Source organism: Rattus rattus, chromosome X (genome assembly GCF_011064425.1).
Source record: "Rattus rattus isolate New Zealand chromosome X, Rrattus_CSIRO_v1, whole genome shotgun sequence".
NCBI lineage: Eukaryota > Metazoa > Chordata > Mammalia > Rodentia > Muridae > Rattus > Rattus rattus.
In genome coordinates, this window is record NC_046172.1 from 36,852,014 (window position 1) to 36,924,102 (window position 72,089).

Genomic DNA, 72,089 nt, shown 5'->3' on the forward strand with positions numbered 1-72,089 from the left:
GGCCTGCCCCACATGTGGCCACCCAATTAGACAAGATGGATGAAGCAAAGAAGTGCAGAAGTGTAGATCGCTCCTGAGAGACACAGCCAGAATACATCAAATACAGAGGCGAATGCCAGTAGCAAACCACTGAACTGAGAATAGGACCCCCGTTGAAGGAATCAGAGAAAGAACTGGAAGAGCTTGAAGGGGCTGCAGACCCCATATGTACAACAATGCCAAGCAACCAGAGCTTCCAGGACTAAGCCACTACCTAAAACCATACATGGACTGACCCTGGACTCTGACCTCATAGGTAGCAATGAATATCCTAGTAAGAGCACCAGTGGAAGGGGAAGCCCTGGGTCCTGCTAAGACTGAACCCCCAGTGAACTAGACTGTTGGGGGAGGGTAGCAATGGGGGAGGTGGGAGGGAACACCCATAAGGAAGGGGGGAGGGGGGGGATGTTTGCCCGAAACCGGAAAGGGAATAACACTCGAAATGTATATAAGAAATATTCAAGTTAATAAAAAAAAAAAAAAAAAGAGGAATTAACTAACATCTCTGAATACCAGCAGACTCAATCTCAAATAAAATGAGACAGGCTAACCAATAGATGTGAAAAGATTACCCATCTTTCTGCTGCATACAAGAAACACACCTCATTCATAAAAATAGACATTACCTCTTAGTAAAGGGCTGGAAAAATTTTTTCACAGGAAAATGGCCTCAAAAAGCAAGCTGTAGTTGCTATCTAATATCTAGTAATATAAACTTTCAACTGAAAGTAATCAAAAAAATTACAGAAATACACCTCACCAAAAGAAAAGTCTACCATGATGATATCTCAATTCTGAACATTTGTGTCCCCAGCACAAGGGCATACTTGTAAAAGAAGCATTCCTAAAGTTTTATTTGTACATCAAACCGATTTCAACACCATACTCTCAGCAATTAACAGATCATCCAAATAAAACCTTAACAAAGAAATAATAAAACTAGCAAGAATTATGAATCAAATGGACCTAGCAGATATTTATAGTATATTTCATGTAAACACAAAAGAATATACCTTCTTCTCAGCCCCTCAAGATCCTTCTCCAAAATTGACCATATACTTGGTAACAAAGCAAGAATCAACAGATATAAGAATATTGAATAATGCCTTGTATCTTATCAGACTAGCATAGTTTAAAACTAGATTTTAACAACAGCAGAAATACCAGAAAGCTTACATATTCATGGAAATTGAATACCTCTCTACTCTATGACCTGTGGATCACGGAAGGTATAAAAAAAGAAATTAATTACTTTTTGGAATTCAGTAAAAATAAAGTCACATCATACCCAAATTTATGGGAAATGATAAAGTAGTGCTAATAGGAAATTTCATAGTACTAGGTGTCTCCAAAAAGAAATTAGAAAGTTCACATACAAGCTATTTAAAAGTATACCTGAGGGGTTGGGGATTTAGCTCAGGGGGAGGGCGCTTGCCCAAGAAGCCAAAAGCCCCGGGGTCGGGCCCCCGCCCCGAAAAAAAAAAAAAAAAAAAAAGTATACCTGAACACTCTAGAAAAAAGGAGGAAGAAGAAATGGAAGAGAAGAAGAAAGGACACCAAAGAGTAGTAGAAGGTAAGAAATAACAAAATAAGGATTGAAATCAGTAAGTTAGAAACAATGAAAACAATATAAATAATCAATAAAACCAAGAATTGCCTTTTTGAGAAAATGAACAAGATAGAAAAAACAATAAGGAAACTAACCAAATGACAGAAAGACCACATACATTAAACAAAGGGAGATATAACAACAGACCCCCAATGAAATTCAAAGAAGCTCTAGGTCTTATTTAAAAAGCATGTAGTCCAAAAAAATAGAAATTTTTAACAAAATGGATAATTTTGTTACCAAAATTTTGTTACCAAAGGTAAATCAAGATCAGGTGAACTATTTAAACCCTTAGACATATTATACCTAAAGAAATAGAAAATATCATTAAAAGTTTCTCAATCATAAAAAGGACAGCAACAGATGGTTTTAGTGCTCAACGCTACTAATATCCCTCAAACTATTACACAAAATACAAAGGAACAGTGCCAAACTTATTTTTTTTTCTTTTTTCTTTTTTTTTCGGAGCCGGGGACCGAACCCAGGGCCTTGTGCTTGCTAGGCAAGAGCTCTACCACTGAGCTAAATCCCCAACCCCCAGTTCCAAACTTATGATATGAAACCATAGTCACCATGACACTTAAACCACTCAAAGACACAACAAAGAAATAGAACTTCAGACTGATTTCTCTTATGAACATTGACGACAAGATAATCATTAAAATACAAACCAAATTCAGGAGCACAAAAAAATCTCATTCACCATTATCAAGGTGGCCTCATTCAAAGGGTGCAAGGATGGTACTATATATGAAACTCCATAGATGAAATACACCATATAAACAATCTGAAAGAAAAAAAAATCAAATAACCAACCAGCCAGTTTCTACAAAACTTTTGACAAAATCTAGTACTCCTTCATGTTAAAAGTATTAGAGAGATCATGAATACCATGCACATACCTGAACATAATCCAAACAACATAGAGCAACCCAATAGCCAACAGCTATCTAAATGGAGGAAAATTTTAATAAAACCCTCTAAATTCAGGGACAAGCCAAGAATGCACACTCTTTTATATCTACTCATTATAATACTTCAAGTTCTAGCCAAAGAAATAAGACAAATAAAGGAGATAAATGGTATAAATATTAGAAAGAAAGAAGTTAGAATATCACTATTTGTGACTAATATGATAATATACATAGGCATTCCCAAAAATTCTACCAGAGACCTCTTCAACCTGATAAATACCTACAGCAAAGTACCTGGATTCAAAGTAACTAACTCAACGAACACAGTAGCCCTCCTTTGTAAAAATAATAAACTGACTGAGAAGAAATTATGGAAAGAATATTCCTTTTTTTTCATAACTTATTTTTATTCTTTATTTTTTCCATGTTTATTAAATTGGGTATTTCTTATTGACATTTCAAATGCTATTCCATTTTCCGGTTTCCAGGCCAACATCCCCCTAACCCCTCCCCGTCCCCTTCTGTATGGGTGTTCCCCTCCCCATCCTCCTCCCATTATTGCCCTCCCCCCAACAATCACACTCACTGGGGGTCCAGCCTTGGCAGGAACAAGGGCTTCCCCTTCTACTGGTGCCCTAATTAGGTTATTAATTGCTACCTATGAGGTTGGAGCCCAGGGTCAGTCCATGTATAGTCTTTGGGTAGTGGCTTAGTCCCTGGAAGCTCTGGTTAGTTGGCATTGCTGTTCATATGGGGTCTCAAGCCCCTTCAAGCTCTTTCAGTCCTTTCTCTGATTCCTTCAATGGGGTGTCCTGCAATCAGTTCAGTGGTTTGCTGCTGGCATTCGCCTATGTATTTGTCATATTCTGGCTGTGTCTCTCAGGAGAGATCTACATCCGGTTCCTGTACTTCTTTGCCTTTTCCATCTTATCCAGTTTGGTGGCTGTATATGTATGGGCCACATGTGGGGCAGGCTCTGAATTGGCGTTCCTACAGCCTCTGTTCTAAACTTTGCCTTCCTATCACCTCCCAAGGGTATTTTTTCTCCCTTTTTAAAGGAGTGAAGCTTTCGCATTTTGGTCATCCTTCATGAGATTCATGTGTTCTGTGCATCTAGGGTAATTTGAGCATTTGGGCTAATATCCACTTATCAATGAGTGCATACCATGTGTGTTTTTATGTGATATTTTCCAGTTCCATCCATTTGTCTATGAATTTCATAAAGTCATTGTTTTTGGTAGCTGAGTAGTATTCCATTGTGTAGATGTGCCACATTTTCTGTATCCCTTCTTCTGTTGAAGGACATCTGGGTTCTTTCCAGCTTCTGGCTCTTATAAATAAGGCTTCTATGAACATAGTGGAGCATGTGTCTTTGTTATATGTTGGAGCATCTTTTGGGTATATACCCAAGAGTGGTATAGCTGGGTCCTCACATCAAAACAATCATCCATTGTGATCAAGTAGGCTTCATCCCAGGTATGCAGGGGAAAGAACATTCTTAACAATAGCCATGAATAATATACAATGTCTTGATGTAACTCTAACTAATCAAATGAAAGATATGTACAACAAAAAATTCAAATCCCAAGGGAAAAAAAAAACCTAAAGTAGGTAACAGAAAAAAGAAAGGTCTATCACTCTCTTTTATAAGTATGATTAATACAGTGAAAATGGACATCTTACCAAAAACAAACTATGATACAATGCAATCCTCATCAAATTTCCAACAGAATATTTTTTTTTACTTTGAAAGAGAAATTCTCCACTTCACGTGTAAACCAAAAAAAGCTCAGGATAGGCAGAGAAATCCTGAACAATAAAAGAACTTCAGAAGGATTCACCATCCTTGAACTCTAGTAATACAGAGCAATAATGACAAAACCCACATGGAATCGTAAGAGGAACAGACACCATGGTCAAAGGAATAGAACTAAAGACATAGAAATAAACCCACACACCTATGGACACTTGATTTTTAAGAAAGAAGGCAAAACCATACAATAGAAAAACAGCGCATCTTCAAAATATGGCAGTAGTTTCATTGGATGTCTACATTTAGTAAGATGCAAAAAGACCCCTATTTATCATCTCAAACAACTTTCAATTCTGAGTGGATTGAAGACTTCAACATAAAACCAGGTACACTAAATCTCATAAAAGATAAATTCGGAAATACACTTGAACACATTGGTATAGGATATAATTTCCTGAGTAGCACATCTATGGTTCAGGCTCTAAAATCAACAATAAAGAAATGTGAACTAAGGCAAGTTTCTCTAAGGGAAAGGACACTATCAATAGGACAAGAAGGTAGCCAACAAATTGGAAAAGATCTTCATCAACCCTACTTCTGACAGAGGCCTAATACCAAAAGTATGTGCATAACCCAATTTGTTAGACACCAGTAACTGAACTAAACTAACTAAAAAATGTGGTACGGAACTAAACAGAGAATCCTCAACAGAGGAATCTCAAAAAGCTGAGAAACTCTTACAGAAATATTCAAATTCCATAGTTGTCAGTGAAATGCAAACCAAGAGAACTCTGGCATTATATCTTACATGGGTCAGAATAGTTAATATCAAAAATTCAAGAAATAGCACATGATGGCAAGGATGGGGAGCATTGAGAACATTCCTCCATTGCTATTTGGAGTGTAAACGGGTACCTCTACTTTGGAAATTAATTTTGTGGTTTCTCAAAAATCTGGAAATGTTCTACCTTAAGACACAGTTATACCATTTCTGGTCATATATCCAGTGATGCTCCACTATACCACAAAGAGCTCTACTATGTTTGTAGCAGCTTTATGTGTAATAGCCAGTAACTGGAAACAACATACTTGCCCTCAACTGAAGAATGGATAGAGCAAATATGGTGCGTTTACACAATGGAATAGTATTCAGCTATTAAAATAAAGGCATCATGAATTTTCAAGCAAATCAATGGTTTTTGAGAGGATCATCCTTAGTGAGGTAACACAGTCCCAATAGGATATGCATGGCCTGTACTCACTTATAAGTGGATATTAGTGATAAAATACAGGATACACATGCTGTACTCTATAAACACAAGGGAGCTAAACAAGAAGAAAGTCACAAGTGAGGATGCTTGAATCTCACTTAGAAGGTAGGAAGAAAATATTCATAAGAGGCAGAGGGAGGAATTTGTTTTGGAGATATGATGGGGAGGGTAATGAAGTTATGTGGAAGGACAGGAGAGTTAGCCAAATGGTCTTAAGAATGAATGGAAATGTTCAACTAGCAGGGGTTGGGAGGTAGGGGCATCTCCAGGACATGAAGAGACCTTGAAAAGGGAGGCACTCAAGAATCAATGGGGATAACCTTTGCTGTGATTCAAAGCATTGGGGATATGGAACCCAAACATTCTACCTCCTATACTCCAGCAGGAACTCCTGTGGTGTGGTAGGGACAGAAACCCATACACATTACATTTGACCTCAAATTTGTCCTGTCTACATAAAACTCAGCAACTGGTGAATAGAGCAGTGTTTGACAGGTATGTCCAAACAATAACTGATCCAACTTGTGAACCAACCCATGGACATGCACCAATCCCTGACACTACTAATGTTGCTCTGTTCTGCTTGCAGACAAGCCTAGCATGGCTGTCATATGAGAATCTCTGCCCAGCAGCTGACTCAAATGGATGGAGATACCCATAGCCAAACAGTAGATAGATCTTGGGGGCCTTTATGGGAGAATAGAAGGAAGGATTGCAGACCCAGAATGATATAGGAACTTCACCAACAGAATCAGCTAACCTGGACCCTTGTGGCTCTTAGAGATCTAACCACCAAGCAAAGAGCATATACAACCTGTGCTAGACCTCCTCGCAAATACATAGCAGATACATAGCTTTGTCTTCATGTGGGTCCTTAACAACTGGATCAGTAGCTATCCCAAAAGCTGTTGACTATATTTGGGTTGCATTTTTCAAGCTGGGCTGCCTTATGTGGCCTCAGTGGGAGAGGATGTGTCTAGCCACACAGAGACTTGATGTACCATGGTGGGTAGCCCCACATCCCTCTCAGAAGAGAAGGGGTAGGGTAGAGGGGAAATTTTATGTGATGGGATGACCAGGAGGAGGACAGTGTGAGGAATGTAAAGTGATTGAGAAAAAGATAAATGAAACTCCAAACACATAAACAAAATATCACAGGAGGGAGTTTATCTATTCAAGATAACACAGCTATAACTGCTACATACAATTATAATTAAATAAATTCATTGATGATGAGGGTAAGGAGCATTATTAAGTCTTAACTCTGTAGTAGAAACCCTGAAATTATTTTATAAATATAGTAAGTAGTCAAATGTTTTGTAGCCCGTTGGCAAAATTGCAAATAAAACAGTGCCATTATATTTCCTTTTCCTTGAATCTCCTCTTTTTAATTGTACATGTATTTGTGTCATTATTTTGTGCCCCACTTTTGTTCATCTCTCTGTCCTCATATCTGTCTTTCACCACTGTAACCACCCCAAGATTAAAAAAAATCACATAAATGAAAAACACAGCATAGAAAACATCTCATTATGGAAGTTTTCATATGTCACAATGTGTTTCACAGTATATCTCTCTGTTCACATATCTTCACTCACAAACATTCATTGATAGCTTCACTGGTCTAGTTTGATTTCTCTGGATTCTGTGGCCATCAACATTGAATTCTCTCTGGGCCTCTTTCTGGTTGTTTTGTTGTTGCCCTGTGCTATTGAGATCCTGCAGCTTTGGTTCAGCAGAACTGGCACTTTCATACATTTCAACCATTCATAGATAATAATAGACTTTGGGGGTGGGCCAACTCTGAGTTCTGGATCTAGACCTGGAAGGTAGATGATCATATTGGCCCTCTGTTATCTGCACCAACACAGTAACCTCATGCTGCCATTAGCTGGAGGCAGGGTCAGCTTTCCTGCTCTTATGCCTTCAGGGCTGGCTCACCAACACTGCCAGAGACAGCTCCACTGTGCTGCCTTAAGTTGCAGGACCCATTCTCCAAAGTGCAGCAGTCAGTGAGGGGCCAGACAGCTCTCCCTCTCTCATACCCTGAACCCTTCATCATAAGAGCCAGCTCCATTGTGTTACATAGGCAAGGTTTGGGGCCTGCTCTCCCAATTGCTACAGACAATGAGAAGGCAGGGCTAGAACTCATCTCATGATCTTGGGGCCAGTTCTCCCAACTACTGAAGGTGGCAAAGGGGAGGCAGAAAGCATCATCACTACAGCTATGCCACCTCATTGCAGATAAGTGTTGATTGTTGGGGACAGTTTTCCCATTCTTTTACTCTTTGGCCTGGCATATTTGAACCCTCCCCAGCAGGTAGAGTTCTGTTGTTTTTTTCAGGTAAGGTGCATGGCCCATTTCACCTGACTCCTGTAACTGGGAAGGGTGGGGCCACTTCTCTTACTCTCATGACCTCAGGGCTAGCTCTTCAGACTTCCACAGGTGATGAGAGGTGGGCAGGGCACGGCATCATCTTTACACCCATGCTACATCACAACAGACAAGTGTTGGGACAATCCTCCCCATGGTCTTATCCTTGGCTGCTCATTTATGCTCCCATCACCAGCATCTGCTGTGCAGTGCTGATCATTGAAGATGCTGGGCCTGCTTTCCTGAAGACTGCAGCTGATGAGGGTTGGGATAGCTCTCCTGTGCTAGTGATTTTCTGACTGCCAAAGGTGGTGACAGGCAAGGTGTATGGGGACCATCTGTGACTGTGCCACCTAAAGGTAGATGAATGGCAGAGTCAGTTGTCTCACATTCATACCCTCTGGGTGGATCATCCATATTCCAGCTACCAGGAAAAGCTACCAGATCCTGCCTGAGTGCAGCTAGTGAGGGGCAAAGGCAGTTTTTTGCAGCCTCTGAACATTCAAGTGGTCCTTGGTGGTTGTACCAACCAGAGACATCCCCATTTTCTCTATTAGTAATATAAGACACAGACACAGACACAGACACAGACACTGTCTCCTGCTGCTGTGTAAGAATGAACCCTCACTGGTCCTTAGTGGAAGCTCTGGCTGGCATGTCACTCATGGCTCCAGATGACTGTGTTGGACACTCACAGCAGGCTACTCATGTCCACCCTTCAATCTCAAGTTCCATCTCTCTGCATAATGCTCAAGCTGCTCTGCTTTTCTTTCTTTCCCATTTGTCTACCACATTCTCACACGTTGTGGTGGCTCTGGCTCCAGGCTATCCATTGAACTGAAAGGACCCTGAGTGGCATCTTCTGGCAAGCAGTGTCTCAGGCCAGCATGTACTGTACTGCATGGTAGTAGGTAGAGTTATGTGTGTCTATGGCATATCTGTCCTGTGAGGACTGGTATGTGGTTGTCTTTCCCTGCCTGGAACACATGGAATGGAGTAGCACAAGTGTCTGTCTACCTTCTTCCTCCTATGTTGTTCAATTTGAATTTATTTGGTTTGACTGTTATGTGTCTTAGGCATAAAATAGTTTTGGTCAACAAGTCAGGCATCAATCTAGGATGACCAAAGGACTGTCATCTGCTCTACCTCTTACTGGTATAAGAACAATACAAGCAGCAAAATCTCTCTTTTCTCACTGCCAATGTGGTTTTTACTTGAATTTCTAAGAAATAAATATGCTTTACCTACCTAATATTTCATTATAAACAAAATACTGCTTGTAAAATTTGATAAAAAGGCCTGACAATGGAAAAATGCTACACATATGCTGAAATTGTATAAAACCGAGTAAACAAACATAACAATACCTATTCACATGTACAAATATAAGTTAAAGCTAAATATAGTAACATGAAATGGATAGATTACATACAAGCTCTAATTATGTCTTGGATGTTGTACGATGATTTCTAAAATGTTATCATTGTGAGAGATTGAGTAGAAGCTATATTGAGTTTCATTTTCATAAATGTTCAAGCAGAATGTGACCACAGTATTCCTAATATTTTCAGATAAAAACAGATGGACATTTTAAAGTGTTTATGTTCAATTAGATTTTTATTATTTTCTGTTGACATAATTTCAAGTGATGAAGAAGCTGAAACCACGGAAAGCATCCAAGGTTATCCAGAAGAAATGATTATTGGTTCTATTTTACACACACACACACACACACACACACACACACACACACACACACACACACACACAAAAGCCTGGTCCCTTTATACAGCCACTACTTTTGTCTTCAAAAGCTATAATGACATTGAGAAGAGTGTTGATCTAGGGGCAAACTTATTAATCTGAGATAATGAATTCAGAATAGTTTTAAGAATAAAAGCAATGTTACATATATGCTGACCACAATTTTTCAACATGCACTGTGGTAATTTTATGTTATTCAACCATTAACCTTAATGGCAATATTTCAAATTATCTCTTATTACTGCAATTGTAAGTTCGTCACAGAACTAATTAAAGATAGTAAAAAGGATTTGTATGCACAAATTTTCTAATCTTCAGATTTGTAGGTACATAAGGTACATCATGAAAAAATATACTTAGTAAAACTGCAGATGCTAGGGCATAAGGATGAAAGACTGTATCTTAAAACTCTGCTTTTTGATTTTAGGTTCACCTATTAAAGACAACAAGAAAACTGCCTACATAAGGACTGTGTTAAGTCCTCTTCTAACAATACTCAGAACTGAAACCATTGTGGCTAGGTCTCTAGAATGAAAAATATTCACTATATATGTTTTAGTCTTATTCTAGAGGTACTTTCTGTATTGTTATTAATATAAATATATTTTTGTCAGATATAAATTAAAGCATATGGCTGTGATTTGAAAAATTGTGAAATCCTAGCTGGGAATGCCCTTGAAATAGCCATTTTTGTCTCTATACTTTATTAAGGAGGTATTCAACATCACTCTATAGATGATGTAATAATCTGATAGGCAGGTACAAAGTGAGAAATATGTGGCAATGTTGACATAAACCAGATACACAAAATAAAAAAATAATTTTTTTCTCTTTATAATATATATCTTCTTATTTCCTTTCATTCCATTTATTTATTTATTTATTTATTTACTTATATTTGAGCTATCCTTTCATTTTAACTTTTGCTATAGTTTACACAGTTCTTGTTTTTATTTCTAATAACACAAGGGGGTATTTACTCTTTTTTTACTTCCTTTCTTTGTGGTTTCAGCTTGTTATTTTTATTTATTTATATTTTTAATGACAAAATTAACTAATTAGACCAAAAATGGTGATGGAAATCATTTGAGGATCCCTAAATCTTTCTTTTACCTTGATACCTTGAAAATGTAGTTGAAATTAAGTGATTTTTTTATTTTAATGTGTATATGGATACACACATACAGATACATGCAGATGCCACAGGAAGATGTGAAATGCCTTATTTTATTACTCTCTACCTTATTTTTGAGGCAAATTATCTTGTTAATCCTGAGGTTCACTGTTTCAGCTATCCTGACTGGCCAATGAGCCCCTTGAATCTATGCCATCATTTTTCAAAACTGGGATCACAGGCCTGTGATTGGAATTTTTTGTTGTTCTTTTTTTCCTTCCACTTATATTAAATTGGTTATTTCTTGTTTACATTTCAAATGTTATTCCCTTTCCTGGTTTCCTGTCCATCTGCCCCCTAACCTTCCCCCTCCAGTTCTATATGGGTGGTCCCTCTCCATCCACCCCCATTACCGCCCCCCAACAATCCCCTACACTGGGGTATCCAACCTTGGCAGGACCAAGGTCTTCCCCTTCCACTGGTGCCCCAACAAGGCTATTCACTGATACATATGAAGTTGGAGCCCAGGGTCAGACCATGTATAGTCTTTGTGTAGTGGTTTAGTCCCTGGAAGCTCTGGTTATTTGGCATTGTTGTTCTTATGGTGTTGCAAGTCCCTTCAGCTCTTTCAGACCTTTCTCTAATTCCTCCAACAAGGGTCCCATTCTCAGTTCAGTGGTTTGCTGATGACATTTGCTTCTGTATTTGACATGCTCTGGCTGAGTCTCTCAGGAGAGATCTATATCCGGATTCTGTCTGCATGCATTTCTTAGCTTCCTCAATCTTATCTAGTTTTGGTGGATATATATATATATGCCACATGTGGGGCAGGCCCTGAATGGCCATTCCTTCAGTCTCTGCTTTAAATTTTTCCTCCCTATCTCCTCCTATGGATATTATTGTTCCCCCTTTAAAAAAGGAGTGAAGCATCCTTGGGAACCAGCCACTTTGCTGAAGTTGTTTATCAGGTTTAGTCGTTCTCTGGTAGAACTTTTGGGGTCACTTAAATATACTATCATATCATCTGTAAATAGTGATATTTTGACATCTTCCTTTCCTATTTGTATCCCTTTGACCTCCTTTTGTTGTCTGATTACTCTGGCTAGGACTTAGAGAACTATATTGAATAAGTAGGGAGAGAGTGGGCAGCCTTGTCTAGTCCTTGGTTATAGTGGAATTGCTTTGAAGTTTCTCTCCAATATTTTTTTGGCTACTGGTTTGTTGTTTATTGCTTTTACTATGCTTATGTATATGCCTTGAATTCCTGATCTTTCGAAGACTTTTAACTTGAGGGGTGTTGAATTTTCGCAAATGATTTCTTAGCATCTAATGAGATGACCATGTATTTTTAATATGTGTTTGCATGTGTGTGTGTGTGTGTGTGTGTGTGTGTGTGTGTGTTTTATCTTATTTATATAGTGGATTATTTTGATGGATTTTCATATATTGATCCATCCCTGAATCTCTCCGATGAAGTCTGCTTGATCATTATGGATGATCATTTTTATATATTCTCGGATTCTTTTTGCAAAAATTTTATTGAGCATTTTTTAATCAATATGCATAATGGAAATTGGTGTGACATTCTCTTTCTTTGCTAGATTTTGGCGTGGTGGAGGTATCAAGGTAACTCTGACTTCATAGAAGGAATTGAGTAGTGTTCCTTCTTTTTCTATTTTGTGGAATATTTTGGACAGTATTGGTATTAGGTTTTTTATGAATGTCTGATAGAATTCTCCACTAAACCTCTCTGGTCCTGGGCTTTGTTTTTTTTGTGGGGGGGTTACTTTTAATAGCCTCTTCTATTTCTTTAGGAGTTATGGGACTGTTTAGATGGTTTATATGATCCTGATTTAATTTGGTACCTGGTATCTGTCTAGAAAATTGTCCATTTCATCCAGATTTTCCAGTTTTGTTGATTATAGTCTTTGTAGTAGGATCTGGTGATTTTTTGAATTCCTCAGATTCTGTTGTTATGTCTTACTTTTCATTTCTGATTATTTAATATTTTCTGAATAATATGCAGAAAACACAATATGTTTCTTTATAATATGCAGGCTTAACTCTCTGTGTACCCTACCTTCATGAAAAAATTATAGTGCACATTTAAGATTTTTATATACTAAATGTCCATTCTCCTCATGTGATCCTATCCAAAATCATCCAACAGAGCTATTTTCTGGATAAAATGCAGGACATTCAGGCCAGGATCCTGCTGTGATCATTATGGATGTTCTCATATTTGATGCAAGATAAACGAAACAATAGTCGTCAGTTAGCTGCAGATCCCAGCATATTTGCTTATGTCTAAGTTTCCTAGAATTCTCAGCCTGAAAAAAACATACCCTCCTATATATGCTAGTGACAAACTTACCAACAGAAAGGTTATAATTTATAATCATACCTTCATCTATTGAAGTGGGAATAAAATCTACTTTTTTGTCCTAATTAACTTTAATGTATTTCTTTCTTGCTATTTTTTCTAGATATATTTGTGCTTCTGCATCATTTTATATTCCCATCTCAGTTACATATTTTTGGAATCTAGATAGAAATCTGTCTAAAGAACTTTAAAGCCCAAATTTATTCAAAATTTACCCTTCAGAGTAATCAGAAAAATATATTAAAAGTGCTTTCAAAGAAGAGAAGCAAGTGAAGATTGCAGCGAAACTTACTTTATAATTACTTAAAGGTCATTTTCATCTTATGTCCTCAGTGACTCTCACAAAACAGAGCACTTCAAATCCCAGCAATAATTATAAGAAGAACAAAGTGAACTAAATTTCTTGATATTGGATACAAAGGAGAAAAATTTTGCTCAAGGGGCCAAATTCTCTTCCACACATAAATTCATGTACTTATTCTTTAATTAATTTGAATTCATTTAGTTATAATTTTGATAATAATTTTGTAATACTTAACAGTTGAAAATCTCTTTTTCCTGATTTGTATCAATTGTGAAAATCATGACTAAGTTTTAAAAATATAAAACCTCTGTATTTTATTGATTAATTTTTAAATTGCATGCCTTGCTTTCTATAGATACTAGATGATATCAGAAATATTACAGATATATTTTAAATTATACTCACTATATATATATATATATATATACTATTCTATGGAGAATGGGCTAATTATTTTGAAATACATATTTACTGAGCAAAAATTTAAATGCTTACTAAATTGACTGCTATGCAGTTTGAAAAGTCTAGAAAATTTATATATTCGTAAAGATCAAATATAAAACATTCAGATGATATTTACTGAGAAAAATCATTTACTTTGATTGGAATCATGGAATATTACAGTTATACGAAGACAGAAAACTCCAGAGACACTCCTTGTAAGAAATGTCAAGACATATACATAAAATATGGCTTTACTACAGGGAGTTTATAAAAAAGCTTCATGATCTCCTGAGATATTTTGTATAAAAGAAAATTGTCTTTAATACAATCAAATCATATTCTGTAAATAATAAATTCTTAAAATTTATATATTGTATAAACTATGTTTTGAACTTGTTTAGCTTTAGTTTCTGGACAATCATACTTTGACATTTTTTATTAGGAAATATTTGCAATTTTTAAAAAGATTCCTGCCTTATATTAATATGAGATCTACTTCTCTAAATTTCTAATTACTGAGATTTAATTCTGAAATGTATAGTTACCTAAAAAATTGTTTTAAATTTACAAACTCAATTTATTAAATATTGATATTGCAGACTTCTTAAGTTTTCTCTTGTTTAGATTGAATGTTCCTCAACCGTTTAATCAATGTTTAAAACTCATGTGTTGTGATCCTTTACAGTGTGAGGTACTTTCCATGGGCGTGCTCTAAGTATCCTCCTTAAATAATGACAACAAATCTGTAGGAGGAAGTGGATCCCATGGCAGGGAACAGAGACTGAGCCAGTGCCCATTTCACTTGTTAGGGAACCCATTTTGAAGACCTTGCTGCATGTTTGCAACAAATGTCTAGGGGATATAGGACCAGCTCCTGCATGTTCCCTGGTTGGTGGCCCAGACTCTGTGAACCCCAATAGGACCATGTTAGTTGACTCATTAGATCTTCTTGTGGTATCCTTGACCCAACCAACTTGCTCACTTCTATACTCCACTTTACCACAAGACTCCAGGGCTATGCTTGATGTTCGGCTATGGTTCTCTCCATTTGCCTCCATCCTTGTCTGGATGAAATCTTTCAGGAGACAGTTATGCTAGATTCCTGTCTTCAAGCATAGCAGAGTATCATTAGTAGTGTCAGGGGTTGCCTCTCTCACATGGGATGAGTCTCAAATTTGGACAGACTTTGGATTTATGTTCCCTCAGTCTCTCTTCCAAATTTATTTCTGCATATTTTATAGGCAAGACAAATTTATGTTGAACGTTTTTTGGGTGGATTGATGTCCCCCTCCGTACTCTGGAAGTTCTGTTTGGCAAGAGTATGAAATCACTTACATCTCTCTGTTAAGAGTCTCCATTATGGTCATCCCAATAAGCTCCCCTTATAGTCTTTAGTCTCAGGTTTCCAAGTAGTCACCAGAGATGTCATTAAATCTTCAGATTACTTTTGGCAAGGTGGACATTTTCACTACACTAATCTTACTGAAGATCTTTATCTTCTTATATCTTCCACAATTTCCTTCTTTAAACGATTGAAGTTCTTGCCATACATGTCTCTCATTTGTGTGGTTAGAGTTTCACAAGATATTGTATATGATTATTACTTTATATAAAGGGTGTTGTTTCCTTAATATCATTCTCAGCTCTCTTATCATTTGTATAAGGGAGAGCTACTTATTTCTTTAAGTTAATTGTATATATAATCACTTTGCCAAATGTGTTTATCTGCTATAGGAGTTCTCTGGTAGAATTTTTGGGGTTGCTTATGCATACTGTCATATGATAGCAAAGATCAATACACATTACTTTTCCTTTTCTAATTCATATCCAATTGATCTCCCTTTAGTTTTCTTATTGTTCTTCTTACGAACTTCAAGTACTATATTGGAAGAAATCAGGAGAGAGCAGACAGTCTAGTCTCAACTGTGATTTTTAGTGGAATGTCTTTAAGTTTCTTTTCACTTAATTGATGTTTAGGTATATACCTTGAATCCCTGAACCTTTCATGACTTTTTCCATTGATAGGTGTTGGATTTTGCCAACGACTTTTCAGCATCTAATGAGATGATCATTTGATTTTTTCTTTCAGTTAGTTTATATGATTGATTATATTGGTGGATTTTTATATATTGAACTTTCCCTGTATCACTTAATTGTAATCTTCTTGCTAATGGTAGATAATGTTTTTTGTTATTTTTTTTTATGTATTCCTGGATTTGGTTTGAGGGGTTTTTATTTGCTTCAATGTTACTAAGCAAAATTGTGCTGAAAACATTTTATTTTTTCAGTCTCTGTGTGATTTAAGTATAAGTGTGAACATGGCTTCTTATAATGAGTTTCACAGGGTTCCTCCTGTTTATATTTTTTGAACTAGTTTGAGGAATATTGGTATTAGCTCTTCTTTAAAAATCTGGTTGAATTCTGCCCTAAAACCATCTAGCACTTGTCTTTTTGCAGGGTTGTGTGAGAGGATTTTAATGACTCCTTCTATTTCTTTATGTGTTATAGAGCTGTTTAAATAGTTTGCCTCATCTTGATTTAATTTTGCTAATTTTCATTATCTAGAGAATCATCCATTTTGATTAGATTTTGCAATTTTATGGCCTTTGAAATGAGACAAGGATTTTTTAATTTTCTCTGTGTCTGTTGGTAATGTCTCCCTTTTCATTTCTGACTGTGTTTATTTGGACATGGTCTCTCTGTGTTTTAGTTATTTTGGCTATGGGTTTGTATATCTTGTTGATTTTTTTCAAGCATCAGCTCTTGATTTCATTGACTCTTTGTATTGTTGTCTTTGTTTCTAATTTATTGATTTCAGCACTAAGCTTGATTTTTTTTCTTGTGATCTACTCCTCTTCTGTGTGTTTTCTTCTTCTTTTTCCTGGCGCTTTCAAGTGTGCTTTTAAATTGCTGATACGATAAATCTCTTATTTCTTTATGGAAGTAGTTAATGCTATAAATGTTCCTTTTAGCACTGCTTTCATAGCATTCCATAAGTTTGTGGAAATTATGCCTTCATTTTCATTGAATTTTAGAAAGCCTTTAATTTCTTTATTTCTTCACTGATCTTGTAGTCAAGACTTGTAGTCTTGACTACAGAGTTGCTCAGTTTCCATGATTATAGAATAATGCTTTTCATTGTTTCCGTTGTTGAAGTATGGCTTTAATTCTTGGTAGTGTGATAGCATACAACATTTTATTTCAATTTTTATGTACCATTAAGGCTTGGATTATCAAAGATTATATGGTCAATTTTGGAGAAGTTTACTTGAGGTGATGAAAAGAAGGTTTAGTATTTTTTGTTACAGAGACATATTCTATAGGTATCTATTCTAGCCCATTTTATTCATAATGACAGTTAATTTCATTATTTCTCTATTTTTGCAAGATAACTTGTTTATTGGTGAGAGTGGCATGTTGAAATCTCCCTATATTAATGTGTGGGGTTGGATGTGCAATTTAAACATTATCAAAGTTTCTTTCACTAATATGGGTGCATTTGTAGTTGAGGCATAGAATTCAAAATTGAGATATCATCTTGGTAGATTGTTTCTTTGATGAATATGAGGTGCCCGTCCTCATCTCTCTTGATTAATTTTAGTTGAAAGTACATTTTATTATATATTAGAAATGCTGCTCCAGCTTGTTTTCCAGGTCCATTTGCTTGGAAAACCATTTTTCCTCCCCTTTACTGTGAAATAATTTATATTTTTATTGCTGAGTTATATTTCTTGTATGCATCAGAATGATGGATCCTGTTTTGGAATCCATTTGGTTCACTGGAATGCAGATATGTCCTTAGTACATACCTTTAATTCCAAACAGTGATGTCTAATTGGGAGACAGACAAACTGACAAATCAAAGAAAGATATGACAAGGCAGGATATGCCCAACACTCCAGACAATAGCACAGGACAGAGGGCCTGTTTAACAGGACTGCAAGAAGAGAGAGCAAGTTTAGTCATCTGTGAGCCAGTTAGGTTGAGACAGTGAGATGAGAGGCAGTTTAGTGGAGTGGCTTTCATGGCAGTTCAGTTTGTAAAGTTCAGAGGAAGTTTTACAGAGACTAGGTGCACAATGAACAAGCTAGACAACAGAGACAAGCAGGAGAATAAGAAGGAGACAGAGGATTAGAACAGATTTTTAGAGTTAATTTGAGAACAAGGAGTGCAAAATTCAGTCAGAAACTGAGAGAAGACACTTTGAATCAGTCAGCTTGGAGAGGAGTTTGAACCAACTGTTAAGATGAACCAGCCAATTAGAATTCAGTAGAAGAAAAGATTAAGGTTATTTAGCAGTAATCCTCCAAGCTAATAATTACACCAAGTGAATAAAAGTAAATCTTTCCCTACTTGATCTTTCCTGTCTAGTCTTACTGTGTATATATCCATAATTAATGTTTTCCATTTCCTAACAAGATGTTTTGTTAACTCTTGTCATTTATAATTACCACCTATGGTTCTATGCATTCTACCTTTGTTAACATTGACTTCTCTGCTAATATCCACATAGAAGAGAATACATAGTACATAAGATTTTTTTTATAGTTCCATCCTTTTGCAGGCAAAGTTCATAATGTCATTTTTAATGGGTTAGTAATACTGCATTGAGTTAAAATACCAGTTTCTTTATCCATTCTTTTGTTGATGGACATATAGGCTATTTCCAATCTTTGGCTATTGTGAAAGTGTTGTTGTAAATATAAAAAAATAATATAAGTATAGTTGTCTATTACCCTCTAGGTCTTTATCGGGTGCCCAAGATATGCTAGATATCTTGGTGGAACTATCCACCTCCGGGCTGCTAGTATCTCCTGCCAACGGACACTTGCCACTCAAACCTGCCGTCCATATAAAAGAATGCACAACACAATAACCTTGACCCAAATGGTAAAGATATAATTGCCCACTTAAACATTCAAGCCGTACCATCTATCCATTAGGAACATTAATAACAATGGTAAATACTGGTATAATCTAACATCCCTGCCATGGCTTCTCACCCTCTCTCTCCTGTCTCCTTTCTGTTCTAGTCTCCTCCTCTTCCTTCAAACTTCTCTCTACTGCCCACCCTTCCTTCCTTTCCTCCAATTACAGGCCTCTCCTTCTATCCTGGACCTACCCTTCACCTGTACTTTACAAATTCAATGGGGAGGTAGTTCTGATGAAGTCACCTGAGTTCTGAGTACTGGACTAGGCAGTTGTCCTTGGGGCAGTAGAATTAGCATCAAAATACAGATAACTTCAGGGCAAACCACAACATGAGACAGTAGTCATGAACCTTTTGAGCAAGTGGCCCTGTAGTAAACATCTTTTGGCTATTTCACAAAAGTGATATAAGGTAGATATATGTATATTAAGGTGGATTGATCTTTCTGAGGAACTGATCACACTTTTTGAAGGTTGTTTTATGATATTGCACAATCACCAGCAACATATGAGTGTTTTCTTAATCCCACATCCTAACCAAAATGAACTGTTGCTTATTTTGTTGACCCTAGCCATTGTGACAGGTAAAAAAAATGAAAGGTGAAAGTAGTTTTGATTTGCATTCCTTGCCAGCTAATGATGTTGAACATTTATTTACCTGTTTCTAAGCCATTTCACTTTCCTCTATTAAGAATTCTTTGTTTAAATTGCTACTCCATTTTTAAATTGGATTATTTAAGCTTTAGATATCTAGTTTCTTGAATTCTTTATATATTTTGGACATTAGCCTTCTGAAAATCTTTTCACATTCTCTAGGCTCATGATTTGTCCAAATGATGATGCCTTTTACCATGTAGAAGCTTCTCAGTTTAAGAGGTCCAATTTATTATTTCAGACTGTCTTCCTGTGACAATGAATTCTAATATATTCACTGTTTTTTATTCAATCAAGTTCAGTCATTTTGGTTTTGTGTCGAGCTCTTTGTTTCATTTGAAATTGAGTTTTGTGTGTGATGATCAGTTTGGATTTACTTGCTTTCTTATACATGTGATAATGAAGTTTGATTAACATCATTTGTTGAAGATATACTACCTATTTCTGTAGTAGAAAAAATATTTTCTGGTATTTTTCTCTTCTTTTTCTATCTTTCTTAACTTGAGTATTTCTTGTTTACATTTCTATTGTTGTTCCCCTTCCCGGTTTCCAGGCCAACATCACCCTAACCCCTCACCCTTCCCTTCTCTATCAGCGTTCCCCTCCCCATCCTTCCCCCATTACCGCCTTCCCCCCAACAATCATGTTCACTAGGAGTTCAGTCTTTGCAGGACCAAGTACTTACCCTTCCACAGGTGCGCTTACTAGGCTATTCATTGCTACCTATGAGGTTGGAGCCCAGGGTCAGTCCATGTACAGTCTTTGGGTAGTGGCTTAGTCCCTGGAAGATCTGGTTGGTTGGCATTGTTATTCATATGGGGTCTCGAGCCCCTTCAAGCTCTTCTAGTCCTTTCTCTGATTCCTTCAATGAGGGTCCTGTTCTCAGCTCAGTGGTTTGCTGCGGGCATTCGCCTATGAATTTGCTGTATTCTGGCTGTGTCTCTCAGGAGAGATCTACATCCGGTTCCTGTCAGCCTGCACTTCTTTGCTTCATCCATCTTATCTAATTGGGTGGCTGTATATGTATGGGCCACATGTGGGGCAGGCTCTGAATGGGTGTTCCTTCTGCCTCTGTTCTAAACTTTGTCTCCCTATCCCCTCCCAAGGCTATTCTTGTTCTCCTTTTAAAGAAGGAGTGAAGCTTTAACATTTTGGTCATCCTTCTTGAGATTCATGTGTTCTATGGTTCTAGGGTAATTCAAGCATTGGCGCTAATAGCCACTTATCAATGAATGCATACCATATGTGTCTTTATGTGATGGGGTTACCTCACACAGGATAATATTTTCTAGTTCCATCCATTTGCCTATGAATTTCATAAAGTCACTGTTTTTGATAGCTGAGTAATATTCCATTGTGTAGATGTACCACATTTTCTGTATCCATTCCTCTGTTGAAGGGCATCTGGGTTCTTTCCAGCTTCTGGCTATTATAAATAATGCTGCTATAAACATAGTGGAGCATGTGTCTTTGTTATATGTTGGGGCATCTTTTGGGTATATGCCCAAGAGAGGTATAGCTGGGTCCTCAGGTAGTTCAATGTCCAATTTTCTGAGGAACCTCCAGACTGACTTCCAGAATGGTTGTACCAGTCTGCAATCCACCAACAATGGAGGAGTGTTCCTCTTTCTCCACATCCTCGCCAGCATCTGCTGTCGCCGGAGTTTTTTGATTTTAGCCATTCTGACTGGTGTGAGGTGGAATCTCAGTGTTGTTTTGATTTGCATTTCCCTTATGACTAAAGATGTTAAACATTTCTTTAGGTGTTTCTCAGCCATTCGGCATTCCTCAGATGTGAATTCTTTGTGTAGCGCTAAATCCCATTTTTTAATAGGGTCATTTGTCTCCCTGCAGTCTAACATCGTGAGTTCTTTGTATATTTTGGATATAAGCCCTCTGCCAGTTGTAGGATTGGTAAAGATCTTTTCCCAATCTGTTGGTTGTCATTTTGTCCTAACTACAGTGTCCTTTGCCTTACAGAAGCTTTGTAGTTTCGTGAGATCCAATTTGTTGATTCTTGATCTTAGAGCATAAGCCATTGGTGTTTTGCTCAGGAAATTTTCTCCAGTGCCCATGTGTTCAAGATTCTTCCCCACTTTTTCTTCTATTAGTTTGAATGTATTTGGTTTGATGTGGAGGTCCTTGATTCACTTGGACTTAAGCTTTGTACAGGGTGATAAGAATGGATCGATCTGCATTCTTCTACATGCTGACCTCTAGTTGAAGCAGCAACATTTGCTGAAAATGCTATCTTTCTTCCATTGGATGGTTTTGGCCCCTTTGTCAAAAATCAAGTGACCATAGGTGTGTGGGTTCATTTCTGGGTCTTTAGTTCTATCCACCTGTCTATCCACTGGTCTATCTGCCTGTCTCTTTACCAATACCATACAGTTTTGTTTTGTTTTGTTTTTTTTATCACTATTGCTCTGTAATACTGCTTGAGTCCTTTTAGTGTTGAGGATAGTTATAGCTGTCCTGGGTTTTTTGTTATTCCAGATGAATTTGGAAATTTTTCTGCCTAACTCTATAAAGAATTTTATAGAATTCTTTGGAATTTTATAGAATTCTGGATTGGAATTTTGATGTGGATTGCATTGAATCTATAGATCGCTTTTGGTAAAGTGGCCATTTTTACTATGTTAATCCTGCCAATCCATGAGCATGGGAAATCTTTCCATCTTCTGAGATCTTCTTCAATTTCATTCTTCAGAGGCTTGAAGTTCTTATCATACAGATCTTTCACTTGCTTGGTTAAAGTCACACAGAGGTATTTTATATTATTTGGGACTATTATGAGGGGTGTCATTTCCCTAATTTTTTCTCAGCTTATTTCTCTTTTCTGTAGAGGAAGGCTACTGATTTATTTGAGATAATTTTATACCCAGCCACTTTGCTGAAGGTGTTTATCAGGTTTAGTAGTTCTCTGGAGGAACATTTGAGATCACTTAAATATATCATATCATCTGCAAATAGTGATATTTTGACTTCTTCCTTTCCAATCTGTATCACTTTGATCTCTTTTTGTTGTCTGATTGTTCTGGCTAGGACTTCGAGAACTATATTGAGTAAGTAGGGAGATAGTGAGCAGCCTTGTCTAGTCACTGATTTTACTGGGATTGCTTCAAGTTTCTCTCCATTTAGTTTAATATTAGCTACTGGTTTGCTGTATATGGCTTTTACTATGTTTAGGTATGGACCTTGAATTCCTATTCTTTCCAGGACTTTTATCATGAAGGGATGTTGAATTTTGTCAAATGCTTTTTCAGCATCTAATGAAACGATAATGTGGTTTTTATCTTTCAGTTTGTTTATATAGTGGATTAGGTTGGTGGTTTTCCATGTATTAAACCATCCCTGCATCCCTAGGATGAAGCCTACTTGATCATGATGGATGACTGTTTTGATGTGTTCTTGGATTCGGTTTGCAAGAATTTTATTGAGTATTTTTGCATTGATATTCATAAGGGAAATTGGTCTGAAGTTCTATTTCTTTGTTGGATCTTTGTGTGGTTTAGGTATAAGAGTAATTGTGACTTCATAGAAGGAATTTGGTAGCTCTCTGTTTCAATTTTGTGGAATAGTTTGGATAGTATTGGTATGAGGTCTTCTATGAAGGTCTGATAAAATTCTGCAGTGAACCCATGTAGACCTGGGCTCTTTTTGGTTGGGAGCCCTTTAATGACTGCCTCTATTTCGTTAGGAGTTATGGGATTGTTTAAATGGTTTATCTGTTCCTGACTTAAATTCGGTACCTGGTATCTGCTTGGAAATTGTCCATTTCCTCCAGATTTTCAAGTTTTGTTGAATATAGGCTTTTGTAGTAGGATCTGATGATTTTTTTGAATTTCCTCTGATTCTGTAGTTATGTCTCCCTTTTCATTTCTGATTTTGTTAATTTGTACATACTCTCTATGTCCTCTCATTAGTCTGGCTAAGGGTTTATCTATCTTGTTGATTTTCTCAAAGAACCAGCTTTTGGTTCTACTGATTCTTTGTAGAGTCCTTTTTGTTTTTACTTGGTTGATTTCAGCTCTGAGTTTGATTATTTCCTGCCTTCTACTCCTCCTGGGTGTATTTGCTTCTTTTTGTTCTAGAGCTTTTAGGTGTGCTATCAAGCTGCTGACATATGTTCTCTCCTGTTTCTTTCTGCAGGCTCTCAGAGCTATGAGTTATCCTCTTAGCACAGCTTTCATTGTGTCCCATAAGTTTGGGTATGTTGTACATTATTTTCATTAAATTCTAAGAAGTCTTTAATTTCTTTCTTTATTTCTTCCTTGACCAGGTTATCATTGAGTAGAGTATTGTTCAACTTCCATGTATATGTAGGTGTTCTTTCTTTATTGTTATTGAAGACCAGCTTTAGCCTGTGGTGGTCTGATAGGACACATGGGATGATTTCTATCTTTCTGTATCTGTTGAGGCCTGTTTTATGACTGATTATACGGTCAATTTTGGAGAAAGTACCACGAAGTGGTGAGAAGAAGGTATATCCTTTTGTTTTAGGATAGAATGTTCTATAAATATCTGTTACGTCCATTTGGTTCATGACTTCTCTTAGTATGTCTATTTCTCTGTTTAATTTCTGTTTCCGTGATCTATCCATTGATGAGAGTGGAATGTTGAAATCTCCTACTATTATTGTGTGAGGTGCAATGTGTTCTTTGAGCTTTAGTAAGGTTTCTTTTATGTATGTAGGTGCCCTTGTATTTGGAGCATAGATATTTAGGATTGAGAGTTCATCTTGGTAGATTTTTCCTTTGATGAATATGAAGTGTCCTTCCTTATCTTTTTTGATGACTTTTGGTTGAAAATCGATTTTATTTGATATTATAATGGCTATTCCAGCTTGGTTCTTCAGACCATTTGCTTGGAAAGTTGTTTTCTAACCTTTTACTCTGAGGTAGTGTCTGTCTTTGTCTCTGAGGTGTGTTTCATGTAGGCAGCACAATGTTGGATCCTCATTGTGTATCCAGTTTGTTAATCTGTGTCTTTTTATAGGGGAATTGAGTCCATTGTTGTTGAGAGGTATTAAGGAATAGTTATTGTTGTTTCCTATTATCTTCATATTTGGAGGTGAGATTATGTTTTTGTGCTTGTCTTCTCTTTGTTTTGTTGCAAAATGATTAGTTTCTTGCTTTTTCTAGGGTGTAGCTTGCCTCCTTGTGTTGGGCTTTACCATTTATTATCCTTTGTAGGGCAGAATTTGTAGAAAGATATTGTATAATTTGGCTTTGTCATGGAATATCTTGGTTTCTCCCTCTATGTTAATTGAGAGTTTTGCTGGATATAGTAACGTGGGCTGGCATTTGTGTTCTCCTAGGGTCTGTATGACATCTGTCCAGGATCTTCTGGCTTTCATAGTCTCTGGTGAGAAGTCTGGTGTAATTCTGATAGGTCTGCCTTTGTATGTTACTTGACCTTTTTCCCTTACTGCTTTTAATATTTTCTTTGTTTTGTGCATTTGGTGTTTTGACTGTTATGTGACAGGAGGAGTTTCTCTCTGGTCCAATCTATTTGGAGTTCTGTAGGCTTCTTGTATGTTTATGGGTTCTCTTTCTTTAGGTTAGGGAAGTTTTCTTTTATGATTTTGTTGAAGATATTTACTGGTCCTTTGAGTTGGGAATCTTCACTCTCTTCTATATCTATTATCCTTAGATTTGATCTTCTCATTGTGTCCTGAATTTCCTGTATGTTTTGGGCCAGTAGCTTTTTCCATTTTCCATTATCTTTGACAGTTGTGTCGATGATTTCTCTGGAATCGTCTGCTCCTGAGATTCTCTCTTCTATCTCTTGTATTTTGTTGGTGATGCTTGTATCTATGGCTCCTTGTCTCTTCCTTTGGTTTTCTACATCCAGGGTTGTCTCCCGTTGTGCTTTCTTTATTGTTTCTATTTCCAGTTATCAATTCATTTACCTGTTTGATTGTGTTTTCCTGTAATTCTTTCAGGGATTTTTGTGTTTCCTCTCTAAGGGCTTCCACTTGTTTACTTGTGTTTTCCTGCATTTCTCTTTTTTTTTCTTTTTTTTGGAGCTGGGGACCGAGCCCAGGGCCTTGTGCTTGCTAGGCAAGCGCTCTACCACTGAGCTAAATCCCCAACCCCTCCTGCATTTCTCTAAGGGAGTTCTTTATGTCTTTCTTAAAGTCTTCCATCATCATGATCAAATATGATTTTAAATCTAAATCTTGCTTTTCTGGTGTGTTTGGCTACTCAGTGTTTGCTTTGGTGGGAGAATTGGGCTCCGACGATGCCATGCAGTCTTGGTTTGTGTTGCTTGGTTTCTTGTGCTTGCCTCTTGCCATCAGTTTGTCTCTGGTGTTACCTTGTTCTGCTATTTCTGGCAGTGGCTTGACTGTCCTATAGGCCTGTTGTCAGGAGTGCTGTAGACCTGTTTTCCTGTTTTCTTTCAGCCAGTTATGGGAACAGAGTGTTCTGCTTTCAGGCATGTAGTTGTTCCTGTCTACTGGTCTTTAGGTGTTCCTGTGGGCGTGTGTCCTGAGTCCACCAGGCAGGTCACTTGGAGCAGAAAAGTTGGTCTTACCTCTGGTCTGGGGCCTGAAGTCTCTCCTCGGGGCTGGGTTTCAGCTCTCCATGAAGGCAGCAACCAGAAGGGCCTGCCCCTCCTTGTCCCAGGTCCCTGTGCACAAGGGGTCCAGATGGCGTTAGGCATTTTCCTCTAGAGTCAGAAATGTGGGCAGAGAGTAGTCTCCTCTGGCTTTCCAGGAGTGTCTGCCACTCTGAAGGTATAGCTCTCCCTCCTGCTGGATTTGGGTGCAGGGAGCAGTTTGATCAGGTCCCTTCAGATCTGGCAGGTGTCTGCACCACAGTGTTGAGTGCCCCTATCTTCCTGTTCCCAGAGTCCCTATACAGTTTCCTCTTGGGACAAGGATGTGGGCATGGGTGGGCAGTACTGCTGTTCTATCCTGCCCTGCAGTCTCAGGAGTGCCCACCTGTCTGGGCGGTGAGCTCTCTCTTCCAAGGTGTTTGGGGGCAGGGAGCTGTGGGCAAGGATCAGAGAGTTTCAAGCCCCTGCTAGAAACTGGATGTGCCTGGTCCAAGAGGAATTTTGCCTTTGTGTGTCCTGAGTCCACCAGGCAGGTCACTTGGAGCAGAAAATTTGGTCTTACCTCTGGTCTCAGGCCTGGAATCGCTTCTCAGAGCAGGGTTTCAGCCCTCTGTGAGCATAGCAACCAGAAGGGCCTGCCCCACCTTCACTCAGGACCCTGTGCACAGGGAGCCCAGATGGCTCTAGTTGTTTTCCACTAGAGTCAGAAATGTGGGTAGAGAGTAGTCTCCTCTGGCTTCCCAGGAGTGTCTGCCCCTCTGAAGTTCTAGCTTTCCCTCCCATGGGATTTGGGTGCAGGGAGCTGTTTGACCGGGTCCCTTCAGATCCCGGCAGTGTCTGGACTGCCAGGTCCAAGTTTTCTTGATTCACTTATCCAAGGGCAGCTTCTCTCTTCCTGCTCACCTTCTTCTCTCTCTTCAAGGTGTTCTCATCTTATCCGCAAGCTGTGGTATCTTAAACCCTGCCTATATCTCCTCTGCCCAGCTATTGACTCTCAGCATCTTTGTACACAAATAAAAAATAATTTGGGAGCTAGGTCACACAGTGTCACTTGGGTTTATATGCAGATTCTCTTGTCTCTGGGGCAACCAGGTTTTGGGAGCCCTCCCTTAGCATTACAATACACAGCATAGGATTAAACCTCAACATATTTCTGGCCTCTTTATCAAAATCCTGGACCAGTTGACTTTAACACATAATTCTACTACATTTACAAAGAAGAGTTTTTGTGAAAACTCTTCAAATCATTCCATTAAATAGAGATAGAAAGGGATTGTCCCAATTCATTTTATGAGAACGTAATAGTGAGAGAGATACAACAAAGAAAGAGAATATTTTCATTGGCTTTGAAATTGTCCTACATCAGTGGTTGTGACATTTATTTTTCCTAGAAAATAAAGTACAAGTTATGAATCTACCATTTTGGTTCATTTAGATTAAGAATCTGCATTATATTAGGCTAAGAAGTTTTGGTGTTTTTTGTTTGTTTTATTCTCTTTTTGATTTTGTGTGGAAAGCCGCAATAACATTCGCCACCACAAGATGGCGCTGGCTTCCACTGCGCCCCACGTGGAAAGCCGGGATAGCATTTGCCATTACAAGATGGCGCTGGCTTCCGCCGCGCCAGCCCGACTTCCTTTCAGGAAGTTAACTGTGTGCGCATGTGCAAGAGTGTCTTCGTGCCAGGTCTTTGCCCACTCCGGGGCGTGCCTATGAGATCATGGGTAAGCGACCAATCAGGTGTGGATGCGCCACGCTAGGGTGTATATAAGCCGCACCTTGCTGGCGCCCCGTGTCCCCACTCTTTAAGATACAATAAACGTTTTGCTGCAGAAGGATTCGTGTGTCCGCGCGTGCGTTCTTGCTGGCGAGACGATTTTGTTTTCTTTTTGATATAAATATGCAAGTAATATTGTATGGACTAAACATGTTGCAGTATAAATATATATTTCCAATATATTTGCAGTAGACAGATGCAAAAATTAAAGGAATAGGTTGTCTAGGTCAGCATTTACAGAAGTTAATTTTCTGACAACTTATTCAGATCCATAAAAAATAAATTTATAATATATTTGTAATGCATGTAATACAACTCAAATTCACTAACATAAATATAAATATAGCATTAGAACATTTGCACACAAATAATGTAATATCTCTGTATATTTGGGCAAAAGTACTGGATTTCTAGTTTTGCGTAGAAGTCTTCGTGAAACATGTTAGTCTTTCACTATTTTCTTAACCTAAGCAACTTAAATGTCAGTGTGATATACATATTGTAGTCTCTCTTAAAGATCACCTTTCTGTGGAGAAATGATGAAGAAAAAGTATTTATTTATTTATTTTTGTATGTTATATGTCCTATGGAGAAAAATGAAGTTCATCAAGAAATTGTAAAATGAATTTGATTAAGTGACACTATTAATATTAATATCAAGATTCATCAAACCAACTTGGAGTAAATATTTCAATTTTTGTAAACTGGTGAGTTTGACCTATTTTTCAGTATTATATTTTCTGTATTTTATGGAGCAAATATAGTCTACAAGAAATAGAGCACAGTTCAGCAGATGACTCAGGGAAAAAAAACGCACTTGATGTGCAAGTTTGATGACCTGAATTCAAAAATGCAAAATATTAAAAAGTGTAAAGAGAGGGCCAGCTCAACAATATAACCCCTGACTTCTGTCTGGTGGCTCATATTCAACACATTTACATATACACAAATACACAACAATATATTAAGCAAAACAAAAGTAGGAAAGAACTATTTTATGGAGTCAAAGATGATCTTAGAGGTAGTTTTAAATCAGTAGTTACTTGGGGATTACAATGTTGTATTGGATCTATTTATGCGGAGCATCTATGCTTTCTTCAGAATTCTATAGTTGTTTCTTCTATTTTTTTCTGTTGCTGAGATAATTGTGCGTATTTGCCTCCATGAGTAAAAACTACAGTTTGTGATGGAGTTTCAGATCATAGAGCACATGAAATATAAGATGGCAACATGAGTTATGCCTTCTTTTTATGATCTTTACTTCAACTATACTGATTCCATTTTTTCATGTACTCAACACTTATGTTGTTACTTGATATTCTGCTCTGTGGATGTTCCTCTCTGCTACCAACACAAAGAATATAGGTAAACATTTATAACTATGTAACATAAAAAATGAAAGAGAATATGAAAAGGGTAGAAAAGCTAGAAATTGAGATCTAATCTAGAATTTCCAAGCATTTTTACAGGTAGATTTCAAAAATCCTACAAAGTAGTGGTTCTTTGTACTTTTTCTTTTTGCAGCTTAGTAAAAAGGATTGTCTATAGTACTAATGTCTTACTTTTTAATGTTGGATTGTAAGAAATAAATTAATTGTGCCTTTAGTCTCAAAAGTTTATCAACTGATAAGAAACATATAATAACAATTATATTTATGGAACTGTATTTCCAAAAGCTTATTTACTTTAATTCTTGTGATAAGGTTATGATCACTAAAATATAATTAAACAAATTCTTTGTGAAACTTTTATCCCTCTTGAATATGAGCTAAACTGAAATACTCACTTTTACTAGAAACATGTGATATAAATAGGTTAGTGTTAAGTGATATTTAATCATTATTGCCAAATTGATTGAAATTAGCAATAGCTAGATTTGGAAAACATACTTTAATTTATGTGAGTGGTAACACTTCCTGATGATGTAAAAAGAAGAAAATCCTTACTTTCAATGGGTTGCATTAACTGAAAGACCGTGTCAGATGGAATAAAGACAGGAAAAGAAGAAACAAGATATTGATCATATACAGTCATAGTCAAAATCTAATTCAAATTCAAATTCATTTTCTCTGTCTCTGTCTCTATCTCACTCTCACACACACACACACACACACACACACACACACACTCATATAAGCAACAATATAAACAATATACCCTGCATGTATATTGCAAGTTTAAGCTTATCCATGATATATAGTGAAACACTACTTTCATTATATAATTTACATATAACCCATTTACATGGATTTTATTCTAGCCTATTTTCTATATTCTATCATATTTTTTCTAAATTAACTTATATAAAACATATTTGTTATTCTTACCTTTGCCTATAGTCATGCTTACTACTGACAAACACTACCAGGGGAAACTTATAGTTCATAACTAGAATATTTGAAATATATCTAGTTATGATGTGAAATAGGTGCTTGAATATATTCATTAGTAAGATAATAAAATTAATAACTTCTTTAAAATAAAAATTACCATGGAGGTAAGATAAAACCAAATGTCACACAATCTTAAAAATATTGTATGGATCTCTGTTTGAAGAATTCTTATGAAGTAGTTGTGATCTTGATTTTATTTAGTGTTTTTACTAACAATTTGTCAAAATGAAACACTTAATATTTTAAGTTACGAGAAATTAAGAAATAGTTGAAAAGTGTTTAGAATATAAACTAAGAAATTCTAAAAATTATCAGGTATTCTATAAGTAAAATAGAAAATACATAAAATATATTTAATAATACATATATATATATTTATATATACATATCCACATATACATATATCTATATTTATTTGAAAAAGGGGCAGAAAATTTGAAAAAGAGCATGGAGGAGGGCTTAGAAGGAGGAAAGAAAAATAATATAATTCTACTAAAATCTCAAAAATAAAACAAGTAATAAAATGGTCCTGAAAAGCTCTTGCATAAACATAATTCAAAATGATAATTTAATAATTGAATTCTGGGATTGGGTACAGATTTTATGGTGGTTAATAGAATATAAAATACATGGGTTGATTGAAATATTTTAATCTAGCGAAAGGATATCTAGTACACATGTGCAGTATAGAAATATAAAATCTGAACTCTCAGTACATTATTAATAGAAATACATTCTTTTTGTTATTAAAAACTTATTTATTAAAATACACAATGAGCTCCTTTAAAGAAAAGTTTAAAGAAAAACACTGATATATATATATATATATATATATATATATATGTGTGTGTGTGTGTGTGTGTTTGTATGTGGTTGTGGATGTATTGGGACCTTTTCTGTTTTCATTATTTCATTATTTATATTTTATTTACTTACAATCCAAATGTTGACTACTTCACTATCCCCATTCCCAGAGTTTTCAGGCCTCACTTACCATAGCTCAGGTTGAGGCCTTACACAGATTTTGCTAGGGAGACCAGCAGCAAGAATCCAGCTAGGGCTCCCACACCCACTCACTCTCTAAGATGATTCATAGCAGCAGCAATCCAAGGTGACAATCCCGTAGCAGGTCTAGCATCTGCACATGTGGAGTTCACGGTCATGATGGCTACACGTAGCTGATCCATTAAGAAATAGAATTCTCTAGTCCAATTACCTAAAAAATAACTTGACAACTGTTTAGACAAATTAGAGGAGTGGGCTTAAAGGTCATGACGTATCGGCATGGGTCTCAGGAATACCGAAAATTGGCAGCAGCCTGTTCATTGGCATATTCAATTAAAAAAGCTCTCCAATCTAGATACTGCCCTGGGCTAAGGCACGCTCAGGGCTAAGGTACCGTTGGGAGGGTAGAAGGCGGAAACCAGTGCCATCTTTGAGGCGCGGCACGTCACAGCTCTCTACATTGGGACTTTTCTGTTTTCATTATTTATATTTTATTTACTTACAATCCAAATGTTGACTACTTCACTATCCCCATTCCCAGAGTTTTCAGTCCTTCCCTCTTCCCTTTACTTTTGAGAGGGTGCTCCCTCACCCATTTCCTGATGTACCAACCCATCCCCACCTTACCATCAAAGCATCCCCCTTCCCTGGGGCATCAGGTCCATATGGGATTAGGCATATCCACTCCCACTGATGACAGACAATATAGTCCTCTGCTGCACATGTGCCAGGAAACACAGACTAGCTCATATGTGTGCTATGATTGGTGGTTTAGTCACTAGGAGCACAGCATATATGTGCTATGATTGTTGGTTTAGTGTCTGGTAGCACCCATGTGTCTAGTCAGCTGATAACTATTGTTTTCTATTGGGTTACTATCCCTCTGCTCCTTCAATCTTTCCCCTAACTCATCCACAGGGATTCATAGTCCAGTGGTTGGCTGAATCTGACACAGTCAGGTGCTGTAAGAGCCTAGCAGAGGGAAGCCATGCTAGGCTTCTCTCTGGAAGCACAACACAGCATCAGTAATAGTGTCAGGGTTTGGTGCCTGCCCATGGGATAGATCCCAAGTTGGGTGGGTAACTGGATGGCTGTTATATTTTCTTTAGACAGGAGTAATTCTTGGTCAAAAATCTTGAAGATGGATGAGTGGCCAGATCTCTGAACTGGGGGATTATGTCTATCTACTGAAGATGGTCTCTTCAGGTTCATCTGCCCAATACTGGGCATTTCAGCAACATCACCCCCATTGAGTCCTGGGAGTCTCTTATATCCAAGGTCTCTGGGAATTTATAGAGGATGTCCTCGACCTCCAGTCTCCACAGCTACATATCTCAATTTTCTTCATCCTTTGTGCTTATATTCTCTCCTACATACCTGATTCCATTCTCTTTTCTGTTCCCCTCTCTCTGCCAGGTACCTCCATTATGCTGCCTCCCAGGATTTTCTTTCCCCTTCTAAGTGGGATTGAAACACCTTCACTTCGGAGTCCCTACTTGTCAAGCTTCATATGATCTGTAAGTTGTATCTTGGGTAAGTTGTATCTTTTAGCTAATATCCACTTATCAGTAAGTATATACCATACATGTCTTTTGGGTTCTGTGTTACATCTCTTGGGATGATATTTTCTAGTTCCATCCATTTGGCTACAAATTTCATGATGCCCTTGTTTTTTAAAAGATGCATAATATTGCATTATGTAAATGTACCACATTTTCTGTGTCCATTCTTCAGCTGAGGGATATCTGGGTTGATTCCAGCTTCTGGCTATGACAGAAAAGGCTGGTGTGAACATAGTGGAGCACATGTCCTTGAGGTATGGTGCAGGATCTTTTGGGAATATGATATGGAACCATATAGCTGGGTGTTTACCTAAACTTCTATCTAATTTTCTGGAGAACCACAAAATTTATTTCCAGAGGGTTGGATCTGTTAGTAATCCCACCAGTAATGGAAGACTGTTCATATTTCTCTATATCCTAGCCAGTCAGCATGTGCTGTCACTTGAGTTTTTAATCTTAGCCATTCTGATTGCTGTAAGGTAGAATCTCAGGGACATTTTAATTTGCATTCGCTTGATGACTAAGGATGTTGAGTATATTTTAAGGGTTTCTCAGTCATTTGAATTCCTCTATTGTGAATTTTCTGATTATCTCTGTACCCCATTCCGTTATTTGTTTTTCTTTTTTGGAGTGATGAGTTCTTTATATTTTTGATATTAGTCCTGTATTGTATATAGAGTTAGTAAATATCTTTCCAAATCCACAGGTTGCTGTTTTGTCCTTTTGACTGTGTCCTTTTCCTTATAGAATCTTTCCAGTTTCATAAGGCCACATTTGTCAGTTGTTTATCTTAGAGCATGAGACATTGGCGCCCTTTTCAGGAAAATTTTCCCTTTGCTAATGCATTTGATGTTATTTCCCACTTTTCCTGCTATTAAATTCAGTGTTTCTGATTTTATGTTGTGGCCCTTCCTCCAGTTGGATTAGAGCTTTGTAAAAGGTATTTGCATTCTTCTATAAACATACCACCATTTAGACCAGCACCATTTGATGAAGATGTTTCTTTTTACAAGGTGTGGTTTCTGCTTCTTTATAAAAAAATCAAGTGCCCATAGGTGAATAGGTTTATTTCTGTGTCTTCAATTATATTCCATTGATCTAACGTTCCTTTTAGGAACTGATAACATTTTTTTCATTATTGGTCTATGGTACATCTTGAGAGCTGGGATGGTAATTCTGAAGAAGTTCTCTTATTACTAAGAATTTTTTAATCCTGTTTTTTTTTTGTCATTATGAAACTAAGAATCATTCTTTACATGTCTGTGAAAATCTCGGAATTTTGATGGAGATTGCATTGAATCTGTACATTGCTTTTGGTAAGATTTAGTAAGGATTGCTTTGCTCATACTATCTATCCATGAGCATGGGAGATACTTTCATCTTCTGAGGTCTTCTTTGATTCATGGATTTGAACTTCTATCCACATGCAGATATTTCTACTGGCTTGGTTAGAGCTACACCAACATACTTGCATATTATTTGTGTATTATGATGAAGAATTTGATTTGCCAACCTTTCAACCTAAGTTTATCATTTGTATACATTGATTTGTTTGAATCTACTAGATACTTGAATCAAGATTTATATTTTCCCCCAAATACTGACCACATCAATTAAAGCGTCATTTCTGTATGACTCATTTTTGCAATTTAACACTTTGTAAAGAGTCCATAATGATATTTCCTGTCTTTTCAACTCCTTTCTATAAAATATGGTAAAATACTTGTCTGTTTTTTTCTCTCTAAGACATTTAACTTTATTTATAATAGTATGTAAGCAATTAAAACTAAAGAATATCATTTAATATTTAATTCCTAAGTGATGTTTTATACTAAAGCTACCCATTTACTATCTATTTAAAATCAATATCATATCACCAAGTAATCAACATTTTCAGCAGGTTGTTGTTAGACATATTGGCCATTTTAAACTGAAAGTAAAAAATGATTATAACACAGATTTTCCTAACAATATATAACCTATATCCACAGTTTAACAAGTATGATAAATACCTATGTCTTTGTTGGAGCAGAAATGACATATATCTATAACCATTGAAAGATCTGCAGTGAGGAGGGTAAAATTCAAATAAAATATACTGAAAAATCAGTCTATTAACAAATATTTCACATCTACCTTTTTTCTTTAAATTAGGTATTGATATTTATGTAGTGCTTTTCTAAAATCCATGTACGAGAAAGCAGATCTTATTTGTGTGATTCTCTACTTTTTGAATATATATTATATACACATATACTTAGAAAAATATAAATGAAATAAGTAACAGCTTATAAAATATTAAAGTCTTGGAAAGATAAGGAATCCAAGGTCCATAACTAAATTTAGTAATAGCAATATACAGCAAATCAGTAGCCAACATCAAACTAAATGGAGAGAAACTTGAGGCAATCCCACTTAAATCTGGTACTAGATAATGCTGCCCATTCTCTCCCTACATATTTAATATAGTACTTAAAGTCCTAGCCAGAGCAACTAAACAACAAAAAGAGGTCAAAAGGAATACAAATTGAAAAATAAGAAGTCAAAATATTGCTATATGTAGATGATATGATAGTATAATTAAGTCACCCCCAAAATTCCACCAGAGAATTCCTATAGCTGAAGAACAACTTCATCAAAGTAGCTGGATATAAAATTAACTAAAAAAAATCAGTAGACCTCCCTACTCCAAGGATAAACAGGCTGAGAAAGAAATTAGGGAAATGACATTTTACAATAGACACAAATAATATAAAATAACTTGGTGTGACTCTAACCAAGCAAGTGAAAGATATGTATGACAAGATCTTCAAGTCTCTGAAGAAAAAATGTTCACAGATCTCAGAAGATGTAAAGATCTCCCATGGTCATGGATTGGCAGGATTAATATAGTACAAGTGACCATCTTGCTGAAGACAACCTAGACAGTCAATTCAATCACTATCAAAATTCCAACTCAATTCTTCATAGATAGAAAGAGAAATTTGCAAGTTCATTTGGAATAACAAAAAAACCCAGGATAGCAAAAACTATTCTCAACAATAAAAGAACGTCTGGGGGAATCGCCAGATCTCAAGATGTATTGTAGAGCAATCGTGACTTTGGTACTGCATGGTACTGGTACAGACATAGGCAGGTAGATAATTGGAATAAAATTGAAGACGTAGGGAGTCACTCTTGCTGATGACAAGAAGTGCTTGCTTATAGGAACCAGATATGGATGTCTCCTGAGAGGCAAGCCAGAACCTTACAGATGAGGATGCTTGCAGCTAACCATCAGACTGAGCATAGGACCCCAATGGAGGAGTTAAAGATAGGACTGAAGGAGCTGAAGTGGTTTGCAGTCCTTTAAGAGAAAACAACATCAACCAACCAGATAACCCACTACCCCCACAAAGCTTTCAGGGACTAAACCACCAAACATTTAGTACACATAGAAGGACCCGTGGCTGCAGGTACATATATAGCAGAGGATGTCATCGTCTGGCATCAATAGCAGGAGAAATCCTTGGTCCTGAGAAGGCTTATTTCCCCAGTGTAGGGGAATGCCAAGTGTTGAGATGGGCAGTGGGTGAGTGTGAGGGGGAGCATCCTCATAGAAGTAGATGGAGGGTTGAGGGGGATTCGAGAGGAGGAAAGGGGATAACATTTGAAATGTAAATACATAAAATAAAGTCGATGAGTATAAAACAAGCAAATAAATTTGGGAATATGATACTTTTCATATAATCGCATTAAAATAACAATTTGATTGCATATTTAGTGTCATCGATTCATATTTCTAATTATAATCTGCAATTATCATGATTTAATTTGATGTTCAGGGTTTTTCTGATTTGGATTCTGTATCTTTTTGACATATTTGTAATTTAAAATCTTTTCTCAAACTTTTGTAGAAAAAAGTGTCAATGGTCATCTTATATTTCTCTGATTTACAAAGATGTAATACCTTACTTTGATAAATACACACAACTTTTAAATGATGAGGTACTATTTTATCTTTAGTAGTGTAAATGTTATGATATGCTGATATTTCTAGCCATATTATGAATCTAAAATAAAATTTAATTTTCTAAATTTCTTGTATTAAAAACTTTTGCTTAAATGAGAGGTGGGAATAAAAACGAGAAAAAATATTATCTCCTTCTGCAATAGTCTAGGAATTATATTTATCATTGTGCTCTCTCAGTTTTAATAGAAGTTTCAGAATAAGTGGGACACATCTGCAAATAATAAGTTATTTCTAGCAAGCAGTGAGGCATAGGAGAATGGAAAATAATGTGGCTCAGGAAAGATATTAAAGGGAGGAAAAATAGTTTGTCATTCTATAAAATGTCAGAAGTATTGAAGAAGGAACAAAGTGGTCAAAGTGATGATAACTAAGTTAGATGAGAAGCCAGTGAGAAGTAATGATTATATCAGAAGAAAAACATTCAATCTGATGTTATTTTTAGAAGTAAAAATTTAAAAATGGAGAATAAATGTCAATACTTTTTATGCTCTCTGAGGAAAAGGTGTTATATAAGTATGGCTTGTTTTACTTCTTTCCATATGACAGAATATTACTGCAAAAAATACCTTTAGCAGAAATAAAATCTTTGAATAGGATTTGGAGGTCAAATTTGCATTTCATATCAAACTTTGGATGAATCAGCTACTTTGAATAAATAAAATCCTAATTTCTGAAATAAATTTATGTGGATATGTTTTATTGGATTTTGAATAAAAATATCATTCATTGAACTAAGTATCCAGATACCCACTCTGTAGAAAATATTGTGCCCAAAATTTAAATAAATATATAGATTATAAATTATAAAGCAATTTTTATACTTTTGATAAGAGACAGTTGTAAATATTATCTAAAAGTGATATTTCAATGCCTAAATAAATTGTAGAGTTGCTAATTAAGCAACCTGCTACATGCATAACCTCATACACTCATCAATTTTAGTGGTAACAGCACTTACATTAAGCAATTATACAACATATGGTTATCGTGCTGACAGTACTAAACACAGAGTTTTGTGCTCCTTATTTCTTCAATGATATTTATTCTCCAATTGTCTCATACATCCCTGTTTGCTCTCGTGATTTACAAGTGTTGGCATTACCTGTGATCCATATAATATCATAAGTAACTTTTTTTCTGGGCTTGACTTACTTAACAAGTTCCTTCATTGATCTGTCATACTTTGTATCATTTTACATTCCATCATGAGTGTGAATCATATTTTATTTATCTAACATTCTGCTGCCAAAAACAGGATAATTCTACACTTTAGTAATAGAGACTGTGTTTGGTGGCTGCATATGGGATAGATTACCAGGTGACAGGCTCAGGATGACCTTTCCTTCAGTCTCTGTTCCACTCTTTGTTCCTGTATTTCCCATAGACAGGAGCATATCTGAGTTAAATATTTGGTAAAGGTGGATGGCCTCATGCGCCAAATGGAGGCCTTGCATAAGATATGAGTATGGTCTCTACAGGTTCTCCCTCCTCTTTGTTGGGCATTTCAGATAATCTCATCCTTTTTGGGGCCTTGGTGCCTCTGGCTTTCCTAGCATCTGGGACTTGCTGATGGCTACTTCGAGTTTACAATCCCCTAATGCCACATAGTTCTGTTCAAACTACTGAGCCTCTGTATATCATGCCTGTATTCTCTCATACCTGAACCTGTACCTGTTTTCTCCATCTGCCTCCTTCCTCCCAATTCTCTCCCATATGCTACTTTCCTGGAGTAATTTCTTTCTCCTTCTAAGAAGGACTGAAGCATTTACATTTTGGTCTTCCTTCTTCTTGAGCTCCATATAGTCTGAATTGTATTTTGGGTATTCTGAGCTTATGTGTGAATATCTACTTATCAGTGAGTACATACCATGTTTGTTATTTTGTGACTTGGTTACCTCACTCAGGATAATTTCTACTTACGTGCATTTGCCTAAGAATTTCATGTTATCATTGTTTTAAATAGCTGAGTAGTACTCCATGTTATAAATGTATCACAGTTTCTGTATCAATCCAGTCCACCACTAAAGGACATCTGGGTACTTTCCAGCTTCTGTCTATTACAAATAAGGTTTCTATGAACACAGTGAAGCATGTGTCCTTGTTATATGTTGGAGCATCTTTTGGGTCTATGCTCATGTGGTATAGCTGAATCCCCAGGTCCTATGTCCAATTTTCTGAGGAACAGCCAGATTGATTTCCAGAGTGGTTGAACCAGCTTGCAATACAACCAACAATGTAGGAGTGTTCCTGTTTCTCAACATCCTTGCCAGCATCTGCTGTCACCTGAGTATTTTATCTTAGCAATTCTGACTGGCGTGAGGTGAAATCTCAGGGTTGTTTTGATTTGCATTTCACTGATGACTAAGGAACATTTTTTTTAGGTGCTTCCAATATTCGATATTCCTCACTTGACGATTCCTTCTTTAGCTCTGTACCCATTGTATAATGGGTTATTTGGTTCTCTAGAGTGTTGAGTTCTCTGTATATATTAGATATTAGCCTTCTATCAGGTGTAGAATTGGTAAAGATATTTTCCCATGACAGTGTACTTTGCCTTAGAGAAACATTGCAAGTTTATGATGTCCCATTTGTAGATTCTGGATCTTAGAATATAAGCCTTTAGTATTCTGCTCAGGAAATATTCCCATGTGCCAATGTGTTTAACAGTCTTTCCCACTATCTTTTCTGTTTGTTTCACTGTATCTGGTTTTATGTGAAGATCTTCAATCCCACTTGGACTAGGATTCTGTATAATGAGATAATGATCAGTCCATTTGCATTCATCTACTGCTAAACTCCAATTGAACCAGCACCATTTGTTCCAAATGCTGTCATTTTTTGACTGAATGCTTTTAGCTCCTTTGATAAAGATCAAGTGACTATAGGTATGGGTTCATTTCTGGGTCTTCAATTATCTTCCAATTACATAACTGCCTGTCTGTATCAATACCATGCAGTCTTTATCAAAATTGTTCTGTATGCAGTTTGAGGTCAGGGATGTTGATTCCCCCAGTTCTTATATTGTTGAAAATAATTTTTGATATCCTGGGTTTTTGTTATTCCAAATGAATTTGCAAATTGTTCTTTCTAACTCTATGAAAAATTGAGTTGAAATTTTGATGGCGATTGCATTGAATCTGTTGATTGCTTTCACAAGATGGCCATTTTTACTGTATTAATCCTGCCAATACATGAGCATGGGAGACCTTTCAGTCTTCTGAGATATTCAATTTCTTTCTTCAGAGACTTGAAGTTCTTGTCATACAGATCTTATACTTGCTTGGTTATTTGTGTCTATTTTGAAGGTGTTGTTTTCCTAATTTCTTTCTCAGACTCTTTATCCTTTGAGTAGAGGAAGACTACTGATTTGATTAAGTTAATTTGATATCCAGCCACTTTGCTGAAGTTGTTTATCAGGTTTAGGGTTTTTTGGTGGATTTTTTAGGGTCATTTAATTATACTACCTTATAATCTGCAAATAGTGTTATTTTGACTTTTCCTTATCAATTTGTTTCCCTTTGACCTATTTTTGTTGCGTAATTGTTCTGGCTAGAATTTCAAGTATTATATTGAAAATGTAAGGAGAGAGTGGGCAGCCTTATCTAGTCCCTGATTTTAGTGAGGTTGCTTCTTGTTTCTCTCCATTTGTTTAATACTGGCTACTAGTTTGCTGTATATTACTTTTACTTTGTTTAGGTATGGGCATTGAATTCCTGATTTTTCCAAGACATATATCATGAAGGGATATTGAATTTTGTCAAAAAGTTTCTCAGCATCTAATAAGATGATTGATTCTGTGTTTATTTTCTTTAAGTTTGTTTATACAGCAAGTTATGTTGATGGATTTGCATATATTGAACAATCCCTGCATCCCTGGAATGAAGTCTACTCTGTCATGGCAAATGATCATTTTGATCTGTTCTTTGATTCAGTTTGCCAGAAATTCCTTGCATATTTTTGCATGTGTATTGCTAAGGGAAATTTTTTGAAGTTTACTTTCTTTGTACGGTCTTTATTTGGTTTAGGTGTAAGCATAATTGTAGCTTTAAGCACAAATTAGGCAGTGTTCCTTCTGGTTCAATTTTGTAGTATAGTTTGAAGAGTATTGATATTAAGTCTTCTTTGAGGTCTAATAGAATTCTGCCCTAAAACCATTTTATTCTTGGCTTTTTTTTTATTGTTAGACTTTTAATGACTGCTTCTGTTTCTTTATGGGCTATTGGAAAGTTTAAATGGTTTATCTGATCCTGATTTAACTTTGGTACCTGGTATCTGTCTAAAAAATTGTCCATTTCCTCCAAATTTTCCATTTTTGAGTATATGCTTTTGTGGTATGATCTGATATTTTTTGAATACCTTAAGTATTTGCTGTTATGTCTTCCTTTTCATTTCTGATTTTGTTAATTGGAATACTATTTCTGTGACATCTGGTTAGCCAAGCTAAGGGTTTATCTATAGTTTTGATTTTATCAAAGTTCCAGATCCTAGTTTTGTTGATTCTTTGTATAGTTATTTTTGTTTCTCCTTCGTTGATTTCAGCCCTGAGTTTGATTGTTTCCTGTTGTCTACCCCTCTTGGGAATACTTGCTTTTTTAATTTCTAGAGCCTTCAGGTGTGCTGTCAAGCTATTAGTGTATGATCTCTCCAGTTTCCTTTAGGAGACAGCCAGAATTATGGTTTTTACTTTTATTTCTGCTTTCATCGTGTCCTATAAGTTTGGGTATGTTGTGCCTTCATTTTGAATAAATTTTAAAAAGTCTTTAACTTCTTTCCCTTATTTCTTCCTTTACTAAGTATTTTTTAGCTTCCACATGCATGTGGGCTTTTTGTTGTTTTTGTTGTTATTGAAGATGAGTCTCAGTCTGCGGTGATCTGGCAGGCTGCATGGAATTATTTCAGTCTTCTCTCATCGGCTAAGGCCTGTTTTGTGACCAAATATATGGTCAATTTTTGAGAAGGTAGCATGAAGTGCTGAGAAGAAGGTATATTCTTTTGTTTTAGGATGAGATTGTCTATAGATATCTGTTAAAAACCATTTGGTTAATAACTGTAAAATTCACTGTGTCTCTTTTTAGTTTTTGTTTCTATGATCTGTCCCTTGATGAGAAAGGGGTGTTTAAGTATCCAACTATTACTGTGTGAGGTGCAATGTATGGTTTGAGCTTTAGTAAAATTCCTTTTATGAATGTGGGTGGCCTGGTGTTTGGAGCATAGATGTTCAGAATTGAGAATTCATCTTGGTAGATCTTTCCTTTGATGAGTATGCAGTGTCCTTCCTTATCTTTTTTGATAATTTTGGTTGAATTTCAAATTTATTCAGTATTAGAATGGCTAATCCAGCTTCTTTCTTGGGATTTCTATCTTTCCTGCAGGGGGAGGGCAGATGTGAAAATAGGGAATCTGGAAAGGGGGTAACATTTGAAATTTAAATATATAAAATATCCAACAAATAAAGAAAAAGAATGTAAGCAGAAAAAAAATTTCTATACTTTAACTCTTGTCAGTAATGCTGTACACTAAACACTCGTTACATATTGATATCCTTGCAGCATCTACCAACTTATGGGATTACTAAATCTACTTGTGGTTTTACACTTATCCTTTAGAAGAATTTGCATACTGTTCTTCTGTAATAGACATGATTTGCATTAAAACCAACTGTGTAATTTCTTAGCTACACAATTTCTTATTTTGTTTAAATGTCTTTGTCTACATTTTTATGAACTTCTAGTATCACTTATTGTTTTTGGTGTGATTTATCATGTAGAAAATAATATACTGAATATGGGATATTAAATATAATTTAAATATATTTCTTTACACTAAAAATGCATCTAAAGATATTATTTAGTTAGCATGTAAGTTTCATTTTGTTAACTACCTATCTCTCCCATAAATAACAAAATCTTTCACATCCTCTGGCTCATATGGCTTATCATTTAGAGGAATTTTAACTTTTAATATAGAATAAGTTTTTGGATATTTAAATCAAATTATTTTAAGAGTTAGAGAAAACCTCAAAATATATTAACCTCTACACTCAATTAATGTCCTTAAATTTTCTAAAACAAAAACTATTTTCAACTTCTGCCTTCAACTTATTACATGTTAATTAGAAATAGTATTTAGATATATAGATATACGGCATACTGGTCCAATTAGGGAAGATATCATTTCTCTGACCTTAAATATTTAGCATTTCTTGCCCTTTTAATATTTTACTTAATTATTTTATTTATTTACATTTCAAATATTTCCTCTCCAAGCTTCCCTGCCGGAGTTCTTCACCCCTCCTCCCTCCCCTTTGCCTCTGAGAGGGTGCTCTCACACCCAGGCATATACATGCCCTTCACCCTATAGCATCTCCTTTCTTTAGGGCTTAAATTCTCTACAAGATTTACAAGATTAGACACGTCTTTTCCCATTGAGGCAAGAGAAGATGGACCTTTGCTACATATGTAAAGGTGGATGCAGACCTCCACATGTACTTGTGTGTGTGTGTGTGTGTGTGTGTGTGTGTGTGTGTGTGTGTGTGTGTTCTGTGTTTTATATTCTGAGATTTCCCAGGGGTGTGGGTTAATTGATACTGTTGATATTCCTATGGTGTTTGCTATCCTTCAACTCCTTCAATCATTTTCATAAATTTCCATAGAAGTTTCCAACCTCCATCCAATGGTTGGCTATAAATATGTGCATCTATCCCAGTCAGCTTCTTTTAGAGCCAATCACAGGTCAGTCATGGTAGGTAACTATCTGCAAGCACAACATACAATATGTAATAGTGTCAGAATTAATGTAAATATGTAAATATGTTTATGGCCAGCCCATTGAGATTAGAATCTTGTTTCCATCCCCACCCCACCTGAAGGGAGAGTGATGTTTCTTTCCTCCACTAGCAGCAATTAGTTGCCTTTAGCTCCTCATCTACATAAAACTGATCTCCATTCATGTTCTCATGTTAACTAACATGTTTTGAAATTCTTCAATTAATGCGGTATTTGCAGTGTCATCTATTTATCTATGAATTTTCTGATTTCCATTTCCTTCCCATTGTATAAATATTCATTATTCATTTATCGGAGTATAAATATTTAGGTGATTCCAATTCCTAGCTATATAAATATAGTGTCAGTAAACATGGAGTATCTCCAGAATAAAATAGTGAGACCCTGACTTTTTCACAGAGAATAATATAGCTTGGATATACAGTTAATCTGTTTTTAGAATTCGGTTTTCTGACAAGATTTTGGTAGTCTTTTATGTCTTGGATCATCTGGAAAAATGGATCATTCAATTTACTCTTTTCTTTTCTTTTTTTTTTGGGGGGGTATTAACTTGAGTATTTCTTCTTTACATTTCAATTGTTATTCCCTTTCCCGGTTTCTGGGCCACCATACATAAGCCCTCGCCCTCCTTTTTATATGGGTGTTCCCCTCCCCATCCTCCCCCCATAACCGCCCTTGCCTCAACAATCACGTTCACTGGGGGTTCAGTCTTAGCAGGACCAAGGGCTTCCCCTTCTACTGGTGCTCTTACTAGGCTATTCACTGCTACCTATGAGGTTGGAGCCCAGGGTCAGTCCATGTACAGTCTTTGTGTAGTGGCTTAGTCCTTGGAAGTTCTGGTTGGTTGGCATGGTTGTTCATATGGGGTCTCGAGCCCCTTCATGCTCTTCAGTTCTTTCTATGATTCCTAAACGGGGTCCCATTCTCAGTTCAGTGGTTTGCTGCTGGCATTCGCCTATGTATTTGCTGTATTCTGGGCTGTGTCTCTCAGGAGAGATCTGCATCTGGTTCCTGTCAGCCTGCATTTCTTTGCTTCATCCATCTTATCTAATTGGGTGGCTGTATATGTATGGGTCACATGTGGGGCAGGCTCTAAATGGGTGTTCCTTCTGATCTGTTTTAATTTTTGCCTCCTTATTCCCTGCCAAGAGTATTCTTGTTCCCCCTTTGAAAGAAGGAGTGAAGAATTTGCATTTTGATCATCTGTCTTGAGTTTCATGTGTTCTGTGCATCTAGGGCAATTCAAGCATTTGGGCTAATAGCCACTTATCAATGAGTGCAGACCATGTGTGTTTTTCTGTGATAGGGTTACCTCACTCAGGATGATATCTTCCAGTTCCCTCCATTTGCCTATGAATTTCATAAAGATATTGTTTTTGATAGCTGAGTAATATTCCATTGTGTAGATGTACCAAATTTTCTGTATCCATTCCTCTGTTGAAAGGCATTTGGGTTCATTCCAGCTTTTGGCTATTATAAATAATGCTGCTATGAACATACTGGAGCACATGTCTTTGTTATATGTCGGGGCATCTTTTGGGTATATGCCCAAGAGAGGTATAGCTGGGACCTCAGGTAGTTCAATATCCAATTTTCTGAGGAACCTCCAGACTGATTTCCAGAATTGTTGTACCAGTCTGGAATCCCACCAACAATGGAGGAGTGTTCCTCTTTTTCCACATCCTAGCTAGCATTTGATGTGACATGAGTTTTTGATCTTTGCCATTCTCACTGGTGTGAGGTGAAATCTCAGGGTTGTTTTGATTTACATTTCCCTTATGACTAAAGATGTTGAACATTTCATTAGGTGTTTCTCAGCCATTAGGCATTCCTCAGCTGTGAATTCTTTGTTTAGCTCTGAACCCCATTTTTAAATAGGATTATTTGTCTCCCTGCGGTCTAACTTCTTGAGTTCTTTGTATATTTTGGATATAAGGCTTCTATCTCTTGTAGGATTGGTAAAGATCTTTTCCCAATCTGATCGTTGCTATTTTGTCCGAACCTCAGTGTCCTTTGCCTTACAGAAGCTTTGCAGTTTTATGAGATCCCATTTGTCGATTCTTGATCTTAGAGCATAAGCCATGGGTGTTTTGTTCAGGAAATTTTTTCCAGTGCCCATGTGTTCCAAATGCTTCCCCATTTTTTCTTCTATTAGTTTGAGTGTATCTGGTTTGATGTGGAGGTCCTTGATCCACTAGGACTTAAGCTTTGTACAGGGTTATAATCATGGATCGATCTGCATTCTTCTACATGTTGACCTCCAGTTGAACCAGCACCATTTGCTGAAAATGCTACCTTTTTTCCATTTGATGGTTTTGGCTCCTTTGTCAAAAATCCAGTGCCCATAGGTGTGTGGGTTCATTTCTGGGTCTTCAATTCTGTTCCATTGGTCTATCTGTCTGTCTCTGTACCAATACCACGCAGTTTTTATCACTATTGCTCTGTAATACTGCTTGAGTTCAGGGATAGTGATTCCCCCTGAAGTCCTTTTATTGTTGAGGATAGTTTTAGCTATCCTGGGTTTTTTGTTATTCCAGATGAATTTGCAAATTGTTCTGTCTAACTCTCTGAAGAATTGGATTGGTATTTTGATGGGGATTGCATTGAATCTGTAGATCGCTTTTGGTAAAATGGCCATTTTTACTATATTAATCCTGCCAATCCATGAGCAAGGGAGATCTTTCCATCTTCTGAGGTCTTCTTCAATTTCTTTCTTCAGAGGCTTGAAGTTCTTATTGTACAGATCTTTTATTTGCTTGGTTAAAGTCACACCGAGGTACTTTATATTATTTGGGTCTATTATGAAGGGTGTCGTTTCCCTAATTTCTTTCTTGGCTTGTTTCTCTTTTGTGTAGAGGAAGGCTACTGATTTATTTGAGTTAATTTTATACCCAACCACTTTGCTGAAGTTGTTTATCAGCTTTAGTAGTTCTCTGGTGGAACTTTTGGGATCACTTAAATATACTATCATATCATCTGCAAATAGTGATATTTTGACTTCTTCTTTTTTTTTTCAATCTGTATCCTTGACCTCCTTTTGTTGTCTGATTGCTCTGGCTAGAACTTCAAGAACTATATTGAATAAGTAGGGAGAGAGTGGGCAGCCTTGTCTAGTCCCTGATTTTAGTGGGATTGCTTCAAGTTTCTCTCCATTTAGTTTAATGTTAGCACTGGTTTTGTATATAAGCTTTTACTATGTTTAGGTATGGAACTTGAATTCCCTATTCTTTCCAGGACTTTTTATCATGAAGAGGTGTTGAATTTTTGTCAAATGCTTTCTCAGCATCTAATGAAATGATCATGTGGTTTTTTCTTTTAGTTTGTTTATATAATGGATCATGTTGATGGTTTTCCATATATTAAACCATCCCTGCATGCCTGGGATGAACCTACTTGATCATGGTGGATGATTGTTTTGATGATGTGCTCTTGGATTTGGTTTTGCTGAATTTTTATTGAGTATTTTGTCCGATATTCATAAGGAAATTGGTCTGAAGTTCTCTTTCTTTGTTGGGTCTTTGTGTGGTTTAGGTATAAGGTAATTGTGGCTTCATAGAAGGAATTCGGTGAGTGCTCCATCTGTTTCAATTTTGTGGAATAGTTTGGATAATATTGGTATGAGGTCTTCTATGAAGGTCTGATAAATTCTGCACTAAACCCATCTGGACCTGGGCTCTTTTGGTTGGGAGACCTTTAATGCTTCTATTTCATAGGAGTTATGGGGTTGTTTAAATGGTTTATCTGTTCCTGATTTAACTTTGGTACCTGGTATCTGTCTAGGAAATTGTCCATTTCCTGTAGATTTTTCAAGTTTTGTTGAATATAGGGTTTTGTAGTATGATCTGATGATTTTTTAATTTCCTCTGATTCTGTAGTTATGTCTCCTTTTCATTTCTGATTTTGTTAATTTGGACACACTCTCTGTGTCTCTCGTTAATCTGGCTAAGGTTTATCTATCTTGTTGATTTTCTCAAAGAACCAACTTTTTGGTTCTGTTGATTCTTTTCTATGGTCCTTTTTGTTTCTACTTGGTTGATTTCAGCTCTGAGCTTGATTATTTCCTGCCTTCTACTCCTCCTAGGTGTATTTGCTTCTTTTTGTTCTAGAGCTTTTAGGTGTGCTGTCAAGCTGCTGACATATGCTCTTTCCTGTTTCTTTCTGCAGGCACTCAGAGCTATGAGTTTTCCTCTTAGCACAGCTTTCATTGTGTCCCATAAGTTTGTGTATGTTGTACCTTCATTTTCATTAAATTCTAAGTAGTCTTTAATTTCTTTCTTTATTTCTTCCTTGACCGGGTTATCATTGAGCAGAGCATTGTTCAACTTCCATGTATATGTGGGCGTTTTTCCCTTATTGTTATTGAAGACCAGCTTTAGCCCGTGGTTGTCTGATAGGACACATGGGATTATTTCTGTCTTTCTGTATCTGTTGAGGCCTGTTTTATGACCAATTATATGGTCAATTTTGGAGAAAGTACCATGAGGTGGTGAGAAGAATGTATATCCTTTTGCTTTAGGATAGAATGTTTTATACATATCTGTTAAGTCCATTTAGTTCATGACTTCTCTTAGTCTGTCTATGTCTCTGTTTAATTTCTGTTTCCATGATCTGTCCATTGGTGAGAGTGGGGTGTTGAAATATCCTACTATTATTGTGTGAGGTGCAATGTGTGTTTTGAGCTTTAGTAAGGTTTCTTTTTTTGTGTAGGTGCCCTTGTATTTGGAGCCCTAGATATTTAGGATTGAGAGTTCATCTTGGTGGATTTTTCCTTTGATGAATATAAAGTGTCCTTCCTTATCTTTTTTGATGACTTTCAGTTGAAAATTGATTTTATTCCTTATTTGAATGGCTACTCCAGCTTGCTTCTTCCGACCATTTGCTTGGAAATTTGTTTTCCAGCCTTTCACTCTGAGGTAGTGTCTATCTTTGTCTCTGAGGTGTGTTTCCTGTAGGCAGCAGAATGCAGGGTCCTCATTGCGTATCCAGTTTGTTAATCTATGTCTTTTTATTGGGGAGTTGAGACCATTGATGTTTAGAGATGTTAAGGAATAGTGATTATTGCTTCTCGTTATATTCGTATTTGAATGTGAGGTTATGTTTGTGTGCTTTTCTTCTCTTTGTTTTGTTGCCAAGATTATTAGTTTCTTGCTTTTTCTAGGGTGTATCTTGTCTCCTTATGTGTCTTCATCCCTGCATTTGACCAGGAATGACTATTTTTCCTTGATTACAAATTAGCCCTAAGCCTACTTCTCTTTTAGTGTAATCATAAAAGCTCAATTTATTCCTTATTATTCAGGTTTTACTTAATATTCTAGGAGGAATTGACACATTTTATTCTTGATTTTAACTTTATTATATCTTTCTGGCAACGCAACTACAACTATCTCTTAAAACTTTCTTCCTGAAATTATTTGAATCAGGAATCCTATAAAATCATTATCAGTTATGAAATCATCAATTGTTTACAGAGCATAACTACATGATAGGACATCTTTGTTGATTTGCAGAATATCTGCCCAGTAGGGTGCTTTAATATCTATGGAATAATGATAGGAAAGACATAGCATTAACAAGAAGCAATACTGGGATGAAGTAACCTTGCCAAGATTTCAACCCTAGCAGGCCACGCAAGCTGCTGGGCCATCTCCAGAAAAACTCACTCATTTTCCTTTTTATTTCATAGATGACTCCTGACAATTTCTGATTATGTTGAAAGTTGGTTTGTCATCTATAGCCTTTATGATGGTGAAGTTATGATCCATTGACTCCTATTCTCTCTTTGGGGTTTTATCATGAGGGCCTGATAGGTATTGTCACCAGTGTTCTATTCATTTATGGAGGTGAAAATGTGATTTGTATCTTTAATTCTACATATATATCTACTGTATTTACTTCTTTAATATGGAAAACCATTGATCTGTCATTAAATTTCTAAAGTTAAGCCAACCTGTTCTTGTTGTTTGATAATTTTGATATATACCTGTGCTCAGTTTAGAAGTTTTACATTGAGAATTCTACATCTATGATCATCAGGAATTTTGGCTGGTCCTCACTTATATTTTTACTTTACAAGCTTTTGGTGGTAGAGATAATACTTGTTTCACAGAAGAAATTTAAAAGTGACCCTTCCATGCTTTTATTTCTATTCTTCTCAGACTAATTTGAGAAGTACCGTTTGCAGTTTTTCATTGAGCACATAGTGTAATTCTGATATCAGTCCATCAAGATTTGGGTCACTTTTTTAAGTCAAAATTTTCATTGCTGTTTCACTCTACTCCTTTGTAAGTTTGATAGATTATAGTTTTTTTTCCATCTTTATTAAATTGGGTATTTCTTATTTACATTTCAAATGTTATTCCCTTTCCCAGTTTCAAGGCCAACATCCCCCTAACCTCTCCACCTCTCCAGAAGGTGTTTCCCTCCCCATCCTACCCCATTATCACACTCCCTCCAACAATACCATTCATTGGGGTTCCAGCCTTAGCAGGGCCAAGGCCTTCTCCTTCCACTGGTGCCCTTACTAGGCTATTCATTGCTACCAATGAATTTGGAGCCCAGGGTCAGTCCATGTATAGTCTTTGGGTAGTGGCTTTATTGTTTCTATGTCCATTTTTAACTCGTGGATTTTTTTTTCATTTTTTCTCCTCTTTTGTTGTTTTCTCCAGTAGTTCTTTAAGGGATTTTTGTGTTTCCTCTTTAAGGGCTTCTAGTTGTTTACTTGTGTTGTCCTATACTTCCTTAAGGAATTTACTTATGATGCTCTTAAAGTCCTCCATCATCATGATAAAATGTGATTTTAAATCTAGATCTTGCTTTTCTGGTGTTTTTGGGTATTCAGTGTTTGCTTTGGTTGGAGGATTGGGTTCTGATGATGTCATGTAGTCTTGGTTTCTGTTGCTTGGGTTCCTGCGCTTGTGTATCGCCATCAGGTTGTCTCTGGTGTTACTTGTTTTACTATTTCTGACAGTGGCTTGACCTTCTTATAGGCCTGTGTGTCAGGAGTGCTGTAGACCTGTTTTCCTGTTTTCTTTCAGCCAGTCATGGGAATAGAGTGTTCTGCTTTCAGGCATGTAGTTGTTCCTGTCTACTGGCTTTCAGTTGTCCATGTGGGTGGGAACTGGAGAGGCTTGCCCCTACTTCTCCTGGGTCCCTATGTGCAAGGGTCTAAGATGGCACTAGGTGTTTTCCTCTAGAGTCAGAAATGTGGACAGAGAATAGTCTCCTCTGGTTTCACAGGCGTGTCTGCTCCTCTGAAGTCTAGCTCTCCCTCTCATGGGAATTGGGTGTGAGACTGTTTGACCAGGTCCAGTGAATCTGGGCCCAGTCTGGACTGCAGGGCTCCTGCAGCTTGACTGCTCCTATCTTCCTATGCCAGAGGCATTATACATTTTCCTCTTGGACCAGATATGTGGGCGAAGGTGGGCATAAGTGGCAGCCTCTCCTGCCCTGCAGTCTCAGGTTTGCCCACACTTCTGAGCGATCAGCTCTCCCTTCTGTGGGGTTTGGGAGCCAAAATGGTATACTTGCATAATATTAGAATCAGGAATTTTTTTTTCATGTTGATTGACAATGTAATATGTTGGTTAGAAATAGCTTTGCAAATGAAAGTCCTATACAATAAAAGTTCAAGTCTTGAAAAATGAAATTGAAGGGTATATAAGAAGATGAAAAGATCTGTCACGCTCATGGATCCGTAGATGTGACATAGTAAAATATGGCCATATTACCAACAGAAGTCTACACATTAAATGCAATCTCAAAGAGAATTCTTCGCAGATCTTGACAGGACAATTCTCAACTTCATAGGGAAAGTCAATCGATCAATGAATCAGTAAAACCAAAAAAGCAGGACAGCTAAAATAATCGTGAACAATAAATGACTGTATATATATATATATATATATATATATCCTCATTCTCAATTTAAAGTTATGCTACAAAGTAAAAATTAATCAAAAACATTTACATATAAACTGGATACACTGAACCTAAAAAGTATCTGTAAGACAAAAGGAAACCTTTTTCAGACAAAACAACAACATAGTGAATGGTAAAAGTCATTTTTAACATCTCCATATCCAAAAGAAAACTAAAACCCAAAATATATAAAGAACTCAAGAAACTAGATAGCACAAATGCAAATAATCCAATGAAAATGTTGTATAGGTCTAAACAGAATTCTCAATAGAGGAAACTCAAACGGCTGAGAAATGGTTTAAGAAATGAACATCTTCTGTAGCTATGAAGGAAAAGAAGATCAAAACTACTTTGAGATTCAATCTTACACCTGTCAGAATGGCTAAGATCAATATCAGAAGTGACACCTCATGCTTTCAAGGATGTGACATAAGAGAAACACTCATTCATTGATGTTAGGAGTAAAAACTTGAATAGCCACTATGAAAGCCGTGGCAGTTCATCATGGAGATGAGAATGAATCTGTGTCAAGATACAACCATATAAATCTTGGGCATATAATTAAACAAGGATAGTTGTAAAACCTTGTTTATTGTTGTTCTGTTCATAATAACCTGAAATTCAAAACAACCTAGGTGTCTCTCAACTGAAGAATGGATAGGGAAAGTATGATACATTTACACAATGGAGTATTATTCCATTGTTAAAAATTGATATCAAAAAATACTCAGAAAAATTGATAAAATGAGGAAAAAATCATACTGAATGAGTTAATCCAAACAAGAAATATAGATGGGTTTTATATTCATATGTATAAACTACCTTTAAAATGAATGATAATAAACCTAAAATATGTTGACTCAGAACATTGGGTATAGATAGGGATGACACTAGGAGGATAAAAAATAAATTTTATGGATGTAAATGAAGGGGTCACTAATGTGAGGATCAAGTGAGAAAAAAGGGAAAAGGTATTGAGAAAATTAATTTTGGGAGCAACAGCTAGAATTGAGGGGTGTTTGAGGGGTGGTATACAGTGGAATCTTTCTAAAGTATAGGAAGGCAATCCTAATGAATTTTCCAAATAATGAGGGAGATGGATACTCAAGTGGACAACTACTGTCTCCAAACACAACTTCCAATACAGAGTGTCATATTATTGAATTGCTGGCCGAAAGATTCCATGGAAGTCAAGAGAAAGCCAGCTGTGAATAAGATAGGAGGATGAGTTCAAGAAACTTGTGGGAAGACTCACATAACTCACTGAGCATGAAAAGGTTTAGCTGGTACCTGTATAAAATCTTCAGCCCTACATTCTAGGGCCTTTAGTATAGATAAACACTATGCAGACTACCAACAGGTAAAAAATCATAACAGCCCAGCCAGAAACCTTTGGATCTACGATCTTATCTAACCTGTAAAATATTCTAGAGCAATATTGACACAGTACTTGTGACAATAACCAAACAATATCTGATTTGACTTAAGGCCTACACCATAAGTTGGAACCTATACCTGCCATTGCTTGGGTGGCAAAAAACCAGAGTTTCAATATCCCAAAGAACACGGTAAAACCAAATACTACTTCCCTAAAAAAATAACTATAAAATAATATTCTGCTGTATTCATATATCAGTGCATTATTCAGCCATAATTAGAAAAGATTCCTCATAGAGAAGATGGGAAAAAATACAAAGACATTATGCAGAAACAGAGAATGACTTAAAGAGATATTCAAAGTCCTTAGTGATCAGAGAGATGCAAATCAAAACGACCCTGAGATTCCACCTTATACCCATCAGAATGGCTAAGATAAAACCTCATGGTATAGCACATGTTGATATGATATGGGGAAAGAGGAGCAAGCTACTATAACCATTCTTGGAAATCAATCTGGAGGTTCCTCAGACAACTGGACATAGATCTACCTGAAGACCCATCAATACCACTCTTGGGTATATACTGATAAGATGCCCAACCACAGGGCATGTGTTCCACTATGCTCATAGTGGCCTTATGTGTGATAGCCAGAAGCTGGGAAAAAAAAAAAAACAAAAACAAAAACAGACATTCTACAACAGAAGGCTAGATACAGAAAATGTGGTTCATTTACACAATGTAATACCAATCATCTATTAAGAACAAAAATATCATGAATTTTGCATGTAAATGAATGGAACTAAAAAATATCATCTTGAATATGGTAACTCAGATACAAAAAAACATGCAAGGTATGTACTCACTAATAAGTGTGTATTAGCCAAAAAAAGTTACAGAATACTTGGGATACAATCCACAGAACTCAAGAAGGTTCATACCTGAAGGGCCCATGTGTGCATGCCTCAATCCCACTTGGGAGGGAGAAGAAGCAATCAAGGAGAGCTTTAGGGAGACAGGAAAGAGGAACATAACCATGTATTGGAAGGGGAAGGAAAAAGGACTGAACTACTCAGGGTTATCAGAAAGAATAGAAAGAGGCAAACTTGGGTGGTAGGAGGTGGGGGACCTTCTATAATGTACCTGAGCCCTGGGAGGTGAAAGATTCTTAGTACTCAAAGGGAGGGACCTTCGATGAAATGCCCTAAAGTGAGGATAGGGAATTTGTAGAGTCCAGCTCCAGTAGAAAGTGGGGGGATGGGGTTGCCATCCTACAGACAAAATCTCTAGTCCATAATTGTTCCTTTCTAAAAGAACCGCAGGGACAAAAAAATGGTGAAGAACCTGAGGGAAAGGACATCCAGTTACAGGTTCAAACTGGGAGGCCCCGAGGCCTGACACTATTACTGATGTTGTGGTATGCTTATAGATAGGAGTTTAGCATGGCTGTCTTCTGAAAGGCCCAAAAAGAAGCTGAAAGAACCAGATGCAGATGCTTACACCCAACCAATGGAGAGAAGCTAAGGATACCTGTGTTTGAATTTAGGAAAAACTGGAAGAAATCAGGAGGAGTGCAAGACCAGTAGTCTCATCTAACCTGGACTGCTGAAATCTGACAGACACTGAGCCACTAATCATCTCATATGAGGCCCTGGAAACATATACAGCACAGGATTGCCTGGCCTGGCCTCAGTGAGAGGCAGTTAACCCTTGGGAGACTTGAGGCTCCAGGGAGTGGGGAGGTCTTGTGCCAGGGTGTGGAGACATTTTCTTGGATATGGGGGAGGAAGTATAGGTGAGGAACAGTCAGAGGGTGGGCCAAGATGGAGATAATGACTAGTGTATTAAAAAAAAGATGAAGAATGAAAAAAATAACCAAAAAAGATTACAATTATCACATTGATTAATTATTTTGATTTCCTTCAAATAATAAGATTTGATAATGAAATGCATCAAATTTTTGCTTCATGTCACACTATATTAAATTAAATGTGTTTGAAACACAAAATGTAGAAAAATGGCGAACAGTATGCTTAGGTACTTACAAGGTAAGATTTAATATATGAAGACATTGTTAAATAGAGATAGTTTAATCAGATATTTGCTGTTACCTCTCAATAATTCTATATTCAAATATATATATATATATATATATATATATATATCTGGAAAATTATTTATTAAGCTACTATTATAAAAGAGGACAACTTTAAACTCTACAAATTTACACATTTCCATCTCCAAGATCTTGATGATTTACTGGAATTACCTAAAACAGAAGAAATCAATGCATTTTTAGCTTAGAGTTTTATTACTTTCATATATTTTAAAACTAAATTCTAGGCTAAGGAAGGAGGTATGGGATGTGGAAAAATTGGAGTGTAAAAATAAAAGAATAAAAATAAAATAAAATAATACATAAATACTTCTAGTAGCAAAAAATGGAGATTAGGTCAATCATTTTCTAATTGCTTTCCATATCAAAATTTTACCATTTTTAAAAATTTAAGGTATAAGAACTGATATTGTCTAATGTTGAACATTTTATTAATATTGTGTATTGTATAAATTTTAATGATTATATTATATTGATTATAATTCAAATAGACTAATTAATATGTCTTTGGAGAGAATATATCTTCTTTTCTATTTTTCATAATTTTAAGATTTTTTTATTATTCAAAAGTTAAAAATATATAAATTAGTATAAAATAGTGAAAATAAAAGTAAATGAAAAATAAAAAAGTGTTAATAAAGTAAAAAAAAATATTGCACAGTATTTCTGTTTTGGGGAGTCATTTATAAATTTTTGCAATCCTAAAATAACAACCACATCTTAACATGTATGAATCTATGGTCAAACAGCCACTTGTGCTGATAACTTATTTATATGTCTAGAATATATAAGCAAAATTGTCCAACTGTTATTCAGTACAAGAAAATTTCAGTCATAATTCTGGAAAAGGGATGGATATGTGTTGGCAGCAACAACAAGGGTGGCTGTTCCATAGATATTTTATCATTCGACATGTTTTCCAGGGCTTGATCACTTGAAAGTGACAACAGTCTAAGAGAATGGAAAAATGGATGATTTTAAGTCTTTTGAGTTATATCATGAATACTGAGAAATCATCTTTGCATTCTATCTTTTTAAAATAATAATATCTAAAAGAACTTTTTTCTTGGCAGGAGGAACCTCAGAAAAACATCTTGAGACATGGGTAAATTGAGAGCAATAATACCAGTCATAATTGCAAAAAAATATACGGTTGTTTTACTTGTTTCATTTATTTGATATACATGCGAAAATCTAAAAAAATATTTAAGCATTTCATTTGGTATTATAAATTCAAACTATACATTCAATGGAAGTATAGATTTTCTTTTCATCATATAGAAAATTAATCATAGTTTAGGATTATGCAATCTGGAAAAGTCAGAAAGAAGTCAGTTTAATTCTTAAAACAATGCTTTTTTATTACCAAATGGTTATTGACAAATTAGAGAAGCATGAACACACCTGCTTTTGCAGTTGGTGAAAAAGAAGGAAATTAATTAATAGAGACATTGTATAACAAACATTTCCTATCATATAATGCACTTTTATGTATGAACCTAAAAAATCTCATTATAGTAATGATAATTAATATATACATACATATATTAATTTTAGATATTACAAGTGATTTCCTATATATCTACATAATCTGCATCCTCATATACTCTTCTGTATATTTAAAATAGCTACCATGATTGAAAATGTATTATCCAGAGAGTATATCAAATTTTACTTACAGTAATATATAAATATTTCATATTTGATAGGCTAAATTTACCTACATACAACACAAAGAACCATCAAATATTTTTATATATAAACAACACAGGTAATACAGAATGAAATTTGTTGCATTAATACAATCTATGAAAAGTTAATTTCTTATTCCATAAAAGAAAAATAAATGCTTGATTAAAATACATATTGACCCTCTGCCTGATGTTATCAAGTATCCTCCACAAGTTACCTCAGTTATTTCAGATTCATACATTTGAACAATTCCATAATTGTTAGTTTAGAATAGAAACCAGAACTGTCATCTTAATTCAATTTGTATGGTTTTTTTTGATTATTACTTGGAAGTGATAGGTGTTATGTCAATTATTAACTTATCAAAAAATGATCTTTCTTTTTTAATTATTCCATTTATTTACATTCCAATTATTATTTCTCCTCATAGTCCCCTATCCCAGAGTGCCCCAACCTCTCCCTTCTTCTCTTTACCTCTGAGAGTGTGCCTCCCCCTGCTAGCATCACCCTTTTCTGGGGCATCAAGTCTCTACAGGATTAGGTACACCCTCTCCCACTGAGGCCAGACAAGGCAGTCCTTGGCTACACATGTGCCAGGGACCTCAGACCTGTCTAGGTATACTCATTGCTTGGAAGGTTATTTTCTGGGAGCTCCTAGGGGTCCAGGTCAGTTGGCAGTGTTAATCTTCTTGTTGGGTTGCCATCCTCTTCCGTTCTTTCAATCTTTTCTCTATCATAGGGATCCATGACCTCAGCTCAATGGTTGGATATAATTATCTTCATCTTTCTCTGTCATCTGTCTGCTGGGAAAGCCTCTCAGTGAAGAGCCGTGCAAGACGCCTGTCTGTTAGGACAATATAGCATCATTAATAATGCCAGGTTTTGGTGCCCCCACCCCCCAAGATGGATTCCAAGTTAGGCCAGTCACTATACAGACTTTCCTTTTTTCTCTGCTCCATTTTTAGTGTTGCATTTCTTTAGTCAGGGACAATTCTGGGTAAGAAATTTTGATGGTTGGTTGATAACGCTGTCTCTCCACTTTGCTCCCTTGTATACTGGAAGTGGTTTCCTCTGATTCCCTTTCCCCACTGTTGGGAATTTTGGCTAAGGTCACACCCATTAAGACCTGGGACTCTCTCATATCCCAGGTCTCGGGGTTTTCTAGAGTATCACTCCACTCCCTACCCCCAGAAGCTACATGTTTCCATTCATTCTCCTGGTCCTCTGGGCTTCTTTCTGCCTATCTCCCATACCTGATTTTTACCCTGCTCTCCACACCCCTTTCCGATGCAGGTCCCTCATTCCCCCTGCCTCCCTTGATTATTTTGTGGGTAGAGATAAAGAAGGAAACCATCACTCTGTTAAAGTCTCAGAAAGTAGAATTAAGAGAAATGTTCATTAATTGCACCAATTACTTTGAATTGCAAAAACTCTGTCACTCTGATTATAAGTAAGAAATTCAAAGGCTGGGATACTTTATGAATTTGAGAGAAAATTGCAACATCAATACTGTTCGAGACTCACAAAGAAAACTCATAGATTTATAGGTTACAAAAAGCAATGTCAGTTGAAATAGCAGTTTCAAACCTAGAATAATGGAGTAATATATCCAATAAGAATTGTCCCACTTTTAAAGGTTAAAGTCTACTTTTATTGGAGATATAAATGATAGTCTATTCAGAATGAACAAGGTGACATTGCAGTCAGCTAGTTTTCTTAAATTTTAGGACAGCTTTGCTTTACAAAATGAATGTCTGTTTTGTTTCTGTAGGAGGGACAATATTCACATTATTTGGTGGAAATTTTACTCACTGAAACACTGAAAAATTTTTTGTCTCTTCAGATAAATATTACATTTATAAACAATAAGTCCAGCTAGGGAATGCAAGTCCTCTGTAACATATAAGGAAAAATTAGAATTAAATTATTAAAATAAAAATGTAATATATATATATATATATAATTTTCTAAGTATTTTAATACATAAATTGTTTCAGTGGTCCTTTTTATCCTTTAATCTGCTCTCTCAGTAGTTGTAGAAACATGTACCTTTAAAGATATTATACTGCTTTTTCATTCTAGCCAAATTTTTGTAATGTCATGGTAGTATTTCAAGATTTATAAGTGATATAACAGATGGAAGAATAAGCTTAAATTTTTATCAACTATAAAGAAAAGGAATGAGAAAGTGGAGGAGAAATCATGTGAATGCATGTGTTTCAACAGGTATCTGAGAAAACAACAAACTTGAATTGAGATAGTAGATTACTTAGGAAGCATATTCTGCAAATAAATATATACAAATTGTAGACGAACTAACCGTAGATACCAGATTTAAATATTAATTCTTTACTTAAAAGTTATCCTGATCTTTTAACTTTTAGATTATCAAATTTCATTCCAATCTTATATTAGTACTCTTAGGTTTAAAGTAGTTTTCCAGTAAGTTTGAAAATGGGCAGAATTAGCATTCAATTAATTATGTTTTAAATAAACAAATTTGTTTTGACCAACTTTTACTGATAACATTACTTTTTTTGGAATTTTTCAGGAAAAAATAGAAATGACTTGCTGGCTCAAGTATGACTACGAAATGGGTGATGTTACACAGTTACTGCCCTAGGACCTGTGCCAGGCCATTGATCCTGATGAATGTTGGTAACTTGTGTTGGTCTGAAAGTGATCCTCTCCCTCTTGTATTTTACTCCCAATCTCTCATTTTGGAGAATATATTTCCTTCATTATTCAGAGCTAATCATTCCATAATAAATTAAATAGATACATTTTCAGGAATAAGGGATGGAGATGGTCATGAAGATGAGGGAGTTGAGGAATGAACCTTCCATTTGACCCTTAGTCCATGAGAAAGGATCTAGACAGCATAATAACACAGGTCCATAATAACCTACATGGTCCTTTTAATAAACTGATTATTACAAGACATGGTCAAACTTTGAAATATAAGGAGATATATGTACCATCTGATCAAATGACTGTTGAATTAATTAGGCAAGGTGAACTTGGGAACATCAAGGATAGAGAGTTAAAATTGTCAAAAGAAGAAAAAGCATAGAGAGGAAAATAATTAGAAATCTATAAAAAAAATTAAACATATGAGGAGTGTACATGAGGCGATGAAATCAGTACAATGAGGAAGCAAAGATTAGAGAATAAAATGATGAAGTACAAGTATATAAAAAGTTAGTACTTCATTCTTCTAGCTACTTGAAGGACTGCAGATCACAGTGCCTAGAGATATATTACTGAGGGCTGCTTTACTTGCATACATTTTAAATGTTTTTTTTTTTGGTTCTTTTTTTCGGAGCTGGGGACAGAACCCAGGGCCTTGCGCTTGCTAGGCAAGCGCTCTACCTCTGAGCTAAATCCCCAACCCCAATTTTAAATGTTTTTAAGAAATTATTTTTGCTTAAAAAGTCTGTCACCTTTATGTTCTTAGTTGAAAATGGTTACTGAAAACTGCTGTCTTCTGTATTAGGAAGTGCAAGAACTCTGCCTGGCTACTTGTGCAGAAACAATGAGAAAATGTGTTTTTGTTTTGTTTAGTTCTCTTTTAAGGAAGCAGTAGTTGGAACTAATGATCTAGAATTCATAAAAGATATGTAAATTTAAGGATTTCTAAATATTTTTTAACAATGGTCAAAGTCTTGGTGATTTAGCTTTAGCAAATAAAAGACTGTGTTCAGGCTCTCTGGTTGGAAGAAGAAAATAAATATGAAGAATAAAGAAGGGAAAAGAAAGAAGGAAGAATGATAATCCTTGAACAAAAAGAGAGCACTTGAACTGATAGGTTACATACACTACTGACACCAAGTCACTATTGAATCAGTGCTGCTCCCATTCCTCCCTTTCTCATGATCCTCCTCATTCTTAGACTGGACCTCTGCAATCAGTTGCGTGTTTACTTATTTGGCTTGATTACTTTAAACTCATATTAATGTAAAAATAAAGTTGCTTGTTATACTGAATATGAGAAGAAAAATACGTGAATTTGGGCTGGGAAGAAAATCATTTGTGTTTGTACCTAACTAAAATTTAATTAACACAGAAATGATGTTCTTCTTGACCTCACTTGCCCAATCTTTTCTTTGATATAATATTCTGACTTTGGTATTTTTATATCAAATTTCAATGGACATTTCTATAACTTTTCAGAGGTTACTTTGAGCTGGTATGGTATATCACCTTGCTCAGTAAGTTTGACCCTACAACAAGCAACACATTATTAAAGGTCACCTGGACAGTATTATTAGAATTACAATATCTGTTTTGAAATTTTAAGCAAGGAAGCTTGATAAATTAATACATTATCATTTTTCATTTTCTCCAACTTAGAATTTTTCCTTAACATTCTATAAGTCTGTAAGTTTTTATCAACTATTAAGGCAAATATCATGTAAGGTATTTTACAAAAGTATTTATCTTAATGGACATGGCAACTTTATGTAAATTTTGGTTTCTATGACTACATGTAAAATTATTATTTTAATCCTCAACAACTGTCAATAAAAATAAGTATTTATTAAATATTTGTTGCTCTTAACTTTCAGAAGTTAAGAATGTGGCATAGTCGAGAATGAGTGGTGGAACAATTCAGCACTATAAAATTAATAGGAACTCCATAAATTTTTGTTTTTTTAGTGGTTATTTTATTTATTTACCTTTCAAATGTTATCTATCTTCCCAGTTTCCCCACCACAAACACACAATCTTATCTGCTTGTTTCTATGAGTGTGTTCCTCATCCACCCCCAACACACACACACAAACACACACACACACACACTCTCACCTCACTGCCATACCATTCCTCTATGCTGGGGTCAGACAAGGCCCATTGTCTGATACATATGCAGCTGGAGCCATGGGTCTGTCCATGTGTATACTTTGGTTCCTGAGGCTATGCTAATTGTCCTTCAGGGATTGGTGAAGCACAAATCACCTCATTAGCATGGTATCGCTCCTCATTAGCATATTACCTGCCAACTGATGCCAGGTGCAAAACCTGCGCATGTGCAGTGCCGTTGTTCACCACAGGAGGGCACCCTACGCAAACACATTCAGTTCCTTCCCCTAACTCCTCCACTAGGGTCCCCATGCTTATTCCAATGTTTGGGGACTAGTGGCAGCCAATGCAAAGTCCCAGATTCCAGGGAAGGAAGAGGTTACCAACTTGGATGACATTAGCTAAAATATCCAATAAAGGGAAGAGAGAACCTGTAGATACCACATTTAGTATATAGGCACTGCCTCTGGTTGAGGGATGGTGCCACCCACCCATCTCAAAATTTTTAATCCAGAATTGCTCCTGTCTAAAGGAGATGCAGGGACAAAGAGTGGAACAGAGAGTAAAGGAAAGGCCATCCAGAGACCACCCCACCTGGGATCCATCCCATCTGTAGACACCAAACCCAGACACCATTGCTGATGCCAAGAAGTGCTTAATGACAAGAACCTGGTATAGCTGTCACCTGAGAGGCTCTGCCAGAGTCTGACTGAAGCAGATAGAGATGGTAGCAGCCAGCCATGGCACTGAGCACTGGGGCCCCAATGGAAGAGTTAAGGGAAGGACTAAGGAGCTGAAGGGGAGTGCAAGGCCACAGGAAGAACAACAATATCAATTAACTCCACCCCCTCCCAAGAGCTCCCAGGGACTAAATCACCATCCAAAGAGTGCACATATAGAGAAGCATGGCTCCAGTTGCATATGTGGCAGAGGATGGCCTTGTTGGCATCAATGGGAGAGGATGATCTTGTTCCTGTAGAAGTTTGATGCCCTATCACAGGGAGATGTTAGGACTTTGAGGTGGGAATGGTTGGGTGGGTGTGGGAGAACCCACATAGAGGCAAGGAGAAGGGGAGGGGATGGGGAATTGCAGAGAAGAAACCTGAAAGAGGGACATCATTTGAAATATAAATAAACAATAATCAATAAAAAAGTCCTTATTAGCAAGGGACCCACAGAAACAGATCAATAAAATAATCTTCTGCCACTTAAATATATCTTGTGATACCCTTGTCTGGGGTGAATCAGGTACAGTGACATTCCCAGCACTAATGAACCTCAGTACCAAAATAGGTTCAGTAATATTTTGTAGAGTTATATACTTTTTAGATTAGTTATAAGATTATATATGTGAATTGAAAACTTCTTGTTTAATGCATAGAGAAAAGGGAAAAGTTTTTTTTTTTCCAGACATACCAGTAGGGGGTATCTGATCCCATTGCAGATGTTTGTGAGCCATCATGTGGTTGCTAGGAATTGAACTCAGGACTTCTGGAAGAGCACTTAGTGCTCTTAAACACTGAGCCAGATCTCCAGTGAGGGAAAAGTTTATAGTGGAAGGGAAAATGCTTACTTATTAACATTTACAGATAACTTCTTCCTTTAGGTAATTGATATTTATTAAAATACAATATAAATTGTAAACTTAGATGGCCTAAGGGATATTGCAATAACTAAATTTTAAAGAATAATATTTTAAAAATAATTTTTATTTTTGTTGTATGAGTGCTGAGTTTACCAGTATATCTGGGAACCATATGTATGTCTTGTACTTGGCATAGGCAATAAGAGACTATCAGATTCATTGGAATTGGAGTTACAGAGAATTATTTGTAGTGATGTGTCTGCTGAGAATCAAACCCAGGTCCTCTGGAAGAGTAGGCAATACATTTAATTCTTTGTCCTCCTTTCCTTTTTAATTAAAAAGTAATTCCTGTAATAGTTAGAAAATATAGGGTAGTGTATTAAACTTTGAATTAGCATTAACAATGCCTCTTTGAAAAGTAAACTTTTCATTATGAAAGTACAAAAATCATATTCATTATTCTATTTTTATACTCCATGTTCAAATTTATCTTTTAAGTTCATTTTTTGTTTGTTTATGGTTACTAAATTTATTCTTAAACAAATATGATATAGCCATAATCTTACATTCATAAAAATTTTATATATGACATACAATATAAATTTGTATATTTTATACATAAAATTAAAGTTATGATTTTTTACATTGATACAGAATTTATATATTGATAAGATTTAAGGTTGCCATTGTTATAAATCTTTATATACTGATATTAAAATGAAAAATAATATTGTTACACTTAGATAGGAATTGTACATTTACAACTCACCAATATAAGGCTTTGATCCAGTCCTTCTATAGCTGTTATTACAAAGTGTTTAGGATGATTAAGTAACACAAGTTGAGGCCCAGATAGTTTATATTAGATTCTGATACAATTTTTTCAGATGTTTTATTTATTTACATTTTAAATGTAATCCCCTTTCTTGTTTTCCCATCCTGAAACCTCCTATCCCATCCTGAAACCTCCTATCCCATCCTCCCTCCTCCTGCTTTTATGAGGGTGCTCTCCCACCAACTCCTGCTTCTCCTCTCTAGTATTCCCCTATACTGGGACATCTAGCCTACACATGACATAGAACTTCTCTGGTTGATATTCAACAAGGCCATCCATCCCCTGCCACATATGCAGCTGGAGCCATGGGTCTATTAATGTATACTCTTTGGTTGGTAGTTTAGTCCCTGGGAACTGTGGTGGGGTCTGGTTGTTTGATATTGATGTTCTTCCTATGGGTTGCAAAACCATTCAGTTCCTTCAGTCCTTTCTCAAATTCTTCTATTGGGGACCACTTGTTCACTCTAATGGTTAGCTGTGCTCATCCACCTCTGTAATTGCCAGGCTCTGGCAGAGCCTCTCAGGATACAGATATATCAAGCTCTTGTCAGAAAGCACTTCTTGGCATCTGCATAGTGTTCAAGATCAGTGTCTGTACATGGGATCGATCCCCAGGTCAGGCCTGGATGATGGCCTTTCCTTCAGTTTCTGCTTCACAATTTTTCTCCATATTTCTTCTCTTGAGTATTTTGTTCCCCTTTCTAAGACGAACTGAAACATGTACACTTTGATCTTCTTTCTTCTTGAGCTTCATGTGGTCTGTGAATTGTATCCTGGTTCTGAGCTTTGGGGCTAATATCCATTTATATGTGAGTGCATACCATATTTTTTTGACTGGGTTACTTCACTCAGGATGATATATTCTAATTCCATGCATTTGCCTAAGAATTCTCACAGTGAAAATTAACATAGTATTGATGAAAATTGAGAAAATGGGATTGAATATATATTGAATATATATAGTAGCAAAAATGAACTGAATATAAATTATACTGTTTCAAGATTTTATTAATTTAAAAATGCAAACCATATATAGTTTTGTCATTATTGTTTCTAAAATGCATTGTAAATGATATTTTAAACTTAAAAATCATATCCTTACAGTATAAAACCAGATGGTATCTGCCTGCTCCTTTTAGGACTATAAATAGTAGAAAATAAGTAATGTGGGATCCATGGGAGGGTGGGGTGAAATGAACTATTCATAGGCTTATGTCTGCATATGTGCAGACTGTGGCATGACTGTCTCAATAATTCCATCTTCAAAATCTGCTCTGCAAGTCACAGCTGAACCAATTATATAATAAACTGCACAGACAGAAAACACAGTCAAAATAACCATGTGGGTCAGATGGATTGCCTGCCAGCTTGTCATGTGAATATGATGAGCATGAAAAGATGGTGACCACAATGAAAGAAACTACCTAGAATGGAGACAGAGAACATAATCAGCACAGAAAATTCATGTCTGAATATAAATAAAAATATAGGTTGTAACTTTTCACAAAAGTTCCAGCCAACTATGCTTCATCAAAATTTAATCATCTCCTCTAAGGATTTTATGACCTACATAACACAATTTCCCAGAAAAAAAGTCAGAAAAACATATACTTTCTTAAATAAAGATTGATCACATCATTATCCATTTAAATCATTAGAAAGCATTCCATTTCCTTTTTTATCATCACAAACTACATACACATTTAATATTCTTAATATTAGTGATGCCTTATTGAACAAAACTATTCTAATATGAAACAATCCTAATGTTAATAGTGAAACCTCAAATATCTTCATTAATTTATGACAATTAAAATTTCAAATTTTGTTTCCAAAGCCCTCTTTCACATGTTGGCATGACTTTTATTTTATTTGGTCCCCCTAAAAATTCAGGGTATTTTGATGTTACAAAATTTATACACAATAAAATTACATTAGCTATGCATATTAATTTAAGAAAAATTTAAGTTATCTTAAGGAATAACAAAGTATATCATTAAAGAAATATCTCTGAGAGTATTTTCTTTGAAGGATAACATCTATTTGGTCTTGTTTGTTGTAATGTTCAACAACAGATATTGGTAAATTTATCTATTATACTTTGTATTATGTTTTACATTTTAGACAATCAAGTAATTAAATAAATGATATTCTTGTGGTAATGAGAATTGAGTCTTGGGACTCATCCCAGACATATGATTCCTTACCTTTAGTGTGATTTAAATGCTAGTTTTATTCTATGACATTGTAATACACATTAAATACATTAATACATAAAAAACTACACACAATTATCAGCATTAATGCTATTTTAATGTCGTCAAAGTAAAAAGAAGCATAAACATTTTAGTTTTTGTGGTAAAATGAAGACTAGTAATTCTAGATTCCAAATTTACAAGTGATGCCAATAATGCCTTGAAACTTTTGAACTGTGAATATCTAATTATCTTAGTCGGGGTTTTACTCTTGTGAACAGACACCATGACCAAGAAAATCTAATAACAAACATTATTAGGGATGACTTACAGGTTCAGACAGAGGTTCTGTCCATTATCATCAAGGTGAGAACATGGCAGCATCTAGCTAGGGATTGTGCAGGAGATGCTGAGAGTTGCTAGCAGAATACTGACTTCCAGGCAGCAAGGATAATGGTCTTAAATTCCACACCCATAGTGCCACACATATTCTAGAAAGGCCACACAACACAAGCATGGCCACACTTTCTAATACTGCCACTCCCTGGACCAAGCATATACAAACGATCATATCTGTATAATTTAGTAAAGGCAAATACGGACATTGGAGACCCTGTCAATATGTAAATGTGTTATTTAATCTTTATTTTTATTATTTTTAATAACATTTTGATATTGAATTCTAATTAGAACATTTCTCCCTTTCCTTTCTTACCTCTAAGGACTCCTGTATGCCTCACCCTTACATATAATATATATGTATATATATATGTATATATGTATATATATATATGGTGTGTGTGTGCATGTATGTATAATGTATATTCCCAAACATATAACCTCTTGAATACATATATTATTTGTATATTTCTGTCAGGATTGACCCCATTTGGCATTGGGCAAGAAATTAAGAAATTAGTATGATTTTCCTTATGAAAGCCATCTCTCCCATTGCCAGCTTCATTCAGTTGCCTTTATATAGGGTTGAGGTTTCCTGGGCCTTTCCTCTTTGAGTTTGACACGTTTGTTCAGGTCATCCTATTTCCAACCTAAGAGACATTAGAGTTACTTCAAAAACATAGCTGTGTATCGGGAAGAGCATTTTCAGAGAGGTATAACTGAGAAAGGAAAACTCGTGCCGAATGAGGCTGGCTCCCTTCTATGATCTCAGGTACCAGACTGAATAAAAAGGTTAAAAATGTGGAAACTACATGAGCATCAACATCAATCTCTCTGCTTCTTCTCTGCAGACAGGATAATGCCAGCTGCCTCATGCTCTGCTACGATGCTGTTAATAAAAAATAAAATGTGTTTGTTCTTAAACTGTAAAACAGAATGTCCTTCTGCCCTTAATTGGTTCTGCCAGGGATTTTGTCACAACAATGAGAAAAGTACCACATGTATAAAGGTATTATACAACCTTACATACCACCATAAAATGAAAGAAACAGGAGTTCTCATCATAAATATTTCAACTGCCTGTGATAATTCATTTTAACTAGTACTCAATTAGAGGTTAAAGAATAACATTTTTCTTGTCTATTCATTGTGAATACTCCCCTGTAAATTAATATAATGTATCAACTAATAACTAAAGAATAAAACCAAATAATTGGGGAAGTTGTATAGTAAAAAAATATTAGATTTTATTTTAAAAAGTACTTTCTTTGATTTCTCCAATTTAACTATGCTGAAATATCCTCATTCAGCTTTGAAATACATAAAATATTATTTTTAATGAATGGTATGTACTAAGTGTACTTAGAAGATAAATCATATGAAATTTATACCCTCATTTGTATAATAAATGGCCACAGATCACTGGAAATTTACAAGATTATAATATCTTAATATCTTAATATAATATCCTAAGATCAGACAAATTTCTATAAAACAGGGAAGTTATACCAATTGCTAGAGTTACATGAAATAATCAGGAGAATGCTGGTACCTGTTTTCTGTCATAATTTGTACGGATTATATGTGTTTCTTTAAATATATAATTGACAGTTTATGAAAAATATGTTTAAAGTATAAATAGAAAATATGTTATGAATTAGATTAAATAGTTTTAATAAAAACCTTTGAAGCTTTTTTCCTCAATATACTTGTCATATAGATTTCTCAAATATTTAATCTACTTTATTGCAACATGTGTTCCTTTGGACACATTAAAATATATTTATCTTTGTATTTGTTATATGCCTAGTAGAATAGAGGCATAAAGCAGTATGAAGTTATGGGCTAAATCTGACAGCTTCTTAAAATTCAATAACACAGTCATGAAAAATTCTTAGGTTGTTAAGGTTAGACAATGTGGTATAAAGCAGTAACTCTAGCACTTTCTAGGTTGAAGCAGCAGGTTTGTAAATTTGAGGCCCCCATGGACTATACAGTGAAAACTAGTATAGCAAGCAAAGATTTAAACCATCAATGGAACAAGATTACAATGAGAATATTGATCATGTTCATGAAATACTTTTATAGAGTTTGACCTAATATATTTATATTGTGAAATATCCTGTTCCTGAGCAAAAGAAAATATTATTTCATTTAAATAATTGCTGAGCTCTAATAATTCTTTGTCCCAAAAATACCTTTAATACAGTCTCTATATCGAGAATCTTAAAATTAATTTTCTCTGTATTTATTGATATAATGTTATTTTATGTGTTATGTACTTCTAGTCTTTTAATGAGTTATAATATTGCTTACAAAATTCAATATTCTACTTAATCTCCTTTCAATTTTTCACTAGGTTTCCCAAATAGAATAAAAATCACTATCACTGTAAGTACATATTGTTTTATTTGAGGCCAATCTTTTCTGTTTTATCCTCAGATTCTGTTGTCTCAAATGCCTTATAATACTAAAAATCTATTTAAAATATCATATTGTTGTCTATCTTTCAGTTAACTTAGTCCTATTGTATTTCTCATAAGAATCCTTGGTAAGCCATAATTCTAGGTAAGTCATCGTTATCATTATATATCCAATCATTATTATTTTCTCTATCAGTTTGAATTTCACCAAATACGTTTCTATATTTATTTCTTTGAAAAGTAGAAAGTTTACAAATCATGAAAATTCAGAAAAACATGATATTAGGCATCACTTAATTTTCGATTGGTTTGATGAAACATCGTGGCCAGAGCAATTTATATAAGTCAGAGTTTAACTGTTCTTAAAGCTTCAAAATATTAGACTCTATGATTGTGCAAGAAAATCACAACCTCAGCTGCTTCAGCAGCAGCTGAGAGCTCATATCTCTTGTTCCATTGGCAAGTAAGTAGCATAAGTGCATTGGATTAGACACTAGGAATTTGAATCCTTAATAAATACTAAGTTCAATGATGTCCCTCCTTCAGCAAGACTACACCTCCTAATCATGCTCAAATATCTACTGGGGATGTAGTTTACAAATATATGAGCTTTTAGTGCCATACTCATTCTAATGACCACACATTTCAATTAAACATTCAGCATTGAATTAGTTAGGGTTGTGCCTTTTATACATCTATTTCAAGTATGATTCAAATAATTGTTTTAATAAGGTCATATTATACAGACTTCTGCCAGATCTGAAGTAAGTCAGGGAAGAAGATTACTGCCATCATTTCTATTGAATCCTAATTCTGAAAGGCAGACATATTCCACAAGAACAAGCAGGTCACCCTTCATATAATGAAAACTAAATGAGAATAGACTCTTTTGAGGCAGTCTTTCTTTGTAAACTAATCTGCTTTTGGACTTATGATCCTCCTGCTTTCACCTCCAAAGTAATTTTGACTTCAGATATGCTACCATGATTGACTTAGTAAAGAACTAGAGAGGTGTAAATATTCTTGGAATCTTTAAAAAACTAAGTATAATTAAGGACTCAAAATCAAATGAACTAATATAAAGTACAGATGGAGTCAGTAAAGTGGGTAAGAAGGACTTTGTACACTGCATGCAGTGTTTAATGTAGGTTTAGGAATTTTAATTTCAAAACAAGCTTCATTAAATTAAGGAAAATAATTTAAGACAAATGATACTCTTGCTAGATTGAGGTATGTAGTAATGACAAAGGTAACACACAAAGACAATGTTAAAACTAAAAAAACAAAACAGAAATACATTAAAGTATAACTTTATTGTAAAAATGGTTTTAATTATGCATGAGACCAAATTTTTACCAAAATAAAATAGAAAATTATTTCATGTTCATAGTGTTTATGCATTATTCTCTTAGTGTTTTGGAATAAATATAAGATCAGTAAGACCTAGTTACTTAACGTGATAGATATGTTGGCTTCAAATAGATATTCAGTGGATTCAGCAGTGCCAAGAACCAATCATGTTTTGAGAGGATTCTGAAGAACTGGTGTCTGGGGCATTAAAACAAGGACTGGAAGTTAAATCCCTTGGGTCCAAGCCCCTAAGTGTTGTTTGTGATAGCTTTCAAGGTTGCTCTCTCTCTCTCTCTCTCTCTCTCTCTCTCTCTCTCTCTCTCTCTCTCTCTGTCACTCTCTCTCTCTGTCTTTCTTTCTCTCTCTCTCTCTCTCTCTCTCTCACACACACACCCACACACACACACACACACACACACACACACACACACACCAGCTTTCTTTGGCTATTCTAATACCTCTAGAATAACTATCTTCTGTGGGTAATAAAGAAACTCAGTCTTTACTTACATATCAAATTAGTCGTACTTCATGTTCCTTTTGATTATCCCATGAATCAGCATCTCATGACTTAGGTTTTATTGCATAAAAAGTGACAAATACACCTTTCATACTTTTTACATTGGAAATGAATTCAGAGATCTTCCTGCCATTGTCAAGCACAGACAATAGATAGTTAAATGGGATGCCTACGCTGAAATTATCATTCCTACCATGCCTGGGTCTGGACCTTAAATCCCTCTGTCTCAGACTGACCTTGAACTCAGGAATCTTCTTGCCTTTTAAGAAAAAATACCAGCAAATGAAATAAAAACCAAAACAAAGAACAATAACAAAAATCTCCACCACCCTCAACCACAATAAATTTTAGCTGTGTAGGATCACTACTCCTTAAATCTTTCTATCTACTTCTTTAGTATCTTTTTAACAAACTGCTCTGCTAGTATTGCTGCCCTTTGTTCTTTAGGTCTCTATGAAACTCCTTACATAATTCATATTGAATCCTTATATTTTGCATAATTGAGATATTATATATTATTGAACTCATATTTTCAGAATTCTTTCCCACAGCCTTAAGGGCTATCTTGAAGGTCACAGCATTCACCATCTTGCTGAGACATTAGCTAAACCCACATGTCCCAGAATCATGCTCTCTATGATTATCGTGGATTCATTAACTGAATCAGAGAGGATATTCCTCCAAGGAGAACATGAAGTAAAATTATGAAATCATAAAAGAACAAATGAAATCAAATCATGCTAACAGATGTGAAAAACTAAATGATAGAATTTTCTGCTTCTTTTAAGGTGTTGTGGAAAATTCATAGTACTATGTGCCCTGGTAAAGAAACAGGAGAGATCTTATCAACTTAAGAGCACATCTGAGAGCTGGAGAAAAAAAGAAAGAAACTCACCCGAGAGGAGTAAAAGGGAGGAAATAGTCAAACTCATGGCAAAAATCAAGCAAATAAAAATAAAGACAACAATACAAAGAAACAACAAATCAAAAGCTGTTTTGTATTTTGAGAGAATCAACAATATAGATTAAAACCCTAGGCAAACTAACTAAAGGACCTAGAGCAAGTATCCAAATTGCCAAAATCAGCAATGAAAATGGAGCTAGAACAACAAAAACAGAGGAAATTCAGAAAATCATCAGATCTTATTACAAAAGCCTCAACAAAACTGGAAATGTAGATAAAATGGATAGTTTTCTAGACAGATATCACATACCAAAGTTAAATCA